This window comes from Muscardinus avellanarius, assembly GCF_963383645.1.
Source record: "Muscardinus avellanarius genome assembly, chromosome: 1".
Classification (NCBI taxonomy): Eukaryota; Metazoa; Chordata; class Mammalia; order Rodentia; family Gliridae; genus Muscardinus; species Muscardinus avellanarius.
In genome coordinates, this window is record NC_137786.1 from 226,258,314 (window position 1) to 226,313,454 (window position 55,141).

Below are 55,141 nucleotides of genomic sequence, written 5' to 3' on the forward strand. Positions count from 1 at the left end.
CGCAGGTTCAAAGTCAGCGGTGCTGGCTTAAGAGACCCTGTTTCCAAGTAAAATATAAAATAGGTCTGGGACTGTACCCCAGAGGTAGAAGGGTTCCATCCCCAGTACCACCAAAAATAAATAAATAAATAAATAAATAAAAAAAATAGGGCTGGAGGTGTAGCTCAGAGGTAGAATGAATGCCCCTGGGTTCCATCCCCAGAATAGGAAATTTTTTTTTTTTTTCTGTTTAAGCCATTCAATCTGTGGTACTATTATGGGAAAACATGATAATTCCATGGAGAGTCCTGAGGAGTTCCCAGGTTTTGAGATAGGAAACTGACCTCAGGGATCTTGGGGTCCTTCACTTCTGTGTTGAAAAGAATTTCAGCACCCGTCATTCAGAGGAAAAGACAGGGGTTCTATTTAGGAAAAGTGGGAACCTATGTTCAAGGGAGAATGCTGACCACCTCAAGAGAGGGGGTGGCTAGGGGCACATGCGGGATGGGGTAACATGGGTGGCTGGTCTCCTCTCTTTGAATTCCTAGGTTCTTGCTATTTCATTGGCGGATGCTGGGTGATGCCTGGGTTTGACATAAAAGGTAAGACTTCCTCTGGAATTTTTTTAGGCATCGCAGGAAGTTGAGCCGTATAGATAGGGTGCTGGGCTTGACAAACGTGAGACTCCCTTCAAGATTATTATTGTTTTTGTTGTTTGTCAAGCGTTTCAGGAATTAAGTATGAAGTTAGGCCATTTTGATTTAAAAGTGTAGGCCTTGCCGGGAGTGGTGGCGCACACTTGTAATCCCAGTATTCGGGAGGGAGACCGGAGGATTGCGGTTCGCGGACAGCCTCGGCTACTTCGTGAGGGCCTCTGTAACTCAGTGAGACCCTATTTCAAAATAAAGAATAAAAAATTGGGCAGGAGGTGTAGCTTGGAGGTTGAATGCCCCTAGGTTCCATCCCCAGACCCGCAAAAAAAAAAAAAAAAAAAAAAAAAAAAAAAAAAAAAAGTGTAGGCCTGGCCTATTGAGAACTGAGAAAAGAACTGGCCAGATGGGTGATTATGATTAAAAGTGTGGCCTATTAAAAGCTTTTGTCTTAGGAAGAGCAGACCCTGTAAGATGAAGTTTCTAGATTTTAAAACTGTATTTTCCTTTTCCTTCCCAATTTGTCTCCTCTCTTGCTAACATTTTATTTCTTCTATCCTGTCTCAGTGCTTTGTTATGATAGCCTGCTATGGTTTGGATATGGCTTGAGTGTAAACCCCAAAGGTTTATGTGTGGAAAGACTGGGTCCCTACTGTGGCTGAGAGACCTTGTGATTTGTGGACCCTTTAAGAGGCGGGGCCTAGCTCAGAGCAATTAGGTCATGGGGCTAGCACCTTTGGAATGGATTTAGTTCTTACAGGATCTCCAAAGGAGTGGGCTGTTATAAAGAGAGAAAGACGGCCCCTTCCTGGTCTCTGGCTTCCTGCCTTGCCCTGTGATCTGCCTCTCTTTCATGTGTTCCCTCCATGAAGCCATCTGTCATGTTGCGATGTTTCCAGGAGGGCCCTCTTAAGAAGCCAAAAATAGGGGGCACTCCAAAACTGCATTAAATAAGCATCTTTTCTTTGTAAAGTTCCCAGGCTCAGGTATTTTGTTATAGTAACAGAAAACAGACAATACATAGCCCTAGCAGGCTGAAAAGATGGAAGCACCTTTCCCAACATTACACAGCTCTTAGAAACCATTTATTCTCGATCTCAGTCCCATGTTGTCCAAAGAAGCCATGGCAGATGATTTAGATGCTCTACTGCCCAATCAACCCCTAGCTGCCTGCTGCAATAACCCACAACTCCTTTCATTTTGTCATGTCTTAGCCCATCTGTGATGTTATAACAAAATACCCAAGACTGGGTGGTTTACAAGAACTAGAAAGTTATTTTCTTGTGGTTTTGGAGGCTAGGAAGCCCATGATCAAGACAGCACTGGGTTTGGTGTCTGTTAAGAGCCCTGTTCTGTGCCTCTATCACTGTGTCCTTACATGGTAGGAAGGATGGAAGGGTAAAAAGGGCTTAAGCCACCTCCAGCCACCACCCTCTTGTGGTAGTAGAGATGGAATGCAGTGCCCTTCTACCTCGGGGCTCTACTCTCAGCAATTATTTATTTATTTATTTATTTATTTATTTATTTATTTACAGTGCTGGGGATTGAACCCAGGGCCATTATACCTCCTATTTTTTTTATTATTTATTTTGAAACAGGGTCTCACTAAGTTGCGGAGGGACTCACCAAGTAGCTGAGGTTGGCTGTGAACCCAGATCCTCCTGTCTCAGCTTCCCGAGTACTGGGATTACAAGTGTGCGCCATCATGCCTGGCTTTATTTATTTATTTGTCTACTTATTTATTGTGGTACCGGGGATTGAACCCAGGGCATTCTACCTTTAAAGTACACCCCCAGCCCTATTTTTAATTCTTTAATTTTTTTTTCTCCTGGCAGTGAGCACAGAGTCTGCAGCCTACCTAGATCTCTAGGATCAATGTAATAAAATGCACAATGATAACATTAGCTCCAAAGCAAGCATGCATTGCAAAGTTTAATGGCTGAAGTTTTAAAAATCCTTGTTGAACAATGAAACTCACCATTACGTAAAATTATGATGCAGCAATAAAAGCCAGGTACAGTGCCCTTGGGTTCAATCCCTAGTACCACAAAAAAGTGCCAATATAAAAATTACGAAAGGAAATTCTTGCAAAGATTGGGTTGAAGGTAGCAAAGTATGTGGTCTTCCTTATATGTGAGATAATAATATCAATAAATGATGATATATGATATACAATACATAGTCCTTTCAAGTGGATTGTTTATAGTACCCATTTGTATTTTTCATTATTTACAGTTCTTAGGACACATAGGATTTATAGATATTATAATCAAATAAGCCATCAAAAATCTAGAACTTGCAAGAAATGTTTCAAAAATATTTTTGGAGCTGGGCGTGGTGGCTCACGCTTGTAATCCCAGCACTTGGGGAGGCTGAGACAGGAGGATTGCACAGGTTGGAAGCCAGCGTCAGCTACCTAGGCTCTCAGCAACTTAGTGAGACCTTGTTTCCAAATAAAATATAAAATAGGCCTGGGAGTGTAGCCTGGGGGTAGAAAGCCCCTGGGTTCCATCCCCAGTACTACCCCCCAATATATATATATATATTCAATAATATATATATATTTATATATATATGGATGTATCTTGACTTTTAAAAATTAAAAAAAATCAGAAAACCAGAAAAAACTCAAAAAACAATTTTATTTAGCTCCACAAATATTTATGGAGTACCATCATAGAAAAAGAAGCAACAAAGACTATACACGGTAAAGCCGGACATGGTGGCTCTTGCCTCTAATTCCAGTAGTGGAGAGGCTGAGGCAGGAGGATCGCAGGCTTCAGCCACTTAGACCGTCGGCACCTTAGTGAAACCCTGTTTCAAAGTAAAAAAATCAAAAGGGCTGAAGGTATAGCTTGGAGATGGAATGCTCCTGGGTTCAATTCTAGTACTATAAAAATAAAATAAGTTATTTATGAGTTTCCATGTTGGCTAAGAAATATAAAGTGCAAAAGGAAACTCTTTTCTATTGCTAGCTGTAAAGTCTCTTTTATTATAATTAATAACACATTTAATTGTACCAATTGGTGGATTCGCCGTGATGTTTCTGTACATGCATACATCGTGCATTAATCATGTCCAACCACTCTTCTACTCTCCACCCCTCCCTTCCCCAGTGCCTAAAAGTCCTAGTTAAATTCTGTCCCCACTCCTCCTTCCCTTCCCCCCTGTAGTGACCGTCATTCAGTTCCATATTTCTCCAAGGTTGAGTTATTGGCTTCCTTAAATGACTGAGAACATGTTATTCATCTTTCAATGTTGGCTTTTCTCGCTCCACATCATGTTTTCCAGTTGTATTCATGTTACTGCAAATGACAGAATTTCATTCCTTTTTGCTTGAAAAAAATTCATTCTATTTTATGGTTGAACAATATTCCATGCTAGAAGCATATCACTTTTTACCACTTTTTCTTTTCTTCTTCTCCTTCTCCTTCTCCTCCTCCTCCCCCTTCTTCTCCTCCTCCTTCTCCTTCTCCTCCTCCTCCTTCGTTTTCCCTTCTCTCTCTCTCTCTCTCTTCTTTCTTCCTCCTCCTCCTCCTCCTCCTCCTCCTCCTCCCCCTCCTCCTCCTCCCCCTTCTTCTCCTCCTCCTTCTCCTTCTCCTCCTCCTCCTTTGTTTTCCCTTCTCTCTCTCTCTCTCTCTCTCTCTCTCTCTCTCTCTCTCTCTCTCTCTTCCTCCTCCTCCTCCTCCCCCTCCTCCTCCTCCCCCTTCTTCTCCTCCTCCTCCTCCTCCCCCTCCTCCTCCTCCCCCTTCTTCTCCTCCTCCTTCTCCTTCTCCTCCTCCTCCCCCTTCTTCTCCTCCTCCTTCTCCTTCTCCTCCTCCTCCCCCTTCTTCTCCTCCTCCTTCTCCTTCTCCTCCTCCTCCTTCGTTTTCCCTTCTCTCTCTCTCTCTCTTTCTTTCTTCCTCCTCCTCCTCCTCCTCCTCCTCCCCCTCCTCCTCCTCCCCCTTCTTCTCCTCCTCCTTCTCCTTCTCCTCCTCCTCCTTTGTTTTCCCTTCTCTCCCTCTCTCTCTCTCTCTCTCTCTCTCTCTCTCTCTCTCTCTCTCTCTCCTCCTCCTCCTCCTCCTCCTCCTCCTCCTCCTCCTCCTCCTTCGTTTTCCCTTCTCTCCCTCTCTCCCTCTCTCTCTCTCTCTCTCTCTCTCTCTCTCTCTCTCTGGATTGAACCCAGAGACATTCTTCCTCCAGGCTCCATCCCCAGTCTTTTGTACATTTTAATTTTGAAACAGGGTCTCGCCAGGTTGCTGAGAGTCTTACTATTGCTGACACTGGTCTTGAACCTGCAGTGTGCCTGTCTCAGCCTCCCTAGTCCTGGGATTACAGGCAGGCACCACCACACCTGGCACTGCCTTTTCTATAGCCATTCATCTGCTTAAGGGTCTTCGGGTTGATTCCATACTTTGGTTTTTGTAAATAGGGCTGTTCTAAACATGGAGGTGCAAGTATCTTTTTCGTATAAAGATTTAAACCATTTTGGGTATATACCCAGAGTGGAATTTCTGGGTCAGTTCTATTTTCATTTTTTTTTTTTTTAAGGGATCTCCATACTGTTTTCCAGACTAGTTTATGTTCCTAGCCATGGCGTCTAAGAATTCCCTTGTCTCTGTATCCTTACCAGTATTTGTTATTTCCTTCCCTTTTTTTGTTTGTTTGTTTGTTTGTGTGTGGTACTGGGGATGAAACCCAGGGGCATTCTACCTCCAAGTTCAATTTTTTTTTAAACCTTTATTTTGAAATAGGATCTCACTAAGTTGCAGAGGGCCTCACTAAGTAGCTAGGCTGGGCGCGAACCTATGATCCTCCTGTCTCAGCCTCTCAAGTTCTGGGATTACAAGTGTGTGCCACCACACCTGACTTTTCCTTGTCCTTTTGATGATGGCCACTTTAACTGGAGTAAGATCTCCATCGACCTTACAAAGATCTCATTTTAACTGGAGTAAGAGCTCTCATTGTGGTTTTGATTTGCATTTTTCTGATGATTAGTAAAACTGAGTATTGTTTTATGTATTTGTTGGCCATTTTTATATCTTTTGAGAAGTGTTACACTGTTTAGTGACCGTCTCTTCAATAAGTGCTTGTAAAAAAAAATAAATGCTGGTAATATTGGGTAGGTATGTGCAGAAGGGTGAAACTAGATTCTTTTCTCAAGACACACAAAAATCAATCCAAAATGGATCAGATCCACCCCTAATTTCACTCCTGGGTATCTATCCAAAAAAACTGAAATTAGAAGATTTATAATAAGACATGCATATCCAGGTTTATAGTAGCATAATTCATAATAGCCAAATTATGGAATCAACCTAGGTGTCCATCAAGATGAATGGATTACAAAATTATGGGTATATACACAATGGAATTCTACTCAGCCATAAAGAAGAACAAAATAATGTCATTTGCAGGAAAATGGATGAACCTGGAGAACATTAAGTAAGTAAGATCTGGGGAACATTAAGTGAGATTAACCAGTCACCCAAAGTGAAGGGACGTATGTTTTCTCTCATATATGGAAGCTAGGAAGTATTTTTGAAATAAGACAGATTTTAGGTAATGGAGAAGAAACTCTGTGGAGCTAGGGAGGTGCTCTAGGGAAGGTTGGGGAGAGGGAGAATTAACAAAGAGACACTTCCGTTGACATTACATCCATATGTGAGAATACCGGTGTCATCTCAGTATCTTGTATGGAGAAGGGAGAGTGGGGAGAAAGCTGGGGAAAGCCCATCAAATACTGTGTCCTTGTAAAACACCACTATTAACATGGTTTACATTATGATGTGAGACTATCGTGCACCAATAAAAGTATAAAAAAGAAGATGATGACTGATGACACTACGGGTTAAGTGAGATCATCTGTACAAAGTGCCTAACATGGAGCTGTGTTTTTTTTTTGTTGTTGTTGTTTTTTGGTACTGAGGATGGAACCCAGGGGCATTCTACCTCTGAGATACACAACTCCCCCAGCCCTTTTTATTTTTTATTTAATTATTTTATTTTATTTTTGTAGTATTAGAGGTTGAAACCAGGGGCATTCTAACTCTGAGCTACATCCCTACCCCTATTTTATTTTTTATTTCGAAACAGGGTCTTGCTAAGTTGCTGAGGGCCTCATTAAGTTGCTGAGGCTGGCCGTGAACTTGCAGTCTTCATGTCTCAATCTCCCAAGTATTGATTGGAATTATGCGGCATGCACCACTTCTCCTGGCTTTTATTTTCAAGAAGACAGTCATAATTAGTTTCCTCTGGAAGTCCCAGAAAGACAGCCCATGTGTCTTAATTTGCTGAGACTGATTCACATCACTCCAGCATAATTTTTTTTCACGGTATTGGGGATAGAACCTAGGGGCTTTCTACCTCCAAGTTATACCCCCAATCCTATTTTTTATTCTTTATTTTGAAACAGGGTCCCACTGAGTTGCAAAGGGCCTCACTAAGTAGTAGCTGAGGCTGTCTGAGAACCGATCCTCCTGTCTCAACCTCCCCAAAGCTGGGATTACAAGGGAGTGCCACACGCCCGGCTTCCAGCATAATTCTTAACAGCATCCCATCTCACTGTTTCAAAGCTTAGGCAGAGCAGGATCATTCTACCTCTAACTTTCTCAGCGCCTTCCTGACAGCACCTCTCAGTTCCTTGTTCCTCATACTGTAGATCAAGGGGTTTAAAATGGGAGTTATGAATGTGTAGACCACCGACACCATCCGGCCCATCTCGGGCGAGTAAGTGGAACTGGGGGACAGGTATATAAAGCTGGTGCAGCCATACTGCAGGAGGACCACTAAGATGTGTGAGGAGCAGGTAGAGAAGGCGCGCTGGCGCCCCTCTGCAGACCGGATCCGGACAATGGCGATCACGATGAAGACGTAGGAGATGGAGATGAGCGAGAGGGGGATGCTGAGGACGATGAAGCTGATGATGTACAGGGCGGCCCTGTGCACCCGTGTGTCCGCGCAGGCCAGGCGCATGACTGCGGGCATGTCACAGTAGAAGTGGTAGATCTCATTGCGGTGGCAGAAGGGGAGGTGGAAGATTAACATGGTGAGGGGCAGCGACAGCAGGAAGCCCAGGGCCAGGGAACCCGCCATCAGCTCCACACACAGGGACCAGCTCATGAGGACGGTGTACCTCAGAGGGTAACAGATGGCCACGAACCGGTCGTAAGCCATCACTGCGAGCAGGACGCAGTCCGCTCCACCCAAGAAGACGAAGAAGAACATCTGAGCACCACAACCGGCGATGGAGATGGGGGTTTTGCCCATGGAAAGGAGGTTTGCCAGGGCCAGCGGGGCGATGGAGGAGGTGTAGAAGATTTCCAGAACTGCCAAGTTAGCAAGGAAGAAGTACATGGGGGTATGCAGGGAGTGGTTGAGCTGGACCAGGACGGCGATGGTGGCGTTTCCACCGAGGCTGCTCAGGTACATCACTAAGAAGGCCACAAAAATCACCATCTGGACCTTGGGGTCGGGTGAGAATGGGCGAAAGAAGAATTGCACCTTTGCAGTTTTATTTATTCCTTCCATGGCAATGTGTTGGGCCTATCAGAAAAGAAGATGACATGGGTTTCAAGGCATCTCTCTCTCTCTCTCTCTCCTTGGTATTAAACACAGGGGCAATCTACCTCTGAGCTACACCTTCAACCCTTTTTTATTTTTTATTTTTTGCGGTCCTGGGGATGGAACCCAGTGGCATTCTACCTCCAAGCTACACCCCCAGCCCCATTTTTTTATTCTTTATTTTGAAACAGGGTCTCACTGACTTGCAAAGAGCCTCGCTAAATAGCCAAGGCTGTCCTCGAACCCAGAACCTCCTGTCTCAGCTTCCCAAATGCTGGGATTACAAGTGTGCGCCACCATGTCTAGCTTCTACCCTTTTTTATTCTGAAGCAGGGTCCAGTGATGTTTGTGAGGCTGGCCTGGAACCTACGATCTGTCTGTCTCAGTCTCCCAAGTCCTGGCATGTGATAAGACATTGATAAAAGCATGTGATAAGACACTGATCTCAGGTAAGTGACAGGACACAGGACCACAGGACTTGGAAGGGCATTGCCCCAGATCCTCCATTCAATATCAGAACACTTTGTGAAGTACCTCTGCAATGATATACATATCTTCATTTTAGAAAAGTAATCGTATAATCATACAGCATTATAATTTACACATTCGTTAGCTTCTTTTTTTGTGTGGTAGTGGGGATAGAACCCAGGGGGATTCCACCTCTGAGCTATATCCCAGTCATATTTTTTATTATTTATTTTAAAACAGGGTCTCAATAAGTTGCGGAGGGCCTCACTAAGTAGCTAAGGCTGGCTGCAAACCTGTGATCCTCCTGTCTCAGCCTCCCATGTACTGGGATTACGAGTGTGTGCCACCACACCCAGCTTTCCAGCTTCTTATTCCTTTCTTATCCTCTAAGTATCAAAGACTGAAAAATCCTGAATGGTGGGACTTCAAAGATCTTTGATTTCATTCCAGTGCTTAGCATAGTGCTTGATATAAAAGTGTTCCCCAGAAGTTTTTGCTGAAGAAGTTAATGAATAAAGCCAAGTTAAAGTTCAAAGTTAGCTGGGTATGGTGGCCCACTTCTGTAATCCCAGTATTTGGGAGGTGAGGACAGAAAGATCACAGGTTCGAGACCAGTCTCAGCAACTTAGAGAAGCCCTCTACAACTCAGTGAGACCCTGGTTGTTGTTGTTTTTTTTTTTTAAATAGGTCTGGAGGCATAGCTCAGAGGTAGAATGCCCCTGGGTTCAATCCTCAGGAGTAGGAAAGAAAGAAAGACAGGTAGAATTATAGAACAAATAGTGTGTTGATTAGTTAGATGCAAGTTGAATAAGATATATTAGAATTGTACAGGTATTTGTCAAAATTTAAAGAAGATTGAGTTTCTGGTACTTTAGGCTAGTGTATCATAAAGTCAGTTATGTATCTCAGAATCTAAACGTAAATCTAAAATCTAGACTTTACTGATTCCTCCTGTTTCTTTTCCTTTATCCAATTTGTCTGCAAATACTGATAGTTCATCTTTCAGAAAGTTTCTTGTGTTTGTTGCTTTGGTCCTTCCCCACTGGCCCAATCAGTTCCATCCTTTTTATGGTTTTATGCTTGTATACTGGGTTATTCTTGTGATAACCTGCTATCTAGTCTCCAATTTTCTTCTATTCCCTCTAGAATCCATAATCCTCTTTAATATATGCCACTCATGTGTGTAAAAGCTTTTCAGTGCCTAATTCTTAAGTGTCAACCTTCATATACTTTTGCCAATTATTTCCATCTTTCTTGGATCTGACTTTTTAAGTCAAATTCCACCATGAATTATCCCTGGTATGTGCACAGGGTCTACTCATTTGCCTCTCCTCCAGGTCATTCCTTGCTTCATGTACCTCTATTTTCCTCTCAATTAGAAATAGTCTTTTTTTTTTCTTCATTGAAGACCCATCTAATCTCCAAATTCCAGGATTTAAACTCTAGATTTAAACTCTGGTTAAAATCTCTCCTTCCTTTCTCTATGCCGCCCATGTTGTGGTTTTAGCATTAATACACTGTCTCTTACTATAAATCCTGTCCCCGCTTATATTTTAGGTTCCTTAAAGGTAGGAGTGGGGACTCTGAGGGTAGGGAGGCTGTTATTTTAGTGTGTGTGTGTGTGTGTGTGTGTGTGTGTGTTTATGTGTGTGTGTGTTTGTGTGTGTTATACTGGGGGTTGGAATGGGGATTAAACTCAAGGACTGTCTAATTCTGAGCTACACACTCAACTCTTTAAAAAATTTTTTTTTTTTGTTTTGACACAGGGTCTCACTAAGTTGCTGAGAATCTTGCTCCTTTGCTGAAGCTGTCCTTGAACTTGTGATCCTTCTGTCTCCGCCTCCCAAATGCTGAGATGAGTTTACAGACATGCACCAGCCTGCCAAGCTGTGCTCTGTCTCTTGACACATTATCACTTCTTTCATGTTAAGTGCTAGACGTGAGGGAAAGTACTTTATTATATATCAGTTAATTTAATCTATAAAACCGTTTTAGTAGACACCTATTATCAGCAACCTCACTTAACAGACAAAGACACACAAACTTCAAGACAATAAAATATGCTCTAGCTGGCCACAGCGGTGCATGCCTGTGATCCAGTACTTGGGAGGCTAAGACAGAAAGACTGCGGGTTCAAGGATATCCTCAGCAATTTACTGAGCCTCTGTTTCAAAATAAAAAAATTAAAAGGATGAGGGGTTTATCTCAGAGGTAGAATGCTCCTGGATTCGATTGGAGAAGGAGGAAGAGGAAGAGGATGATGATGAAGAGGATAAAGGGGAAGGAGGAGGAGGAGGAGGAGGAGAAGAAGAAGAAGAAGAAGAAGAAGAAGAAGAAGAAGAAGAAGAAGAAGAAGAAGAAGAAGAAGAAGACTTCTCTGAAGTCACATATCTTTTTTTTTGGTGGTACTGGGGTTCCTGGAAGCCCTTCTACCTCCTGGCTACACTCCCAGACCTATTTTTACATTTTTATTTGGAAACAGGGTCTCCTAAGCCAGCGTGCGCGGCTGGCTTCGAACCTGCGCGATCCTCCTGTCTCTGCCTCCCAAGCGCGGGGATTACAAGCGTGCACCACCATGCCCGGCCATGAAGTCACATATCTTGAAAGTGGGAGAGCCAGGGTTTGAACACAATCTGACTGCAGGTGTGTGTGTTTAGCCTCAGTTTATGCTATCCTGCCTTGTTCTGTGCTTTGTTTCTCCTAAGGAGTTTCATTATGTGACCAGTTATGGCTGGTTCTCAGGTAGAACTGTAGGTGGGGTACTAGAAAATAACACCTAAGATGTGAGACCAAAAATGTTAGGTTACAGTGTTCGCAGGCTTGAGAGACAATCCATTAGACTGCATCTGATCTGGTAAGTGCTCTCCCTCCCAATGCAATCAAATAAAGCACCGTCTTCTTCTTCTGAGAAGCAGGGAGAATGTGTGCAGCTAAAATGAGATGATATTTTTTAAGAAGAGTGGTTTAAGTTGTCCTCCATGAGAGAAAGAATGGAAACAAAGGGAAAGTAGAATCCTCTGTGACCCAGGACTGAAAGTCCTGTGTGATGTCCCAAGAGTCTGCATAGGTGCCACAGGGTGTGTGTGTGTGTGTGTGTGTGTGTGTGTGTGTATGTGTGTGTGTGTGTGTGTGTGTGTGTTACTGGGTCTTGAACTAAACCCAGGGGTATTCTACCTCTGAACTCTTTTTATTTTTCTCTTGGAAATAGGGCATCACTAAGTTGCTGAGGCTGGCCTTGAATCTGTGATCCCCCTGTCTCAGTCTCCCAAGTACTAGGATTACAGGTGTGCACCAACACGCCTGGAAATACCACACTCCTGTCTTCTGGTGGCAAATAATCTAGTCCCCAAATCAGGTGAGTTGCTTGGGGTTTGAGCCAAGTCTATGCAGTCAGTACCAAAGGAATTACTCAGTTCATTAGGACTGTGGAGAGTAAAAGTCCCAGCGGTGCTCTCCGTTCACATTCTTTCAGCATCCTTGGGACAGGAAGGTCATTCTCAAAGCAATTGTTTCTCAACAGAGTGCATACCCTCCATTTCATGACAAGGGCCAGGAAAGAGTAAGAGAAATCACACATGGAGATACTCTGTGACATTCAGGGTACTGCCTATGAAATCCAGTGCTGCCGTGTCCATTATAATATTGGCCGGACTGTTGTCTTAGTTTCTTTCTGAAGATGCTTTCCACGTGTCATATTATGGGCTTTTTCCCATCCCTATCTGGTGACTCTGTCTGGAAGCTGGATTAAGTTTAGAGAAGATGAAGTGCTTTTGTTATCGCAAAGAAGAAATACAACCTTGGAAAGATGGGTCAGAATGCTCAGATACAACCTTCTATCTACATAGTGATAGAAGACTGAGCCAAATATTGGGCATACTGCAAATAAATAGTAACCTTTTTTTTCCAACTTTATTTTTTATACGGATTTGGGAATGGCAGTTGCATCTTTTTGTGTGCTGGCTTAAAAAAAAATGGAGATTTCTAGGGAGATGCTCCGTAATTTGTTTTTGTTGTTGTTTTTTCGAAAAGGGGTCAGAAAGTCAAATAAGTCTGGGAATCTCTGAGAGGGTACAAGCTGTGTCCTGGGAGAAAGTACAGTCTCAGGATAAACGTGGTGCTTTTGAAGGTTGATTTTAACCGGAAAAATATGGAGCAATAATTTCATATCAAAAGAAACACGGAGATAGTTATAGGGCAGGAGGAGGATTTGCAGGAATTTGGAGAGGGGTAAAATCATATAAGATTTCAAAGAAATTTCTTTCTTGTGGCTGATCACTAAGTCTTTAGGACTGTCAGTGGTCTCTTGTGCTAATGAGAACACTTAAGTAGAAAAGTTTTAGACGTATTGAGACCAAAGAGCCATCACCCACTGCAAAATACAAGTCCTCAAAGTTCCCAAACCTAAAACCTTGACTTGAAACATCTCCTCTTTTTTATTCCAAACAAAACAAAAGTAGCAGCCAATTTCTTCCAAGATATGTATGTACAGCCTAGAGAAGAACCTCTCAGGATGTGTGTGTGTGTGTGTGTGTGTGTGTGTGTGTGTGTGTGCGCGTGCGCGCGCGCGCGTATTTATGAAAAGGTCTTTGGAAAGATAGTTTATCATCTCTGGAGACTGTTTACTAGCACATACCCAAGGACAAAGCATTACAAGTTCTTGGCCCTTCAAATAACATGTGTACAAGTTGACTAACGGCCTTAGAAGGTGACAGATGTTCTCAGAATAAAAAATTCTGGCTGGTCATGGTGGCACAAGTCTGTAATCCCAGTGCTTGTGAGGCAGAGACAAGAGGATATTGTAGGTCAAGATCAGCCCTAGAAGCTTAATGAGACCCTTAGCAACCTAGTGAGACTTTGTCTCAAAATAAATAAAACATATAGTAAGGCTGGGGGTGTGTGTAACTTTGAGGTAGAATGGCCCTGGGTTCAATCCCCAGCACCAAAAAATAAAATAAAATAAAATAAAATAAAATAAAATAAAAATAATAAAAGCAAAATTCTGCCAGGTTACCTGGTTCCCAAACAAAGTGACTGACTTGTTCAAGGTTGCAAATGAGCCGGTTTAAGATGTTTCATTTAAATACCCAAAGTACCCCAGGGGACTCAAAGATGTCTGAGATGCCATCTATTCCACAGCATCACAGAGACATGACAATCAGTCAGATTTCTCTTATTCTGGTTCTGTTTTCACCATCTTTGTAATCCTCCTTCCCCATCAATTTCTTTCAGTTTTGATTTGTAGGCAATATTTAATCACAGGCAGAAAATGATAGAGGGCAAGGAATTTCAGCTTAGCCAGCGCTGGTGGCACACAACTGTAGTTTTAGCAGTTGGAATCCTGAGGCAGGAGGAATCTGTAAATCCAACAGTGTGAGACCAGTCAGGGCAACATGCAAGTTTTGGTAGTAGCAGGGCAAGGGAGGATGTGGAAAAGTGGGAATTCTAATACATTGTTGGTGGGATTGCAAATTAGTGCAACCACTTTGGAAAATAGTATTATGGAGGGTCCTCAGAAGAATGGGAACAAATTTACCTTATGATCCAGCAATACCACTTCTGGGTATCTATCCAAAAGAATGGAAACCAAACTACCAAACTAATGCATGTGTTATGTTCAGAGCTGCACAATTTACCATTGCCAAACCATAAAACCAGCCACCAACAGATGAATTATAAAACTATGGAATATGTACACAATTTTTTTACACAGTTTCTTTAGCCATAAAGAAAAACACAATTACATCATTGATAGGGAAATGGATGGAACTGGAAGACATTATGCTAAGTGAGATTAGTCAGTCACAAAGAAATAAGAAACGGGATGCTTTCCCTAATATGCAGAAGCTAGGGAGAAAATGGGTCATAGGAGCAACTTTAGATGAAGGAGATTCTATAAATGAGCAAATAAGGCGACCTAACTGAGGGGGATGGGGAGGGGAAGAGGGAGATTCCCTAATGTACATGATGTCCATTCACGAACATGTCAGTGTCTGTCACTGAGCCAAACTCGAGAAGGAGGGAGGGGAAGGGAACGGGGTGGGAACTGGGTAAGGGCTAATTGGGTGATGTGTGTATGTATGCCTCCACCATCTTGTACTCCACTAAGATGTATGACTGCAATGCACCAATAAAAATTTTTTAAAAATGCTCTTGAGACATTATTCCTGGGCTTGAAGAGGTGATAGGGGGAAAGGCCAGAGAGCCCAACTCCCCAGGTCATAGCTCAGTTCTTGCTTGAATTACCTGCTTACAAAGGTAACACTGGGCCATTAAATCATTAACTTGTCTCTTGCTAAGGAGTAGAACATTGGGTTAGGGAAACTTTAGAAAATAAGTTGTTATCTAGCAGTGTTGCAAGAGGGACAGGAGATTGCTCTCTTCAGCTCTCCCCCTTGGGGCATCTTCTGCCTTTAAGCAAAGCAAGCAAAAGGTGCAGTGAAAGAGGAGGGAGCGGCTTAGATAGCGCAGGGGCTTCAGGTCACTGTCTTCAGTTCCCTCAGGAATGGCAGTCTTCTGCCAAAGCAACCGAGAAGCTTTAAGTCCTTAAGCTAGTAGTTGTAGACGTAAAATTTCCCCTCAGCAGCATAATGAGACTCCCGTCTCAAAAATAAGTAAGAAGATTAATAAAAATATTTAAAAAGCAGGTCGTGGTGGTGCACCCTTGTAATCCCCGTGCTTGGGAGGTGGAGACAGGAGGATCACGCAGGTTTGAAGCTTAAGAGGCCCTGTTTCCAAATTTTAAAAATACAAAAAATAGGTCTGGGAGTGTAGCCCAGAGGTAGAAGGGTTTCCAGGAACCCCAGTACCACAAAAAAAAAAAAAAATTAAATTTGGGGAAAGTAATACTCTCAAGAAAGACGGCAGGAAGGTAGAAAGCAGTGCTGGAATGAATGACATGCAGGCAGACTCTGGCTTGTAATTTGCCCTCTCTAACACCCCATATGCTCAGAAGAACACCTCACTGTGTTACAAAATTGTTGTGAGGTGTAAACTAGAAAAAAAATTCATGAGACTTCCGGGAAGATGGCGACCGAGAAAAGCGGGGCTTAAGAGTCCCGCTAACAACCAATCTCCATTACCACAAAAAGAGCGCCTTTCATAGCCAGAAAACACCATCACCAGAAAAACAAAAAAACCACCAGGCTCCAGAGAGAAAGCGGACTGAGAACAGAGCTCAGGGCCACAGAGGAGACACACGCGCCCGAGGACGCGGCAGCAGCGCCATACTGCCGGCGGCAGCGGCGAACTCAGCGGACGGCTACAGCAAGCCAGGTGAGCCGCTGCGGAACAGCCAGGCGGGAACTTTCGGCGCAGACAGCATTTAAAGCTCCCAGTGGCTGAGCTCAGCACACGCTGCAGGGATTCAGAGTGGAAATCAAAACCAGAGAAGAAAAAATACGCCAGCCTCATGGCCGAGGGCGTGGCAGAGGCGCCATATTGCCACTGGCGGCGGCAGCAGCAGTGAATTCACCGAGTCCAGTACAACTACATCTACGTACTCAAGAACAGTGAGTCAAATTGCGGGCCACAGAGGAGAAATCCCAGTATTGTGCCTCCTGGGACTTGACCCAGTGAGGGAGTGGTGGTGGCAGAGATATCACACCATAGGAGAGCGTGCAACCTGGCACCCCCCATAGTTTAAAGCAGCCTCTATCGACTCCCTGGGTCGGAGACTCTGTGATACAACCCAGTAAAGGAGTAGTAGGGTCTGAGATAATACAGACTCGAGATCCAGAGCACCTTAAGTGAAGCCATAGTGACCCAAGGGAAGAACCCAGAGAAGGCACAAACTTCCTAAATCATGGGAAAGAGGAATAACACTGGAGTAATGAATGTGCACAACCCCACAACATCAGAACCTGATACAACAGAAAATCAGAGATTTCTAGAAGATCAAATCAGGAAAATAACTGTAGAAATAATAGAGGTGCTTCGAAAAGAACTCAGAGAGAGCCAAAAAGAGATAAAGGATGCAATTAATGAAGTAAAGGCCTCAATTCAAAGCACAAACAACCGATTAGACCACATGGAGAACAGAATCTCGCTCTTAGAAGATGAGCAATCCAAAAATGAATGCATAGTTTCTAATCTAGAAAAAGATATCCAACAGCAGGAATCTGACATTGAAGAAATATGGGCCCATCTTAAGAGAGCTAACCTAAGAATAATTGGAATAGAGGAGGGAAAAGAAAGTGATACCAAAGGGATCAACAATCTCTTCAAGGAAGTAATAGCAGAAAATTTTCCAAATATAGAGCAAGAGGTTGATACACAGATCCAGGAAACTTATAGAACTCCCTTTAGACAGGATCCGAGAAGAGGATCCCCACGCCATATAATTGTCAAAATGACCAATGTGGAAGCCAAGCAGAGAATCTTAAAGGCAACAAAAACAAAGGGCCAAGTGACATTCAGAGGCAAACCAATTAGAATCACTCCAGACTTCCCAAACCAAGTCATGAGAGCCAGAAGGGCTTGGAGTAACATATTCCAAACTCTGAAAGAAAACAACTTCCAGCCAAAAATTTCCTATCCAGCAAAACTTTCTATCAAATTAGATGGAGAAATAAGAAGCTTCCATGACAAACAGAAACTGAAGGAATTTATGTCTTCAAAACCAGCGCTAGAGAAAATACTCAAAGAGATTAACTACAAAGAAGAAAGAGGTAACACTCACCAGAACCAGAGAAACAAGAGTTTCCATCCAACAGACAACTAAGATTGGTTATCTGTGGAGATTCATTATTTATGTTAGTCTTTTACCTATCTCTAAATTGTATTGTTTGCCTTTATTGTTGTTAATTTTTAGGATTTCTAGTTGGGATATTAATATACCTTCAGATATAGCATTTGGAAATATTTTATCCAATTCTATTAGTAACTTTTAACACTGTTTACATTGTCTTTGGATATACAATATTTTCCTTTATTTTTTAGGGAGTTTGTATATTCTTCTGTTGCCTGTGCCATTGAAATCATATCCAAGAAATCACTGCCAATTTCAATGTTGTGAGGTTTTATGACCCAGATTTTCTCCTAAAAGTTTATAGTCTTAAGATTTATATTTAGGTCTTTTATCTAGTTTGAGTTAATACTTGTATGTGGGATTAGGTAAGGGTCCAATTTTATTCTTTTCGATGTAATTATTATTTTTCAACAATATTTAGTTAAAAGATTATTATTTCCACCACCAAATCTTCGTGGAAACCTTGTCAAAAATAACTTGACAATATAGGGAAGAAGTTAGCTCTAGGCTTGTATTTAACTCCAATGGTCTATATATCTGCCTTTAGAACAGTACTACACTGTTTCAATTATTGTAGCTTTATATGGTTTGAAATCAGAAAATATACATCTTCTAGCTTTGTTTTTGCTTCGAGATTGTTTTGGGTATCTAGAGTCCATATTCCATATCAGGATAGATTTTTTTCTGAAAAATAAATATATGATAGTTTCACCTAAAAAAAAGAAAAAAATATTCTCTGGTAAGAAAGAAAGCAAAAAGAAATATTGAAATGTTATCTTTAAGTCATCAAAAGCTTGGTATCAGACAAATGAAACTGTTATGTGAGATTATCATTTTTAATTTTGGATAAATTGCTATAATACTAGATGTCAACCACTAAGCCAAGCATGGGAGGGAGGGATGGGGAGAGAATGGGGTGGGGATTGGGTGGGGGCTGACTGGGCGATGTGTGCATGTATGTCTACAAAAGTTTGTATCCCACTATGATGTATGAATACAGTGCACCAATAAAATAAAATTAAAAAAAAATAAATAAAAAGAAAAAAAAATAAATAAAAAAATAGTATAGAACTTAAAAAAAAAAAAAAAAGAAAAAAAATTCATGAAAGAATCTGTCTAGCACATATTAACTTCTGAGTAAAGTATACAGATCCATGGATTCCTTGATTATCTGTCCTAAGACCGAAAGAACTTTGTGTGTAGAGGGAATCTCTGGCAGGCCTAGTGTTTTTGGGGGAGAGATTTTATGTCACAGGTGGTGTTATTCCTGGTTTCCTACATCGCTGTAGACGTCAGAATGTCTCTTGAAGTAGGATGAAGAAGGACCATGCTTTCTTTCAACAGTTGTTACTGTTGAAAGATTCTACAGAACAACTTGACTTTAGATGTATCTTCATGGCTATTTGACTTAGTGGCATAGCTATCAGCACAAACATGGGCTCACTTGAAGAGGGAATAAAATCTTGATGTGAGGACTTTGATTGCAGGATGAACAGAGAAAGAAGAACAATGTTATAAACACAATTCATGGGGCAAAAGCTGTGCACAGAGCGCTGGTATTTGTGGTTTCTGGAGGTGTTAGTTCTCACGGGCTGTAGCAGAGTTAGGGAAGATCTATGGACACCTCTTCAAAGAACACAAAACAAAAAATGATTTTTTCCTTACAAGGCAGTGCGTGTGTGTGTGTGTGTGCGCGTGCGCACGTGCGTGCGCTTGTGCCCGTGTGTGCGCACGTGTGTGTGTTCCTGGAGATTGAACCCAGGGGCATTCTACCTCCAAGCTATACTCCTAGCCCTGTACTGATCATTCACAGGTCTTATTTCATTGAACCAGCCCTTCAGACTTATGATATAGGGATTTAAAAAATTCCTATGTCTTTAGATGAAGAAATTGACCTTATCCAGTTGGTAAACAATAGAGTAGGAGTTAATTCCTAAATCAGTTTGGAGTCAAAACTGTTTCTAGGCTGGGCATGGCAGCATATGCCTGTAATCTCAATACTTTGGAGGCTGAGACAGGAGGAGTGCAAGTTCGAGACCAGCCTCAGCAACTTAGTGAGAATCTCAGCAATCTAGTGAGATCCTGTTTTGAAACAAAAATAAATAAATAAAAAAGATGGGAAATCGCTCACAGGTAGAATGCCCCTGTGTTCAATCCCCAGTCCAAAAAAAGGGACTGTTTTTATCATTAAAAGAAACTATATCACTGAGCAATGCCCTCTGTGAAAGGCTGAATGATAGGTGTGTTTGAAAGAGAAAAACGGAGACAGGAGGATCGCACAGGTTCGAAGCCAGCCTCAGCTACTTGGTGAAACTCTCAGCAACTTAGTGAGACCTGTTTCCAAATAAAGTAAAAAATAGGTCTGGGAGTATAGCACAGATGTAGAAAAGCCCCTGGGTTCCACCCTCAGTATGTATGTATTTTTGTGGTGCTGGGGATAGAGCCCAGGGGCATTCTACTTCTGAGCTACACCCGCTGCCCGATTTTTTTATTCTTTATTTTGAAACAGGGTTTCACTAAGTTGCGGAGGGCCTAAGTAGCTGAGGCTGGCCGCAAACCAGTGATCCAGCTGAGGCTGGCCACAAACCAGCGATCCTTCTGTCTCAGCCTCCCAAGTACTGGGATTACAAGCGAGCACCACCACGCCAGGCTCAATGTTTATTTTAATAAATTCCTCTACAAAGATTATTAAGGCCCTGCTCTGTATAAGGCATAGATAGCTCTTGTCTCTGAGAAGAGAGAGAAGTATGAAATTGAATGAGCAATATAGTAATAAATAAATAAATCCAAATCAAATTCAGCTCAGTGCTGCCATAGAAAGAGGGTGTGCTGGGGGAACACAGCATATCTCTCCTTCTGCAACATCGCGTATCACTCTCAATTGGTTTTTAATGCATAAAGAGGCTTCCCACGCGGGGGAAGCTTCTAGTCAGTCCTTTTATAACAGAAGTAGATATGTTCTAGTTTTTCAATTTCTTGAAGTTTGAGATTCGGAATGGTAGATCCTTTTAAAAAGTGGGAGGCCCCCCGAAATGACACACAACTCTAGATCTCAGGGGCTGGTGTGTGTCGAGCTCAGTTCACTGATTCAGCACACGATCCCTTGACCCTTTTGAACAGACCGTTCTCTTTGTCTTGTGTCAATCTGAAGAGCAAGTTTGCAGAGTATCTCACAGTATATATTCTTGGTTTCCCCTTAAGCCATCTGGTATGCAATGCTTGTTCCAGAGTAGCAGCTGGACTTGACTCTCTGGATGGAAAGCTCCATCTTTAACCTCTATTTCCTGGCCAATGCCTACTCCAAACTGGGGCCTAATTATAGGCAGAGGATTGTATAATATTACAAAGTCTGAGGTCTGGGAGGAGGTTCTTACCTGTTCCTGGGCTCGTGAACTTCAGGTCATCGCAGATTTAGCTGGATCCTTGGCTAAACGCTGAGTATTCCAAAGATCTGGCTCCAGGTGTTCCCGTTCTTAGAAGTGATCTAAGCTGGCACACATTGATCACTTTTAGATCACATATCTTATTGCTTCTTGGTAGTATGTTGGAACACGTGTTAAAGAGACTTGACTGCTATCGGATCACTTCTAGCCCACCCTTTGCTTTGTACAAAGGGACAACTGGGTTTTACTTATTACCGCTCTGTGGCCTGGAACCTACCTTGGAAGTTGCTCTGGTATTCAGACTTGAAATTATCATCAAACAAGGACATTCATAACGAACCTGGCTAATGAGTCATCACTGGTCTCCTGAGATGACTTCGGTCAGCTTGGGAAGCAGAAATCAACAAGATTAAATGCAGTGTACCTAAGAGTTAAAATTGCATCAGGATTATTCCACTGGCACTTCTTCCCTAGGGACCATATTGTAGTAAGTTGTTCAGGTCATTCATTAAATTGTAGAATCAGAGGGAATTTTAGAATTCATCTAATGGTTTTTATCTTGAATCTCCATGTTTTAAAAGGCCTTCAGAATTATCAATAAGATTGCAAAAATAATTTTAATATTCCCAAAGCCCCAACATATTTGTCTACTTTCCTAAAATAAGATTATAGTGCATTCCTTACTGTTATTCATTTGCTTATATTTTGTTTAAAAGATACAATTAGAACCAGGTGTGGTGGTATATGCCTGTAATCCCAGTACTTGGGAGGCTAAGACAGGAAGATTGCAGATTTGAAGACAGCTCCAGCAATTTAGGGAGACCCTTAGTAACTTAGCGAGAACTTGTTCCAAAATAAAAAATGTAACAGGGCTGGGGGTATTGCTCAGAGGCAGAACATTCCTGGGTTAAATCCCCAATAACACACACACACACACACACACACACACACACACACACACACACAATGATAGAGAAATAAAGAAGAAACCTATAAAACAACAAGAAGTTTTTAATTTACATCATCCCATTTATTAATTCTTGGCTTTATTTCCTGAGTTTTGAGATGGCACCAAATTAAAAAGCTTCTCCATAACAAAGGAAACAAGAGTATGGAAAGAGAGCATGTAGAGTAGGAGAAAACCTTTTCCAGCTACTCCTCTGATAGAAGACTGATCTCTAGAATATATAAAGAACTTTAAAATATTAACAGTAAAAAAAAAACTCAATCAGAAATGGGCCGTGGAGCTGGGCATGGTGGTGTACTTTTGTAATCCCAGTCCTTGGGAGGCTGAGATAGAAGGATCACAGGTTCCTGGCCAGCCTCAGCTACTTAGCGAGGCCCTTCACAACTTAGTGAGACCCTGTTTCAAAATAAAGAATAAAAAATATGGCTGGGTGTATAGCTTGGAGGTAGAATGCCCCTGGTTTTAATCCTCAGTACTGCAAATAATAATAATAATAATAATAATAATAATAATAATAATAATATAGAAATAGGCAATGGAACTGAATAGACACTTCTCAAAAGAAGAAATGCAGGTGTTCAATAAATATATTTTATTTTATTTTTTATTTTTATTTTTTGGTCTATTTTATATTTGGAAACAGGGTCTCACTAAGTTGCTGAGAGCCTCACTAAGTAGCTGAGGCTGGCTTTGAACCTGTGCGATCCTCTGCAACTTAGTGAGACCCTGTTTCAAAAAAAGAATAAAAAATAGGGCAAGGGGTGTGGCTCGGAGGTTGAATGCCCCTGAGTTCCATCCCCAGACCGCACCCCCCCAAAAAAAAAAGAATTCTGAACTTTCCCTGGATAACATGTATCATGAGTTCAACATTTCACTCATAGATTGTGCGTGAGATGAGAGAGAGAGAGAGAGAGAGAGAGAGAGAGAGAGAGAGAGAGAGAGAGAGAGTTGAACCCAGAGGCGGTGTATCACCAACTTCCCCTGCAGTCTTTTTTTTGGTTTTGACACAGGGTCTCCCTGGGTTACTGAGAGTCTAACTACTTACTGAGGCTGTCCTTGAATTTGGGATCCTCCTGTTTCAGCCTCTGGGATTACAGATGTGTATCACCATGCCTGGCTGCCATTTCCTTTTTGATAAAGAAAAACGAAAGTTCAGAAAGTGAAGAGAATTTGGCGATAGTGAAACCTGATGTAAAAACATGGTCACTCAGTTTCTTGCAGGGAAGAGTCTCAGGTAGATTAGGTCGGGTTAGGAATAATGGCACTTCTTATTTCTTTTGCCAGTGGCAGAGACAATTCAGGAGAGGAGATGGAGCTAGATAGAGACTCAGAAACCAGACTGAAGAGGAACTTCCCATACTGCTATGTCATGGAAAGCCCTCACACTATCATACTACTGATTGCCATGCACTGTGCATGTGAATTCATTAATTCATTTATTTTTTTCTCCATAGTCCACATCATTTTTCAGCAAATAGTCTACAGAAGTAGAAGCATAGTTTCATGTGTGTGTATGTGTGCGTGTTACTGGGGATTGAACCCAGGGGTGCACTAACTTTGAACTATACCCCCAGTCCTATCTTTTTTTTTTTTAATGTTTGTTACTTTGAAACAGGGTCTCACTAGGTTGTTGAGAGTCTCACTAAGTTGCTGAGGCTGGTATTGAACCTGTGATTCTCCTGTCTTAGCTTCTCAAGTACTGGGATTACAGGTGTGTACCACCCCACTTGGCAGGAAAACAACTTCTAGTGTACAATTCACAGTTCCTGACATAATAGGTTTATTTTGTCATTATGTAAGTTCGAGTTGGGGAAGGGCTAAATGAGTGATGTGTGCATGTATGCCTCTACCATCTTGTACCCCACTAAGATGTATGACAACAAACCACCAAAAAAAGGAAAAAATATGCAAGTTGTTTACAATAAGAAAATCTATCAAAATGCATAATATCAACAAATTATCAGAATAAAATAATAGCTGCTTTAAGAGATGCTGAAAAGATATCTAATATATTGCAGCAGGTTCTTTAGAGAAATTTTGAATAAAAGAGAAATAGAAATAAACTTTAAATATGTAGTGGTTAACTTAGTGTCAATTCTGTAAATATTTCTTGAGTGCTTATTGGGTACCAGAAATGGGAAGCACAATGGTAAGTCAGGAAAGGTTTCTGCTAGGATATGAGGACGATCTGGCCGTGACATCTGTCACCCTATTGATCACCAGGGTTGATTCGGCTGATCTGGCTGGCTGGTTGGGTGTCCCCTACCTCCCTCACTCTTCCATGTGTGTCCCTCCAGAAGAGGACACCTTCACTGAAGAGAGGAGGACCGACCTTTGGTCAAGGGTATATGAGTAGCTGCACTCCCCTGCTCAAAACTCCAAACGAGTTATCAAGAAAAGGCTTCTGCTAGCTGGGTGTGGTAGTGCATGCTTGTAATCCCAGTACTTGGGAGGCTAAAACAGGAGTATCACAGGTTTGAGGGCAGCTTTAGCAATTTAGTGAGGCCCTGTTTCAAAATAAAAGATTAAAAAAATAGGGCTAGGGATGTGGCTTGGAGGTAGGATGCCTCTGGGTTCAATCTCCATCCCCCCGCCCCGCCAAAAAAAAGAAGAAGAAAAAGAAAAGGTTGTTGTTCTTGTGTTTGAATTGTTTACTCTCACTTCTGGATGAGAACTATTCTCAGGACTACATACATACATACATACATACATACATACATAATTTAATATTCATAACTAGTAAGGTAGATGGCTGGCTTATGAAGCCTAAGATATTTACTCTCTGGGACTTGGTAGAAAAAGTTTGCAGGTACTTACTGAAGCATCAACACACTATTATGTAGTGATGCTTCCTCTGGGAAAGACCATTTTAAAATCTCATGGTAGGCATCACATTCAGAGGCAAAATAACCAAATGGTGCTTGTAAAACATCAGATACTAGACAGGACACTCACTATTATCATGGTTCGTCAACACTTTTTTTTTTTAGAAGATCTAACCAATTTAGTAAGACAAGAAAAGGAAAAGTTAGTCTTAGGTAATATGAGTTTATACCTAGAAACATAAGAAATTTTAATGTGAAACTAATATATTTATTAAGAGAATTAGGTGGGTCTGGGGTGAGGAATGAAATTTGGCATCTGAATCAACTGATGTTGACCCTGCTGGTCTCTGAACCGTACTTGGTTTTTGTTTTGTTTTGTTTTTTTTTTTGGTATTGGGGATTGAACCCAGTTTTTCTCCCTCTGAAGTACCTCCCGCCCTTTTTATTTTGAAACTGGGTCTTGCTAAGTTGCTGAGGGTCTTGACAATTGCTGAGGCTGGTCTTGAACCTGTGATCCACCTGTCTCAGCCTCCCAAGTGCTGGGATTACAGTTGTGTGTCACCAGGCCATGGCACCGGCACCAGACTTTGAATAGAAAGTGTGTCCATTGCCAGTACTATGGACCAAAGTGTCCCTTTGAAGTTCATCAATTGAGTTATATTGTGAGGGCTACTTTTTTTTTTTTTATATTTGAGATTGGACCCAGGGCCATTCTATCTCAGAGCTATACCACAGTTCTTTTTAACCTTTTTTTTTAATTTTGAAACAGGGTCTCACTAAGTTCCAGAGGCTTCCAACTTGCTATCTTCCCATCTCAGCCTCCCAAGTAGTGAGATCACAGGTGTATGCCACCAAGCCTCACTTAACCTTAAAAGAAAAGAAAACGAACAAACAAACAAAAATGGCTGGATGCAGTGGTGCAGTCCTGTAATCCTCACCTCCTTTACCTAATGTTGTTTACTCCTCACCCCACCACTCTCCATTCTATTGCCCTGATTTATTTTACACATAACACTGTGTGTGTGTGTGTGTGTGTGTGTGTGTGTGTGTGTGTTACAGGGGATTGAGTCCGGGGGCATTCAACCTGTGAGCTACACCCCTAACCCTATTTTAATTTTTGTTTTTATTTCAAAACAGGGTCTTGCTAGGTTGACGGGTCTTACTACTTGCTGAGTCTGTCCGCAAACTTGTGACCCCCCTTTCTCAGTATCCCAAATACTCAAATTAAGAATGTGCGCCACCGTGCCCAGCTTTACATAACACTTCTTATTTAGAATGGTATCATTCACTTATTTGTTATTTATTACCTGTTCTCTTTCTCTAGGATGTAAGTTTCACCATGTCAGGAACCTTTTATATCTTGTTTCCTTCTGTCTTTACTTTCAAGATTTGTAGGGGACACACAAAGTCAGTAGGCATTCAATAAATAAACATTAAATAAACTCTGGGGATTCCTGTGGAGGAAAGGCATGATGTGGTAACCTCGGGCTGCAGCGTCCCTCGGAGAGGATGTTTCAGGAGACTCCAGCTCTGTCTCTCAGGTCCCCCGTATAAGTAAGGATTCCTCACTCCGAGGAAGTCAGCACATAAGGATAACTCAGCAATAATTCAGTGAGCCTGTTTGTTCTTCAACAGTTGAAGGGAGAATGACTACATGGTGTACATACACAGTGGAATTTCCCTCAGCCATAAAGAAGGACAGAGGAAAATGGATGGAACTAGACAAGATTATGTTCAGAACTAGAGAAGATAATGCTTCTTTCTTTGGTGACTGAACCCAATGATGTTCTGCCTTTGAGCTCACCCCAGCCCTAATTTATTCTTTTTACTTTGAAACAGGGTCTCACTAAGTTGCTGAGGCTGGCTGCGAACCTGTGACACTCCTGTCTCAGTCTCCCAAGTACTGAAAATACATGCTTGTGCCACCACTCCCGGCTAGGTTCTGTCCTTTTTATTTTAATATTTATTTATTTATTTATTTATTTATTTATTTATTTATTTATTTATTTAGGCAGTACTGGGGATGGAACCCAGGGCATCTACCTCTGAGCTACACCACCAGCCCTATTTTTTATTCTTTATTTTGAAACAGGGTCTCACTGAGTTGCAAGGGCCTCACTAAGTAGGTGAGGCTGTCAGCAGACCTTTATCTTTTTCTTTCAACTTCCCAATGCTGATTACAAGTATGCCCCACCACACCAGCAGGTTTTGTGGGTTTTTTTTTAAATTAGGTAAAAAATTATAAAAATACATGCAAAGGTAATTTTTTCTCTTAGCAAATCATGTAACTGTGTGTGGTGTTTTACAACTTTGGCCCTAGTTACAAAGACATTTCAGTGTTGTAATTGTGTTTGGTCTTTAGCTTTCTTTGCTTGTTTTATTTTTATTTTTTATTTCTTTTTGCAGTACTGAGGATAGAACCCAGGGGTTTTCTACCTTGAGCTTGGAAACAGGGTCTCACTGAATTGCAAAGGGCCTCACTAAGTAGCTGAGGCTATCCACTAACTCAGATCCTTCTGTCTCAGCCTCCTAAATACTGGGAGTGGGTCGCCACGCCCGGCTTTTTGTTTGCTTGTTTTAATACTTCCCATGTTTCATTTCTGTCTTCTGGTTTCTTTTCTTAGTAAAGCCTTTAATTCACTGAATAAACATGGCATGCATATTTAAATTTTCTTTAACAGCTGGATATTTTAGTTCCTTCAGTGTTGGATAATGTATTTCTCTCTTTTAGATAAGAGTTGCTGCTAGAAATAGCCTTAAATAAATATTTTTAATTTTACTCACTAGCTTCTTGAGAACCGATTTACAGACATGAGGATTATAGGAATGCCATTTTTTTTTTTTTAGTTTTTATATTTCTTGTTCCCCACCGGTAGGTGAGGTGCTTTCTCCTATAGGGTGAAATGTGGGAAATCACTATTCTCCTATACATCCATGTTCACAGGCTGAAGCTTGCACAGGTGGGGTATGTGGGGACGAGGCTGTGGCAAGTCGCCATGAAGGAGCAGGTAAGTGTTTGCGATATGCAATCTGCAGCTGGAGCTAATCCATGATTGGGTTTTCTCATCTGTAAAGTATGGGTAACACCAGCACCACCCTCCTATGCTAAGAGAGGTGAATGGGTTAATTGGCAGACAGTGTTTCGCATAGTGCCCGACATCCAACATACCTTAGGCATTAATTTGTACTGCCGGAAACATCAGTAGACAATATGTTAGCTAGTATTCTTTTCCTATTTTTCCTTTACTGGCTTTTTGTTGAGCTGACATAACTGTTAAAAGAAAATTGAATTGCACTTACTCTATGCAAACACTGTATGAACGTGTGAAAAGACAAAGCAGCAGGCTTGGTGGCGCACGTCTGTAATGTCAGTAGTTGGAGGCTGAGACAGGAGGATTGAAGATTGGAAATGAGCCTCAGCAACTGAGCAAAACCCAGTTTCAAAATGAAAAATAAAAAATGCTGGGGGTGTAGCTGGGCAGTAGAATGCCCCTGGGTCCAATCCCCAGTACCAAACAAAGGACAAAGGAAACATAGATGCCTTGCTGGGGGCAGCTCAGTGTGCAGCGTGGCCGGTGGGTTGGAGCTGTGCACTCAGGAGGGGATGCAGGAGCGGGATGGGGATGCAGTGACCAGCCCAAGAGCAGGGAGGCAGCTGGGAGCTTCCCTGTCAGCACCCTCCCCTGAGGTGCTGGTGCTTCTGGCCCTGTGGCCACGGTTAGGCAGATCCCATGCAAGAGCTGATGTGTGGGGTAGTGTTCTTCAAGGGTGGGGGGAGGCAGGGCAAGCAGCTGGCCTGAAAAATCCACTTCAGCTCATGTCAGGGTAATTGGTGCTAAGCTACCCAGAGGAAGGACTAGCTGTCCATTCCTGCAGCGGCCGTTCTCTTACTGAAAACCTAGTGATCCGACATGATTAGATGAGGGCTTTTCCTAAGGGCTCTGTGTCAGTTGCTTGGGATGCTCTAAAAATTTGCAAAATGCTACATCCCAGTCTCTTGATTCCCTTTTTATTGTGTTGTGCTCATACTTACTTAAAATTATTAAAATATTAGCAGTTACTGAAAAAGATTGAAAAATGCAAAACAAGAAAAATGTCTTTAAACTTATCATTTAATGTCTGGATTCTTTTTGCAGGGCGGAGATCATAATCTCTTATCTCATTTTTTGCTTATAACTGTGTCACAAATATTTTCATGTTATTACATTGTCTTCATCAATATAATTAAAAATAATTAGTGCTGGGCATGGTGGTTCACACTTGTAATCCCAGTACTTTGGATGTTGAGACAAGAGAATCACAGGTTCAAGACCAGCTCCAGCAACTTAGTGAGACTCAGCCAACTAGTGAGACCTTGATTGAAAACAAACATATAGCCGGGCATGGTGGCGCACGCTTGTAATCCCTGAGCTTGGGAGGCGGAGACAGGAGGATCGCGCAGGTTCGAAGCCAGCCGCGCTAGTTTAAGAGACCCTGTTTCCAAATTTAAAAAAATTATAGAATTGGTCTGGGAATGTAGCCCGGAGGTAGAAGGGTTTCCAAGTACCCCAGTACCACCACCAAAAAGAAAACCCAAAAACAAAAAACAAAGAAAAACAAACATATAAGTGGCCTGGGGATGTATTTCAGAGATACAATGTCTCTGAATACACTTTTCACACACACACACACACACACACACACACACACACACACACACACACACATTAGTATTTTATCAATGTTCCTAGTATTCTATATAATGCTGTTTTAATTATTCCTTGTTAATGTATGTTGGGATTTTTTTTGTACTAGGTATTAAACTTGGGAATATTCTACCTCTAGGCTATACCTCAGCCCTATGTGTATATATATGTATGTGTGTATGTATTTATTTATTATTTTGTTATCCTGGACATTGAACCAAGGGATATTTTAGCTTCAAGCTTCACCCCAACCTTATTTTGTTTTTTATTTTGAAACAAAATCTCGCTAAGTTGGTGAGGGCCTCAGTAAGTCTCTGAGGCTGGTTGTGAAACTTCGATTGTCCTGTCTCAGTACCCCAAGTGCTGGGATTACAGGTATGCACCATCACACCTGGCAATGTTGTGATTTTTTTTTAAATATAGCGTATAAGGCTTTTGATGTTGTTCTAGTTATTGTTATATTTCAAATTCATATCTAATCTTAGACTACTGAAATATAATTATAAATTAAACATTAAAATGTTATTTTTTATCAGAAATAATCTAAGAATATGATAGAATGGTATAATGATTGCAAGCACTAACTAGTTTAGAAAATTATCAGGATACTGAAAAAATATAAATATCTAAAGTATTATTTTTTGCCGGGCGTGGTGGCGCATGCTTGTAATCCCAGCATTCTGGAAGCTGAGACTGGAGAATCGTGGTTCCTGGACAGCCTCATCTACTTAGTGAGGCCCTCCACAACTTAGTGAGACAATGTTTCAAAAATAAAAAATAAAAACTAGGACTGGGGGTGTAGCTTGGAGGTAGAATGCACTTGGGTTCTATCCCCAGTATTGCAAAAAAATTTTTTTTTCTAAAGCTTTGAGCTTTTCTGCTCATTATCAGCAAGCTTGTGAATGCTTGTTCCTCTACCACTTGGCCAGCATTATTTAAAAAGCCTCCTATTGCCGGGCATGGTGGCCCATGCTTGTAATCCCAGCATTTGGGAGGCTGGGACTGGAGGATAGTGGTTCTTGGCCAGCCTAGCTATTTAGTGAGGTCCTTTGCAACATAATAAGACCCTGTTTCAAAATAAAGAATCAAAAATAGGACTTGGGTATAGCTAAGGTAGAATGTCCCTGGGTTCCATCCCCAGTAATGAAAAGAACAACAACAACAACCAACCCCAAAGCATAACATCGTGGGCCATGCTTGTCATCCCAGTTCTTACACTGTAGGATCATTTGTTCTTAGTGAGGTCAATAACTTAGTGAGATCCTGTTTCAAAATAAAGATAAAATAGGACTGGGCATGTAGCTCAGAGGCAGAATGTCCCTAGATTCAGTTCACAGTACCACAAAATAAATAAATAGCCCCCAACAAAACTTGGTTTCTAGAATAGCAAACAAGAATTGGTGCTTGAATGCTGTAATTTGAAATTTTCTTGGTTCCATCCTTTTATTTTAGCGGAATAGTATTTTGGCCTTTCCTGGCCTTTCAGTATCTCCTGAAAAGTTCAATGCAAAGACCAGGCTGGCTGCTACCGTTGGCTGTGTGAACCTAATTGAATAGATAGACCCCACTGGGGCCTGGTGGTGCCCGCTTGTAATCCCAATACTTGGGAAGCTGAGAAAGAGGATTGCGGTTTTGTGAGTAGCCTCAGAAATTTAGTGAGGCCCTTTGCCAGTTAGTGAGATCCTGTTTCTAAATAATAATAAAAAAATTAAAAGGCTAGGGGTGTAGCCCAGAGGTAGAGTGATCCTGGGTTAAATCCCTAGTAACACACACACACACACACACACACACACACACACACACACACACAGAGAGCCACACAGTATAGATGGTTAGAATAGGAAGAAGTATGGTACTGTTGAGAAGTATGGTACTGTTGAGAAAATACTGTTGTATTTTTTTAAAAAAGAGCTGAGCATGGGGGTGCATGCCTGTAATACCTGTACTTAGGAGACTGAGACAGGAGGATTGCAGTTCAAGGATAGCCTTCGCAACACAGAGAGTCTCAGCAACTTAGTGAGACCTTGTTTGAAAACAAAACAAAACAAAACAAATATAAAAGGGCTAGGAGTGTAGCTCAAGGTAATCCAAATGCCCCTGGATTCCATTCCTTAGAGTACCACTACCAACAAAAACCCAAACAAAAATATAAATAATAAGAAGAGAGGCATTGTGGTGAATGCTTGTAATCTCAGCATTTGGGAGGCTGAGACAGGAGGCTCATGGTTGGCAGAGAGCCTCAGGTACGTAATGAGGCCCTTTGCAACTCAGTGAGACCCTGTTTCAAAATAAAAAAAAATAAATAAAAGGGCTGGGGATGTACCTTGAAGGTAAAATGCCCCTGGGTTCAATCCCAGGACCACACAATACACACACACACACACACACACACACACACACACACGAAAAAGAGGAAGAGATCAAGGAGAGAATGGAACAGCATGGGTACACTTAAAGAGAACCTATCAGCTGCCCAGCCTGGGTGTGGTGCTTCTAGACATGGGTGTCATTTAATTCTGACCACCACCTCTTCCCATGTTGGCTCACGATGACGATTGTGAAGCCCACAGCTTCTCTGAGGTCCCAGGGCTGGTCGGTGGAGCAGTGGGGAGCCAGGTGACCTTGCCTGAACTCCCAAGGAAGCACTAAGGATAGGCGCCCAGCGATGGCAGAGTGTGCTTGGGGTCCAGTTGGACCCGATGTCAAGAGAGTGATATCACCCACAGCCCTTTTCCTTGTTCCAGGTGTAATGGCAGAGGCAAACCAGACAGTGGTGGTGTATTTCCACTTCCGCCCCTTTTCCACAGACCCCACGGTGGCCCCCCTACTTTTTGTGGCCTTCCTGCTGTTGTACCTAGCAAGCCTCATTGAAAACTTCCTCCTCGGGCTCACGGTCTGGCACGATCACTCCCTGCACACCCCCATGTACTTCTTCCTCTTCGCGCTGGCCCTGGTGGAGTTGGTCTACTCCACCAACCTGGCTCCGTTGACCCTGGCTAGCATCCTGTCCATGGGGAAGATGCTCATCTCTCTCTCCAGCTGTGGGACCCAGATGTTCTTCTTCATCCTTCTGGCGGCTTCCGACTGTGCGCTGCTGGCTGTCATGGCCTACGACAGGTACTTGGCCATCTGTCACCCACTGCATTACAAGCTCCTCATGAGTGTGCAGCTCTGTAGGAAGATGACCTTGGGTTGTTTGGGGCTGGGGTTCCTCGTGTCACTGCCTTTGACCATCGTCATCTGTCGCCTTCCATTCTGCCGCCTCAGCGAGATCCAGCACTTCTTCTGTGACATCCCTGCTGTCCTGCGCCTGGCCTGCGCAGACACCCGGTTGTATGAGGCAGCTGTCTCTGCCCTTGGCGTGATCGCTGTGGCCGTCCCCTTCCTCCTCATCTGCCTCTCCTATGGGTGCATCGTGGCCACCATCCTGAGGATGAATTCTGCTGAGGGAAAACGCCGCGCCTTCTCCACCTGCTCCTCCCACCTCATCGTGGTGCTGCTGCAGTATGGCTGTGGCAGCCTCATCTACCTTCGGCCCAGCTCCAGCTACTCCCCAGAGGAGGGCCGCGCGGTGTCTCTGGTCTACGCCTTCTTCTCCCCAGTGCTGAACCCCTTGATCTACAGCATAAGGAACCGAGAGGTGACTGACGCCGTGAAGAGACTTCTGGCACGAATGCTGTGGGTCAGGGGGCCGGACATGTTCCTTCTTAGGAAAATCTTCCTCAAACCGGGAGTAGAGACATGACCCGAAGGAGAGGAACTCCACAGAGAAAAGGAAGGGGTGGGCAGTGAGCCCCACGGCTGTCTTGGCCTGTGACATGCAGACTGCACTAAGGGCTCCACTTCCTATTTGATCCCAAGGATGAAGCCCTGGATGGACTCCTTCCTTCTTAGCAGCCTCCTTTTCTCTCTTAGGGCGTAGAATAATGGCCTGCATAGGAATGTCAGAGAGGAGGAGAAGAGACACAAGGATGGGTAGGGTGGATGCCATCTGTTACCTCTCTAAAGGCATGAAGACCCCATGGGTTCTCAGATCCAAAATCCTGTTGAGCTTTCTCTTTGCCATGTAAGGACTGCTTGAGTCTCACGGCCTTAATAAAAGCTTTGTGGCTACCCTATGTGAGAGTGACCTTTCTCTTTCCACTAAATCGTACCTCTTTCACTGCCACTGAGTTTCATGTTTTAGAATTACGTGTATAAGTCTGCAAGTTTCCTTGGCGCAGAAGAAATGGCTTGCTCTTTCTTTTTGTGTGTGTGGCACATTGTCCTGTATATATAGGATACTATATAGTCCTGTATACTGCTCAGCTTTAGGATCCAAGGCACAAACTGAGCCTTAATAGTTTGCCATGTTGAAAGGGGATAATAATAATGACAGATCTCCTACCTCAAGGGATTATGATAGTCAAATGAGATAAGCATATGCAAAAATATAATAAGAAAGTACACAACAAACCATATGGTATATTTATATGGATGTGTATGCATGTGTGTATAGTGTACATACATTTTTTTGGATGCAGTTTAGTGGCCTTTGTTTGTAGTAATAGCTATTTAGGCGTCCAAAGCAGGAAGAGTTCTTGTGCCTAGGAACTTGATGCCAGCCTGGGCAACATTGTGAGACACTGTCTAATTAGAAAAAAGTATGTATCTTTGAAGCCCTTTGTCACTTGCAACTGAGCAGCTCTATATTTTTCAAGTCCCACCTTCCCAATGGCCACACCAGCTCTTCCCAGCGAAGGAGAGCCAGATGCTTCTCATTGTAGGATCTTAGGTGTTGTGATCCTCACAGGAGAATCCCCAAACCACAAGAGGCAATGGGCAGGGTTGTTATGGAGACTGGTGGAGAGGACCAGAGGGAGGACTGGGAATAGGGAAATGTATTCACAAGATATTGTTCTCTCTTTTGTGCACTGGAGATTGATTTGAGGAGATTCTATCTTGGGGCCACACCCCCAGCCCATTTTCCTTTTTATTTTCAAACAGGGCTATACTAAGTTGCTGCAGGCCTTGCTAAGTTACTGAGGCTGACTTTTAACCTGTTATCTTCCTGTCTCAGCCTCCCAACTACTGGGATTACAGTTGTGCGTCAACAGGCCATGTGGCCGCACCATACTTTGAATAGAAAGCGTGGCCATTGCAAATAGGGTCTTCTAGGGTGTTTCTTTGAAGTTAGTCACCTGAGTTGTATTATAAGATTTACTTTTTTAAAAACTGGGGATTGAACCCAGGGCCGCTATTCCTCTGGGTTACAACCATAGCCTTTTATAATTTTTCTATTTTTAAAACAGGTTCTCAGTAAGTTACAGAGGCTGGCTTCCCACCTGTGATCCTCCTTTCTAAGCCTCCCAAACCATCACAGGTGTGGGCCAACAAGCCTAACTTACTTAAAACAAAATTGGCTGAGTATGGTGATGTGCATGTATTTCAGCACTAGGGAAGCTGAGATAGGAAAACCACAGGTTCAAAGCCAGTCTCAGCAATTTAGTGAGTCCCGCTTTCAAAATGAAAAATATAATAGAGCTGATGATGTAGCCTGGACATCAAATACCCCTGGCTTCAATCCCCAACACCACAAACAAACAAACAAACAAACAAACAATATTCTCCCTCCCCCATAAAAAAAAAGAGAACAAATTAGGCAGATATAGCAATCTGTTAGACAGGAGCATCACATATGTATTTTCTCTTGCTTGTATACAGGCCTCCATATAATTGAGCTTCAACAAAGAAAAGAAGGAAGAGTGGGGTCAGGAGCTGGAGGAGCCTGGCTTGGGGCCAGTTGGCTTCTCAGGGGTCCCAGCCCCCTGCCGTCTCCTGGCCTCGCTTTTGTGACTATGCGTCTCTGAACTACAGTCAAGTGACCTCCTTACAGCACAAAGGCTAACACGCTGCTCCCACTAAAGCCTCTCGTGCTGCTGGCCGGGGCACTTCAGCCAATTCCTAACCTGCGGGCTCAGTGTCCCGCAGGATCTGTGGCTACGTCCTCCCTGATCTCTCCCCACTGCCTGCTCTTCTCCACCCACACTGCTCTTCCTGTGGTCCATGAAACCCCCAGGCAGCTCTTGCCCCAGGATCATTGCACAGGCTGGGCTCTCCCCAGAAGGCTCTTTCTTGGCTTTATGATTTCATAGTTTTCAAGCCTCTGTTCAAGTCTTTTTCCTAGGCAGATATTTTTCATCTCCTCTCACTAACATTGCCACTCAATACCCCACCATTCTCTATACTATGGCTCTGCTTTATTTTTTTACGCAGTTATTTTTATTTTAAAGCTGTCAATCTGCATGTATTTTGCAATACAGATTTCTTTCTTGATTTTTTCTTTGTTTATTTTATTTCTATCATCTTCTCCATTTCTTTTTATTAATCTTTTTAAAATTTTATTTATTTTTAATTTTTTATTGGTGCATTATATTAAAACATCATATTGGGGTGAAAAACTTGTGTGTACAAACATGTACACATAGCTGATTTAACCCCTACCAAATTTCTACCCCATTCCTTCCCTGTCCCTTCTTCCCTTGCTTGGCTTAGTGATTGACTTTGATATGTTTAAGTACATTGTGTGTTTTAGAGATTTTCCTCTTCCCCCTCCTTTCTTCTCCTTTAGGTTGTCTTGTTTGCTCCTCTATAGGATTTCCCCCTTCAAGAGTTTCTCCTATGACCCATTTCTCCCTAACTCTCACATAATAGAGAAAGCATCTGATTTCTTATTTTTTGTGACCGACTAATCTCACTTAGCATAATGTCCTCCAGTTCCATCCATTTCCCTGAAAATGATGTAATTAAGTTTTTTTTTGATGGCTGAGTAAAATTCAATTGTGCACATATCCCACAGTTTTGTAATCCATTCATCTGTTGATGGACATCTTGGCTGTTTCCATAGTTTGGCAATGGTGAATTGTGCAGCTATGAACATAGATACACATGCATTAGTTTGGTAGTTTGGCTTCCTTTCTTTTGGGTAGATACCCAACAGTAGTATTGCTGGATCAAATGGTAGGTTTGTTCCCATTCTTCTGAGGATTCTCCATACTGTTTTCCAAAGTGGTTGCACTAATTTGCAATCCCACCAACAATGTCTTAGAGTTCCCACTTCTCCACATTCTCTCCAGCATCTTTTGTTGTTTGTGTTTTGAATGATTGCCATTCTAGTTGTAGTTAGGTGAAATCTCAGGGTAGTTTTGATTTGCATCTCTCTGATTGCCAGTGATGTTGAGCATTTTTTCATGCATTTATTGGCCATTTGAATTTCTTCTTTTGTGAAGTGTCTATTTAGTTCATTTGCCCATTTTGTTATTGGATGCTTTGTTTGCTTAGTGTTGAGTTTCTTGAGTTCTCTGTATATTCTAGATATTAGTCCTCTATTGGTGGTGTATGTGGCAAAAATCTTCTCTCATTCTGTTGGCTCTCAATTGAGGTTCTTGACAGTTTCTTTTGCTGAACAGAAGCTCTTCAGTTTCATGCAATCCCATGTATTGAGCCTCCTTTTAATTTGTTGTGCCTTTGGGGTCTTGTTGAGAGTGTTTATCTGTGCCTAAGTGTTGCAGTGTTGGACCTATGCCCTCTTCAAGGAGCTTCAAGGCCTCTGGTTTGATTTCTAAGTCTTGATCCATCTTGAGTTGAGTTTTGTATAGGGTGAGAAAGTGGGATTAATTTCCAATTTTCTGCATATGGTTAACCAGTTTTGCCAACACCATTTGTTGAAGAGGCTATCTTTTTTCCAGTGTATGTTTTTGGCCCCTTTGTAAAAAATCAATTGGCTGGCCAGGTGTAGTGGCGCACACTTGTAATCCCCGCGCTTGGGAGGCGGAGACAGGAGGATCGCGCTGGTTCGGAGCCAGCCACGCTGGCTTAAGAGACCCTGTTTCCAAATAAAAAATTAAAAAATAGGTCTGGGAGTGTAGCCCGTGGGAGTGTATCCCAGAGGTAGAAGGGCTTCCAGGAACCCCAGTACCACCAAAAAAAAAAAAAAAAAAATCAATTGGCTGAAAGTGTGTGGACTTGTTTCTGGGTCTTCTATTCTGCTCCATTGGTCTATGTATATATTTTTTTTTTGCCAGTACCATGCTGTTTTTATTACAATGGCTTTGTAGTATAGTTTAAAGTCAGGTATTGTGATTCCTTCTGCATGGTTTTTGTTGCTGAGAACTACCTTGGCTATTCTGGGCTTTTTGTTATTCCAGATAAATTGAAGGACTGATTTTTCTATGTCGGTGAGAAATGATCTTGGTAGTTTAATGGGCATTGCGTTAAATCTGTAGATCACTTTTGGAAGGATGGCCATTTTAATGATATTTATTCTGCCATCCATGAACATGGAAGATCCTTCCATCTTCTAAGATCTTGTTCGATTTCTTTTTTCAGTGTTTTATAATTTTCTTTGTAGAGATCTTTTACCTTCTTGGTCAAGATTATTCCTAGGTATTTTATTTTTTGTGGGAGATCCTGAGTGGAAGTGTTTTCTGAATTTCTTTTTCAGTGGATTTATGGTTGGTGTACAGGAAGGCTTCTGATTTTTTAATATTGATTTTGTATCCAGATACTTTGCTGAATTTGTTGATCAGTTCTATAAGCCTTTTGGTTGAGTTTGTTGGGTTTTCTAAATATAGTATCATGTCATCTGCAAATAGTGAAAGCTTGAGTTCTTCTTTTCCTATTTGTACTCCTTTGATTTCCTTTTCTTGCCTTATTGCTCTGGCTAGAGTCTCTAGTACTATATTGAAGAGAAGTGGTGATAGTGGACATCCTTGTCTCATTCCAGTTTTTAGGGGGAATTCTTGAAGTTTTTCCCCATTTAATATGATGTTGGCAGTGGGCTTATTGTAGATTGCCTTAATGATATTGAGATATGTTCCTTCTATTCCAATTCTCTGCAATGTTTTTTTTTATCATAAATGAATGTTGAGTTTTATCAAATATTTTTTCAGCGTCTTTTGAAATGATTATGTGATTTTTGTCTTTGCTTCTGTTTATATGATGAATTACATGGATTGATTTTCGTATATTGAACCAGCCTTGCATCCTTGGGATGAACCCTACCTGGTCATGGTGAATGATTTTCTTGATGTGGTTTTGAATGCATGTTGCTAGTATTTTGTTTAATAGTTTTACATCCAAGTTCATCAGAGATATAGGCCTATAGTTTTCCTTCCTTGAACTGTCTTTGTTCGGTTTGGGTATTAGTGTGATATTGGCTTCATAGAATGTATTTGGGAGAGTCCCGTTTTTTTCTATTTTGTGAAATATTTTGAGTAGTATTGGGGTTAGCTCTTCTATAAAAGTTTTATAGAATTCACTTGGGAAACCATCTGGTCCTGGGCTTTTCTTTGATGGTAAGCTCTTTATTGCTGTTTCAATCTCTTTGATTGTTATTGGTTAGTTTACGCGTTCTATATGTTCTTGACTCAGTTTAGGAAGCTTGTATTTATCTAGGAAGTTGTCGATTTCCTCCAGTTTTCCATTTTGTTGGAGTATAGTTTTTCAAAGTAGTTTCTGATAATCCTCTGGATTTCTACAATGTCAGTAGTAATGTCTCCTTTTTCATCCCTTATCTTCATAATTTGGGTTGATTCTCTCTTTTTTTAGTTAGGTTTGCTAGTATTTTATCAATCTTGTTAATGTTTTCAAGAAACCAGCTTTTGGTTTTGTTGATTTTCTGTATTTTTTATTCTCTCATTAATTTCTTCTCTAATTTTAATAATTTCCCATCTTCTGCTGGCTTTGAGGTTCAATTGCTCTTGCTTTTCAAGGGGTTTGAGGTGTGTCATTAGGCTATTTATTTGAAGATTTTCTCTTTTTCTTATGTGAGCACTCAGTGCTATAAATTTTCCTCTTAATACTGCCTTCAAAGTGTCCCAGAGGTTTTGATATGTTGTATCTTTATTTTCATTTGTTTCTAGAAATTTCTTTATTTCACCTCTTACATCTTCTATGACCCATTCTTCATTCAGAAGTGTGGTGTTCAGTCTCCACATGTTTATGTTGTTTCTCTGGGTCTTCCAATAGTTGATTTCTAGTTTCATTCCATTATGGTCTGAAATGACACAGGGAAGTATGTAACATTTTTTAAATTTGCTAGTGCTCATTTTGTGTCCCAGGATGTGATCTATTTTGGAGAAGGTTCTGTGAGCAGCTGAGAAAAATGTAAACTCTGCTGTAGTTGGGTGAAATATTCTATATGTGTCCAACAGGTCCATTTGGTTAATGGTGTTCTTTAGTTCTGAGGCATCTTTACTGACCCTTTGCCTGGAAGATCAGTCTAGTATTGTGAGAGGTGTGTTGAAATCTCCCAGTATTATTGTGTTGGGATTTATGTGTGATTTCATGTCACAAAGAGTTTGATTTATGAAAGTAGCTACACCTACGTTTGGGGCATAGATGTTGACTATTGTTATTTCCTCTTGCTGTATTATACCTTTTACCAGTAAAATATGACCTTCTTTGTCTCTTCTAATAAGTTTGAGTTTGAAGTCTAACTTGTCTGATATCATAGTTGCTACTCCTGCTTGTCTTCGAGTACCATTAGCATGGATTACCTTGTTCCAGCCCTTTACCTTGAGTTTGTTACTATCTTTACTTGTAAGCAGCAAATGGATGGATTCTGGTTTTTAATCCATTTTGCCACTTTATGTCTTTTTATTGGGGAGTTGAGGCTGTTTACATTCATTGTGATTATAGAGAGATAATTTTTAATTCCTAACATGTTAAGATTTTATTTCTGTTTGAGATACTGTTTATTTTTCTTTGCTTAGTTGTCTGTTGGATGGGAAATCTTGTTTCTTTGGTTCTGGCATGTATTACCTGTTTCTTCTTTGCAGTTAATCTCCTTGAGTATTTTCTCTAGCGCTGGTTTTGAAGACAAAAATTCCTTCAGTTTCTGTTTGTCATGGAAGCTTCTTATTTCCCCATCTAATTTGATAGATAGTTTTGCTGGGTAGGAAATTTTTGGCTGGAAGTTGTTTTCTTTCAGAGTTTGGAATATGTTACTCCAAGCCCTTCTGGCTCTCATGACTTGGTTTGGGAAGTCTGGAGTGATTCTAATTGGTTTGCCTCTGAATGTCACGTGGCCTTTTGTTTTTGTTGCCTTTAAGATTCTCTCCTTGGCTTCCACATTAGTCATTTTGACAATTATGTGGCATGGGGATCCTCTTCTCTGATCCTGTCTAAAGGGAGTTCTATAAGTTTCCTGGACCTGTGTATCGACCTCTTGCTCTATGTTTGGAAATTTTTCTGCTATTACTTCCTTGAAGAGATTATTGATCGAATTTTTTTTTTCTAAATTAGAAACTATGTGTTCATTTTTGGAATGATCATCTTCTAGAAGCGGGATTCTATTCTCCATGTGGTCTAATCTGTTGTCTATACTTTGAATTGAGGCCTTTATTTCAATGATTGCATCCTTTATCTCTTTTTGACTCTCCCTGAATTCTTTTCAAAAGTCCTCTATTATTTCTAAAGTTATTTTCCTGATTTGATCTTCTAGAGATCTCTGGATTTCTGTGTTATCAGGTTCTGATGTTGTGGGCTTGTGGGCATTCATTGCTCTATTGTTATTTCTCTTTCCCATGATTTTGGAAGTTTGTGCCTTCTCTGGGTTCTTCCCTGGGTCACTACGACTTCACTTAAGGTGCTCTGGATCTCAAGTTTGTGGTATCTCAGTCACCACTACTCCTTTACTGGGTTGTATTGCAAAGTCTCAGACCCAGGGTGTCAATCGAGGCTGCTTTAGACCATGGGGGGTGCCAGGTTGGGTGTTTTCCCGTGTGGAGTTGTGACTGTGGTGTGATATCTCTGCCACCGCCACTCCCCCACTGGGTTGGACTGCAAAAATCTTTGACCCAGGGAGACTATCTGCGCAAGTCCCTGGGAGTGCAGTACTGGGATTTCTCCTCTAGGGGCCGCAGTTTGACTCACAGTTGTTGAGTGCACTGATGGAGCTGTAGTGGACTCAGTGAATTCGCTGCTGCCGCTGCTGGCAATACAACACTGCTGCCACGCCTTTGGCCGTGAGGGTGGCGTATTTCTTCTCTGGTTTTGAGCTCCGCTCTGAGTCCCTGAAGGTTGTGCTGAGCCCAGCCCTTGGGCGCTTTAGACACTCTTTGCACCAAAAAAACTGCTGACTGCCGCCCGGCTGTTCAGCAGCTGCTCACCTCGGCTCGCTGTCCACCCCTCCTCTCTGGAGCCTGGTGGCTGTTTGAGTGCGTTGGTCTGGAGCCCTCCATTGATCTCGCCACTGCTGCCGGCAGTAAGGTGCTGCTGCTGCATCCTCGGCCGTGAGGCCGGTGTACCTCCTCTCTGGATTTGAACTCTGTTCTGAGTCTCCCTCCTCTCTGGAGCCTGGTGCTGTGAGGGAAGATGGAGCCCGCACTGCTCTGTGCTGCTGCTCTGGCCGCAGCACTGCGGGATGGTTTCCTTCTGGTGTCTCGTTTTTCCAGCCCTCTTTTTCTCTGTCCCTTGTATTTACAGTTTTTATTTCTTTGATGATGGTGTTTTCTGACTCTGAAAGGCACTGGTTTTGTGGTGATAGAGATCGATTGTTAGCGGTACTAGTAACCGCTGCTTTTCTCTGTCGCCATCCTGGCTCTGCTTTATTGTGCACATAACACTTCCTATCTAGAAAGATATTCCTTATTTATTTACTTATATATTTATTTTGCAACATAGGGTTGGAACCCAGGGGCATTCTACCTCTGAGCTACACCCCTAGCCATATTTTTTTATTCTTTATTTGGAAAAAGGTTACACTAAATTGCAGAGGGCCTCACTAAGTCGATGAGATGGGCCACAAACCTGTGATTCTCCTGTCTCAGCTTCCTGAGTACTGAGATTACAAGCCTGTGCCACTACATCCGGGAATATTGTTTATTTTCTCATTTATCATCTATTCTATTTTTAGGATGTAATCTTCATAATATGAGGAATCTTTAATATCTTGTTTCATTCTATCTCTCTATTCCCAAGATTTGTAGGGGACACACAAAGTCAGTAGGCATTCAGTAAATAAACATTAATGATATTCAGTAAATAAACTCAGTGGGGATTCCTGTGGAGGAAAGGAATGATGTGGTAACCTCAGGCTGCAGCATCCCTCGGAGAGGACGTTTCAGGAGACTCCAGCTCTGTCTCTCAGGTCCCCCGTATAAGTAAGGATTCCTCACTCCAAGGAAGTCAGCACATAAGGATAACTCAGCGATAACTCAGTGAGCCTGTTTGATCTTCCACAGTTGAAGGGAGAATGGCTATGTGGTGTACATACACAGTGGAATTTCCCTCAGCCATCAAGAAGGACAGAGGACAATGGATAGAACTAGACAAGATTATGCTGAGTAAGATCAGCCAATCTCAGGAAGTCAAGGGTCGAATGTTTTCTCTCATCTGTGGAAGCTAGAGAGAACAGGGGAAGCCAAAGGGACGTCGGATAAGTGAGGAGAGAGTCAGGAGAGTAGTGGCAGGGAGCTGGAGGGTGGGCAGGAAGAACTGATGGAAGCAATATTTGAATTATGCTTGGGGCAGTCTCACTGTTATGTATGGGGAGGGTCGGGGCGTGGGTGGGACCTCAAGGGACCCACACCAGACCTCTGTGCAAGTTTGCTGTGTGACTTGAAACTTACCATGATGTATAATCATAATGTACTATTAAAATATAAAAAAGGGCTGGGCTAGTAGCATTTCTGAGGGTAGTCTTTACTACCATTCCTCTGCTGATAATGATAATGATGATGATGATGATGATGATGATGATGATGATAATAATAAACAATAATAATAGAAGCATCCACTTGTGATGGTTAACCAGGCTGAGGTAAGATTTTTTTTTCTTATTTCTTTCTTTGGTGACTGAACCCAAAGGTGTTCTACCTTTGAGCTACACCCCCAGCCCCATTTTATTCTTTTTACTTCAAAAGAGGGTCTCACTAATTTCCATGGTGCCTAAGTGGCTGAGGCTGGCCTGTGATCCTCCTATCTCAGCCTCCCGAGTACTGGGATTATAAGATTGAGCCATCACTCCCAGCTAGGTTCTGTCTTTTTAAAGAAAAAATTAAGTAAACAAGTTTTTAAAAATATTATGAAAAATATGCAAAGTAATTTTTTTCTCTTAGCAATACATATTTATAACTGTGTGTGGTGTATTACTATTTTGGTTCTAGCTACAAAGACATTTCGGTGTTGTAATTGTGTTTGGTCTTTAGCTTTCTTTGCTTATTTTTAAACTGACATTTCTTCATTCATATTTCCTGTATTTTGTTTCTGTGTTCTGGTTTCTTTTAATTTGCAGAATTAAATTGCCTTTTAATTTGCAGAATTAACATAGCATGTATATTTAATTTTTCTTTAACAGCTGGATATTTTAGTTCCTTCAGTTCTGGATAATCTGTTTCTTTCTTTTAGACAAGAGTTGCTGCTAGAAATAGCCTTAAATAAATATTTTTAACTTTACTCACTAGCTTCTTGAGAATCGATTTACAGACATGAGGATTTTAGGAATACCATTTTTTTTCTTTTAGTTTCTGTATTTCTTGTTCTTCACCGGTAGGTGAGGTGCTTTCTCCTATAGGGTGAAATGTGGGAAATCACTATTCTCCTATACATCCATGTTCACAGGCTGAAGCTTGCACAGGTGAGGGATGTGGGGACGAGGCCATGGCAAGTCGCCATGAAGGAGCAGGTAAGTGTTTGCGATATGCAATCTGTAGCTGGAGCTAATCTGTGACTGGCTTTTCTCATCTGTAGAGTGAGGGTAAGACCAACACCATCCTCCTATGCTAAGAGAGGTGAATGGGTTAATTGGCAGACAGTGTTTAGCATAGTGCCCGACATCCAACAAACATTAGGCATTAATTGTAATGCCAGAAACATCAGTAGACAATATGTTAGCTAGTATTCTTTTCTAATTTTTCCCCTACTGCCTTTTTGTTGAGCTGACTTTTTTTTTTTTTTTCTTTTTCTTTTTGCTGTGCTGGGGCTGAAACCCAGAGACATTCTACCTCCAAGCCACACCCAGCCCTAATTTTTTATTCTTTATTTTGAAACAGGGTCTCACTGAGTTGCAAAGGGCCTCACTAAGTAGCCAAGGCTGTCTGTGAACGTGATCCTCCTCCTGTCTCAGCCTCCCAAATGCTGGGATTACGAGTATGTGCTACCATGCCGGGCTGACATATTAAAAGCAAATTGAGTTGCACTTACTCAAAACAATGTATGAGCTTGTGAAAAGACAAAACAGCAGGCTTTGTGGTGCATGTCTGTAATGTCAGAAGTTTGGAGCCTGAAAAAAGAGGATTGCAGGTGGAAACAACCTTAGCAATTGAGCGAGACCCTGTTTCAAAATAAAAAATAAAAAAGGCTGGGGGTGTAGCTGGGCAGTAGAATGCCCCTGGGTCCAATCCCCAGTACCAAACAAAGGACAAAGGAAACATAGATGCCTTGCTGGGGGCAGCTCAGTGTGCAGCGTGGCCGGTGGGATGGAGCTGTGCACTCAGGAGGGGATGCAGGAGCGGGATGGGGATGCAGTGACCAGCCCAAGAGCAGGGAGGCAGCTGGGAGCTTCCCTGTCAGCACCCTCGCCTGAGGTGCTGGTGCTTCTGGCCCTGTGGCCACGGTTAGGCAGATCCCATGCAAGAGCTGATGTGTGGGGTAGTGTTCTTAAAGGGTGGGGGGAGGCAGGGCAAGCAGCTGGCCTGAAAAATCCACTTCAGCTCATGTCAGGGTAATTGGTGCTAAGCTACCTAGAGGAAGGACTAGCTGTCCATTCCTGCAGCGGCCGTTCTCTTACTGAAAACCTAGTGATCCGACATGATTAGATGAGGGCTTTTCCTAAGGGCTCTGTGTCAGTTGCTTGGGATGCTCTAAAAATTTGCAAAATGCTACATCACAGTCCCTTGATTCCCATTTTATTGTTTTATGTTTATACTTACTTAAAATTATAAAAATATTGATGGTTATGAAAAATGCAAAACAAGAACAATAAATAAAACCTGGATTCTTTTTGCAGGGTGGAGATCATAATCTCTTATCTCATTTTTTGCTTACAATTGTGTCACAGATATTTTCACATTATTACATTGTCTTCATAAATATAATTGAAAATAATTAAGTGCGTGGCATGGTGATGCACACCTGTAATCCTAGTACTTGGGAAGCTGAGACACGAGAATCACAGGTTCAAGACCAGCCCCAACAACTTAGTGAGAATCAGCAAAGTAGTGAGACACTGTTTCAAACAAAAATAAAAAGTAGCCTTGGAGAAGAATGCTTCTGGGTAGACTCTCAATATCTCTGACACACACACACACACACACACACACACACACACACACACGTATTTTATCAGAGTTTCCTAGTATTCTATATTAGGTTGTTTTCACTATTCCGTGCTAAAATAAGCTGTAATTCTCTTTTGTACTAAGGATTGAACTCAGGAGTATTCTACCCCTTTGGGCTATACCTCAGCCCTTTGTATTTATTATTATTATTATTATTATTATTATTATTATTATTATTTTGTGGTACTGGGGATTGACCCAAGGGGCATTCTACCTCCAAACTTCACCCCAACCTTATTTTGTTTTAAAACAAAATCTTGCTAAGTTGATGAAGGCCTCACTAAGTCTCTGAGGCTGGTCATGAAACTGCAATCCTCCTGACTCTGCATCCCAAGTGCTGGGAATCCAGGTACGCACCACCACACCTGCAAATGCTGTGACTTTAAAAAAAAATTTGGGGTATAAATCTTTTGATGCTGCTCTATTCATTGTTATATTTCAGATCCATATCTCATCTTAGACTACTGTAGTATAATTAATAAATTTAAATTTAAACTGCTAGTTTTAAAAATATCAAATCGTATTAAGGAATGGCATAATGATTGCAAGCACTATCTAGTTTGGAGAATTGTCAGGATCCTGACAATGTATGAGCATATAAAATATTAACTTTTCCTAAAGCTTTAAGCTTTTCTGCTCTCTGTCAGCAATCTTGCAAAGGCTTGTTTCCCTACCCCTTGGCCAGCACTGAGGATCATTGTTTAAAAGGGCCCCAAAGCAGGGCGTGGTGGCACATGCTTGTAATCCCCGCGCTTGGGAGGTGGGGTACCGCGCAGACAGGAGGATCGCGCAGGTGCGAAGCCAGCCTCGCTGGCTTAAGTGATCCTGTTTCCAAATAAAAATATATATTAAAAAAATAGGTCTGGGAGTGTAGCCCGGGGGTAGAAGGATTTCCAGGAACCCCAGTACCACAAAAATTAATTAAATAAAAGGGCCCCAAGTGCCCCCCAAAGCATAGCATAGTGGGCCATGCTTGTAATCCCAGTACTGAGACAGCAGGATCATGTGTTCAAGACCAGAGCCAGCAACTTAGTGAGACCATGTTTCAAAAATAAATAAATAAATAAACAGGGCTGGGCATGAAGCTCAGAGGTAGAATGCCCCTGGGTTCAATCCATAGTATCACAAAATAAGCAAATAGCCCCAAACAAAACCCAATAGTAAAGCCTGGCTTCTTGAAAAACAAACAGAAATTGGTGCTTGACTGCTTTAATTTGAAATTTTCCATCTCTCTATTAGAGAAGAATAGTATTTTTGGCCTGAGCTGGCCTTTCAGTATTCTCTACAACGGTCAATGCAAAGACCACACTGGCCGCCACCTTTGTTTCTTTGAACCTAATAGGATAGGTAGACCTTATCTTGGCATAGTGGCATATGCTTGTAATCCCAATACTTTGGAGGCTGAGAAAGAAGGATTGCAGGTTTGTTCCAAGCCTCAGGCACTTAGTGAGGTGCTGTTTATTTATATGAAAAAAACTTAAAAAGGCTGGGGGTATAGCTCACAGATAGAGTGACACAGTACTACACACACACACACACACACACACACACACACACACACACATGCAACACCCTAAATTAAATGTAAGTAATTAGTTAGAATATAAAGAGGTATGGAAATGATTTGAATTTATTTAAAAGGGGAGCTGGGCATGGTGGTATACACTACAATCTCAATATTTGGGAGGCTGAGACAGGAATATTAGAGTTAAAAGACAGCTTCAGCAACATAAAGACTCTCAGTAATGTGGTAAGATCATGTTTGAGAACAACAACAAAAAAAGGGGCTAGAAGTGTAATTCAGAGATAATTTAAATGCCCCTGGATCCCATCCCTTATAACATTACCACCCCCAACAAAACCCTAAACATATATATATGTATATGTATATGTATATATGTATATATACATACACACACACACACATATATATATATATATATATATATATATTTATATTTATATGGGAGATCCAGGGGAAAATGGGACAGCATGGACACACTTAGAGAGAACCTACTGCCTGCCCAGCCTGGGCGTGGTGCTCCTAGACATGGGTGTCATTTAATACTGACCACCACTCTGAGCGGGGGTCACCCTCTCCCCACGTTGGCTCGCAATGACGATTGTGAAGCCCACAGCTTCTCTGAGGTCCCAGGGCTGGTCGGTGGAGCATCGGGGAGCCAGGTGACCTTGCCTGAGCTCCCAAGAAAGCACCAAGGATAGGCGCCCAGCGATGGCAGAGTGTGCTTGGGGTCCAGTTGGACCCGATGTCAAGAGAGTGATGTCACCCACAGCCCTTTTCCTTGTTCCAGGTGTAATGGCAGAGGCAAACCAGACAGTGGTGGTGTATTTCCACTTCCGCCCCTTTTCCACAGACCCCACGGTGGCCCCCCTACTTTTTGTGGCCTTCCTGCTGTTGTACCTAGCAAGCCTCATTGAAAACTTCCTCCTCGGGCTCACGGTCTGGCACGATCACTCCCTGCACACCCCCATGTACTTCTTCCTCTTCGCGCTGGCCCTGGTGGAGTTGGTCTACTCCACCAACCTGGCTCCGTTGACCCTGGCTAGCATCCTGTCCATGGGGAAGATGCTCATCTCTCTCTCCAGCTGTGGGACCCAGATGTTCTTCTTCATCCTTCTGGCGGCTTCCGACTGTGCGCTGCTGGCTGTCATGGCCTACGACAGGTACTTGGCCATCTGTCACCCACTGCATTACAAGCTCCTCATGAGTGTGCAGCTCTGTAGGAAGATGACCTTGGGTTGTTTGGGGCTGGGATTCCTCGTGTCACTGCCTTTGACCATCGTCATCTGTCGCCTTCCATTCTGCCGCCTCAGCGAGATCCAGCACTTCTTCTGTGACATCCCTGCTGTCCTGCGCCTGGCCTGCGCAGACACCCGGTTGTATGAGGCAGCTGTCTCTGCCCTTGGCGTGATCGCTGTGGCCGTCCCCTTCCTCCTCATCTGCCTCTCCTATGGGTGCATCGTGGCCACCATCCTGAGGATGAATTCTGCTGAGGGAAAACGCCGCGCCTTCTCCACCTGCTCCTCCCACCTCATCGTGGTGCTGCTGCAGTATGGCTGTGGCAGCCTCATCTACCTTCGGCCCAGCTCCAGCTACTCCCCAGAGGAGGGCCGCGCGGTGTCTCTGGTCTACGCCTTCTTCTCCCCAGTGCTGAACCCCTTGATCTACAGCATAAGGAACCGAGAGGTGATTGACGCCGTGAAGAGACTTCTGGCACGAATGCTGTGGGTCAGGGGGTCAGACATGTTCCTTCTTAGGAAAATCTTCCTCAAACCGGGAGTAGAGACATGACCCGAAGGAGAGGAACTCCACAGAGAAAAGGAAGGGGTGGGCAGTGAGCCCCACGGCTGTCTTGGCCTGTGACATGCAGACTGCACTAAGGGCTCCACTTCCTATTTGATCCCAAGGATGAAGCCCTGGATGGACTCCTTCCTTCTTAGCATCCTCCTTTTCTCTCTTAGGGCGTAGAATAATGGCCTGCATAGGAATGTCAGAGAGGAGGAGAAGAGACACAAGGATGGGTAGAGTGGATGCCATCTGTTACCTCTCTAAAGGCATGAAGACCCCATGGGTTCTCAGATCCAAAATCCTGTTGAGCTTTCTCTTTGCCATGTAAGGACTGCTTGAGTCTCACGGCCTTAATAAAAGCTTTGTGGCTACCCTATGTGAGAGTGGCCTTTCTCTTTCCACTAAATCGTACCTCTTTCCCTACAACTAAATTTCATATGCTTTAGAATTACATGTATAATAACTCTGTAAGGGTCTTAGAGCCAAAGGAATGGCTTGCTCTTTCTTTTCTTGTGTGTGGCACAGTGCCCTGAATATAGGAAGTGCTCAGCTTTAGGATCCAAGGCCCAAACATGGGCCTAATAGTTTTTCTATGTTCAAAGGGGATTATAGCCATGCCAGATCTTTTATCTCAAGGGATTATAATGATAGGTGAAATACAAAAGTGAAAAAATATAATAAGTACACAGTAAGCCATGTTGTATGTTTTTGTATGTGTATGAATGTGTGTATAAATGTATATACATTTTTGGATGCATTTTAGGGGCCTGTGTTTGTTATCTCAGCTATTTAGTATTCCAGGAGGAGTTTTTGTTCCCAGGAGTTTTGATGCCAGCCTGACCAACATAGTGAGATCTTGTCTCATTAAAAAGAGTATAGTATATTTATTTATTTGAAGCTCTTAGTTGCCTTCAACTTAGCAGCTCTATATTTTTCAAGTCCCACCTCCCCAATGGTCATACCAGCTGTTTTCAAATTAGGAGAACCAGCTGTTTCTCATTTTAGGATCTTGGGTCTTACTGCTCAGGAGCCATTGACTCTTTCTGTTCCTCCATGAAAGACAAAATTGGGCAAACGGTACAAAAGGCTAGAAGTGGGAGAGGACCTCTCCTACGTTTCAGGAACTGTTGTGAATTCTGTTGCTGTTCAGTTGCTGCCCGGTGTCCATCCCCTGGCTTCTAAAGCACACTCTTTCTTTATTTAGAAATTGCATGCCTGTGTGGGGGTGCACAACTGTGATCCCAGTACTTGGGAGGCTGAGACAGGAGGATCGCAGGCTTGAGGCCAGCCTCAGCAATCTAGCAAGACTTTCAGCAATTTTGTGAGACTCTATTTCGAAATAAAAATAAATCCAGGCATGGTGGCACATGCTTGTAATCCCAGCAGTTGGGAAGCTGAGACAGGAGGATCGCAGTTAGCGGACAAGCCTCAGCTACTTAGTGAGGCCCTTTGCAACTCAGTGAGACTATGTTTCAAAATAAAGAATAAAAAATAGGCCTGGGTATAGCTCGAAGGTAGAATGCCCCTGGGTTCCATCCCCAGTACTGTAAATAAATACATACATAAATAAATAGGGCTGGTGGTGTAGCTCTGAAGTAGAAAGCCCTTGGGTTCAATCTCCATTATAAAAAAAAAAATGCTGGACATGGCGGTGCACACTTGCAATCCCAGGACTCGGGAGGCTGAGACAGGAGAATCACGGGTTTGCAGCCAGCCTCAGACACTTAGTGATGCCTTTCACAACTTAGACCCTGTCTCAAAATAAAAGAATAAAAAATAGGTTATGGTATTTTTAAAGAATTAAACCTTAAGGGAGCTAGGTACAGCGGTGCATATTTGTAATCTCTGTACTTCAGAGGTTGAGACAGGAGGATCTCAGGCTTGAATCCAGCCTTAGCAACTTAGACTCTTTCAAAATAAAATAAAAATAGGAGATGTAGCTCAAAGGTAGAATACCCTTGGTTTCTAGCTCTAGTACAAAATACAAAATAAAATAAAATAGGTCTGGATCCAGGTGTGGTAGCACAGACTTGTAATACCAGTACTTGGGAGGTTGAGACAGGAGGATCACAGGTTCTTGGACAGCCTCAGTAGCTTGTGAGGCCCTCTGAAACTTAGTGAGACCCTGTTTCAAAATAAAGAATAAAGTAGAAATGGGGGTGTAGTTCCAGGTAGAATGCCCCTGGGTTCAATCCCCAGTACTACACACACCAAAAAAGATGTAGCTCTCTGGTAGAACTCTGTTATAGTTAGATATAAAATGTCCCCTCAACAGCTCATGTATTAATATTTAGGACTGATATAATTGAGCTATGACAATCATCCTGGAAGTGGATAAGTCCATTGTGATGGGTTTACCTGGGTGGTACCCGGTAGACAGTAGGGTACGGCTGAAGGAGGTGGTTTCTTGGGGATGTGGCTGTGGAGATTATATATATATTTCCTCCCTCTGGGCTCTCTTGCTTGTTTCCAGCCTTCATGATGTGAAAAGCCCAGCCCATGTGCTCTCCTGCTCTTCCTCTCTTCACTTCCTGCTGCCATGCCCTGAGATCCACGGTTCCCGGCCTCACTTGGACTGAACCCAAAACCCTAAGAAAATAAATCCTTCCCTCTAAGTTACCTGGTCAGTCCGTCTTTTAGATTATAGCTACATGGATGCTGATGGATACAACTCCCATGTTCAATCCCTAGTAACTGCTTCCCCAAAAAAATCTACCAGGAGACCTTTGTAGAAAAAATGTCTCCAGTTTTTCAATTCTGGGGTAGTCACGAAGATCAAAAGAAACATTACATAGAAGTACTTTGTGACTCGAAGGGAGAGAGAGAGCAGCGGCTGTGGTCCTTGTGATCTCAGCTGTCACGGGGCGAGTTTTGACAGGTGGAGTTCCCAGGTACCCACAACCCTGGCACTGCACATTTGGGAAGGTGTAAAACCCACAATGATAGGCAGGTTCAGCTGGAAACATTCAAATCACTCTCTCGTACAAGTCCCCTGGTGTGAACACCGAGGGTTTTTTTTTTTTAATTATTAAATGTCCACTCTAATTTCTTTTCCAGGAAAGAGGCTGGAGGAAAGCTCTTCAGTTTAAGTTTTTGTAGTTCCACTTTTCCAAGTTTATGCCTGGAGCTAAGGCGTCTTCATCCCAGTCTAACTCTGTATGCTCTCCCTCTAAATGCTGTCCTCTGAACTGTTTGGTACCCTCCCCGTTCTCTGACTCTTTCTTCTCTCTTTCTCCCTCTTTCTCTCTCTGTCATATTCTTTATCCTTTTCATTGATGCATTGTGACTGTACATCACAGTGAGAGTCAACGTAACACCAACGTACATGCACACATCACTCGGTGTGTTTTCCTCAGTGTCCCAGCTCGCTCGTCTTCCCTCCCTATGATGTTAGTGAGATTTCCAGGGATAATTTCATATATGGACATAGCATTATTTGAACTGTTTCCTTCCTATCTTCCTTTTTTCCCCTCCCAACTTCCTTCAGTTGGAAGGAAGACTGTCCTGCTGGTCCTTTGGTGTCCTATTTTCTCACTGGTTTCTATGTGAAAGAAAACATTGGACCCTTGACTTTCTGAGACTGGGCGATCTCAGTATTAAATCATATTCGTTCTTTTTTTCTTTTGGTACTGAAGACTGAACCCAGGGGCATTCTATCTCTGAGCCACAGCCCCTAGCCACATTATATATATATATATATATATATATATATATATATATATATACACATATATATACACATATATATGTGTATACACACACACACACACACACACACACACACACATATATATATATTTTAAAAAAATTTTTTTTTGAGACAGTTATCTTGCTAAGTTGCTGAGGCTGGTCTCGAACCTACAAATCTCCTGTTTCACCTTCTCAAGTCCTGGGTTTACATATGTGTACTATTAGTACTATTATGCCCAGCAATATCATATTTTTTATTCTCCTTTTCTGTTTCTCTCTAGCTATGTATGCACCATATAGGGTATTTGCTTCGTTCATAGAACTGCTCTGGGGTAGTAGAGAGGGACCATTGATCCATATCTGGCTTCACACAGAGCAAAGCCATTTTGCAAAGGGAAACACAGACTGGGCAGGAGGCAGGGAAAGGACTGGATCCTAATGGGATGGTAGCCATTTAGTGATGACTGCTCATCTCCAGGCGGTGGTGTAAGAACACAGATGGTTTACCATCTTTTTGTAGGACGTGGGCACTCACTCACTCACTCACTCACTCACTCCTCCACTTATTGGCAATTTAGGCACTTATTCATTCAACAATATTCAACAAAGCAGTCACCAACTTTTAATTGGACTCTGCTATGTACCGTGGTATGTGGAACAGGAAGTGGAAAAGTAAGGAAGAAGTAGCTTTTGCCTTGAAGCAAAAGCTCATTGGGATCAAAGAACTCAAAGGACACTCACACCAAGGTCAGATGTTGCGACACCATCAGGCTTCGGGAGGGGCAGGAGGGGAAGGGGCAGGTCTGCTGGTACCCGGTGTGTTTGAAGCACCACCATAGGCTTCCGGGTCTCTGCAGCACAGAGGGCATTGCTGACAGAGGAACCTGGAAGGGAGCAAGAACAGGGAATCTTCTCCCTGGATCTATTTCCTTATTTGTAAAAGTATGAAAATCATCTGTAAAATTTCATTTTTTGGAAAGAGTTTCACAACCCTGAAAGGCCTGAAAAAAACAAAACAAAACATTACCAGCATTTATTTTATATGGAACTGAAATGTTGCCTTCTTCTTTAGAAAGACAAGAACCCCAAAGGATCTTCTTTGGTTCACTCGTAGGTATGCAATGCTCCTTCTCTGTTTCATTGCATACTCTACTAGGTCCAGGTTGTCTGCAGGACACTAGTCCTTTGGATATTGGGTGTTTGGGTGGAAAAAAAATGTTAAATGGTCAAGCCAGGTGTGGTGGCACATACCTTTAATCCCTGTACATTGGAGGTTGAGAAAAAAGGATCACAGGTTCAAGGCCAGTCTCAGCAACTTAGTGAGACTCTGTTTCAAAATAAAATAAAATAAAATAAAATAAAATAAAATAAAGCTGGGGATTTAGCCCAGAGATAGAACATCAGCCCTCAGTAACACACACACATGCACGCACACACGCATGCACACACGCCATGGTCAAACAAGTGTGAAGAATATTGTGTTGCTCAAACAACTACTAGTGTCTTACTGAAGGGTTATTCAGTGCCTGTAACATGCAAATGTGCATCATGACTCTCCAAGGTGAAGGCTGCATCACACCATATTTTCCAGTCTCTTTCTTTCCTTTGAGTATTTTTTGAAGTGTTTTGTCCTATTGAATCTTCTGTGAAAAGTGCTTCAGCAGCTGACACATGGGCTTTGAATACTGAGGTTATTTTACACCTGATTGAAGTATTCTAGGCATTTCTCTATTTCTCATGGTCTTTAGGAGAGCAGCACAGTTGCAGTGCATTCATGGTTCTATCTTTTCAAGGGATTGCATAAGGGAATCCATGATTTCCATGTGCTGACTCATTTGCATTTATCTTCACAACATCCCATGGGATAAGCATCATCACCATCATCATCACCACCATCATCATCATCACCATCACCACCACCATCACCATCATCATCACCATCATCATCACCATCATCACCACCATCATCACCACCATCATCACCATCATCATCCTGTCATCATCACCATGATCACCATTATCATTACCATCATCATCGCCATCATCACCATCATTACCATCATCATCACCATCATTACCATCATTACCATCATCATCACCATCATTACCATCATCACCATTATCATCACATCATTACCATCATTATCATCATCTTCATTATCATCATCACCACCACCATCATCACCACCACCATCATCATCACCATCATCACCATCATCATCACCATCATCACCATCATCACCATCATCATCATCACCACCATCATCACCATCACCATTATCACCATCATCATCACCATCATCATCACCATCATCACCACCATCATCACCACCATCATCACCATCATCATCCTGTCATCATCACCATGATCACCATTATCATTACCATCATCATCGCCATCATCACCATCATTACCATCATCATCACCATCATTACCATCATTACCATCATCATCACCATCATTACCATCATCACCATTATCATCACATCATTACCATCATTATCATCATCTTCATTATCATCATCACCACCACCATCATCACCACCACCATCATCATCACCATCATCACCATC

At 42.3% G+C, this 55,141-nt stretch overlaps 3 protein-coding genes across 3 annotated transcripts; 2 read left to right on the forward strand and 1 right to left on the reverse strand.

Moving 5' to 3' along the window:
• Window positions 1-7,199: 7,199 nt before the first annotated feature.
• On the reverse strand, window positions 7,200-8,138 carry OR10V1 (olfactory receptor family 10 subfamily V member 1; the record flags this gene model as incomplete). Its single annotated transcript, XM_080691694.1, has 1 exon — window positions 7,200-8,138. The coding sequence occupies one exon, from the start codon at window positions 8,136-8,138 to the stop codon at window positions 7,200-7,202; it is 939 nt and encodes a 312-aa protein (XP_080547820.1).
• A 23,844-nt stretch (window positions 8,139-31,982) lies between these two features.
• On the forward strand, window positions 31,983-33,037 carry LOC308260413 (olfactory receptor 10V1-like; the record flags this gene model as incomplete). The annotated part of the gene is given in 2 exon segments (XM_080691704.1): window positions 31,983-32,955; window positions 32,958-33,037. Coding segments are annotated over 2 exon segments (1,041 nt in total). The 5' UTR covers window positions 31,983-31,994.
• Window positions 33,038-47,872: 14,835 nt separating this feature from the next.
• LOC308260424 (olfactory receptor 10V1-like) lies at window positions 47,873-48,880 on the forward strand (the record flags this gene model as incomplete). Its single annotated transcript, XM_080691714.1, has 1 exon — window positions 47,873-48,880. Exon 1 carries the CDS (start codon window positions 47,885-47,887, stop codon window positions 48,878-48,880), a length of 996 nt encoding a protein of 331 aa, XP_080547840.1. The 5' UTR covers window positions 47,873-47,884.
• Between the last annotated feature and the right edge of the window lie 6,261 nt (window positions 48,881-55,141).